Source organism: Marmota monax, unplaced genomic scaffold, assembly GCF_021218885.2.
Source record: "Marmota monax isolate L192 unplaced genomic scaffold, Marmota_monax_Labrador192_F-V1.1 WCK01_AAM20220418_F8-fsc00115, whole genome shotgun sequence".
Lineage (NCBI taxonomy): Eukaryota > Metazoa > Chordata > Mammalia > Rodentia > Sciuridae > Marmota > Marmota monax.
This window is the reverse complement of record NW_026694419.1, coordinates 3,949,536-4,021,624: the sequence shown is the minus strand read 5'-3', so window position 1 is coordinate 4,021,624 and position 72,089 is coordinate 3,949,536. Positions and strand designations below refer to the sequence as shown.

General features: G+C 34.8%; 1 long non-coding RNA gene across 1 annotated transcript; it reads left to right on the top strand.

Annotated features, from left to right (window-relative positions):
- Positions 1-42,503: 42,503 nt before the first annotated feature.
- LOC124109575 (uncharacterized) lies at positions 42,504-55,313 on the top strand. The gene is made up of 3 exons (XR_006857025.2): positions 42,504-42,697; positions 48,183-48,341; positions 53,914-55,313. It is a non-coding gene; the product is annotated as an uncharacterized LOC124109575 (long non-coding RNA).
- The last annotated feature ends 16,776 nt before the right edge of the window (positions 55,314-72,089 follow it).

Sequence of the window (72,089 nt, the reverse complement as noted above, 5' to 3'; positions counted from 1 at the left end):
TGCTTTATAGTCAAGTATATAGTCTATGTTGTTGAAGGTTCCATGTGAACTTGAGAAAATTATGCATGGTCTTGTTCGATGAAGTAGTCTCCCAGATAGTGTTATAGTTTAGATATAAGGTATCCCCAAAAGCTTATGTGTAAGACAATGCAAGAATGTTCAGAGGTGAACTATTGGGTTATGAGAAGTGTAATCTAATCAAGGGCTTAATCCACTGATATGAGTTACCTAGGTGGCAGGTAAAGCATGGCTGCAAGAGGTAGGTCACTGGAGCCATGCCTTTGGAGTATATATTTTATCTCTAGTGAGTGGAGCACTCTCTGCTTCCATTTTGCCATGTTCTGAGCCACTTTCTCTGCCATACCCTTCCACCATGATGTTCTGCCTCACCATGGGCCCAGAGCAATGGAGTCAGTCATCTATGGAATGTGATCTCTAATAATAAACTAAATAAACTTATCCTCCTCTATGTTGTTCTTCTAAGTTCTTTTGGTCACAGCAACAACAACAAAAACACAAAAAAAGCTGACTAAAACAGATGTCAATTGTATCTACTTGATTGTTGATGTTGTTGAGTTGGACTGTCCTTATTTCTCTGGTATTGAATCTGTACACTTCTGATAGAAGGGTTTTTTATTTTTAAAATACATAATAAAAATAACTCTTTTCCAGATTAGAAAAGAATGATAGGTTTCTTTATTAATAGTTACTGAGTGTTTACTATGGGTACATTTGTGAGCAAAAATAAAGAGTTCCTTGCTCGTGGTGACCCAGTGTGTTTTACAAAGAATATGTGTATTTGAATATGCACACACTGTTATATCTAGAAGTAGAAATGACTTCTAGAAGTAGAAACAACATCTCCTATGTGATTTCCAAAGTTTCTTAAATTTCTCTCGTGAAAATTCAATTTCTTGATAAGCATGTGAGTCTTGAGATACATAGGATATTGGCCATACAAGATATTATTTCAATAAATTGTTTTTATAAATTGGATCTCCTTTGAAAGAAATATGCATTTTCTAAGGCATCTTTTTTTTTCCATCTTAGACTTACTCTGATGATGTTGAAATTTCTGAAATATCAATTCTATAGATTTTTGTGCAGCACAACACACACTATGAAGTCTAAGTTTTCTCTTTTAAAGTCATCCAGAGCAATGTAACTTGCTAAGATGGGATAAACAGAAGTTGCTCTTCCTCTGTACTTGTCCATTTTGTGAAATAGGATAGTGATTCTGCTCCAAAGTTGAGTGCTGGGCTACTAAGCTGGGGAAAAAAAAATGAGCGTGTAATACATATACTTTTTAAGAATAGTGAAACAACCTACCTGGAAAAGTCAGTCTCCATTTTCATATGCATGTTAGAGACGACTTTTATCTCCTTTGGCATTACAAGCGCAGACTGAGGAGAAATAACTTCTACCTGATTAACAATATTTAGCATCTGAATTGTAGGAAATGGTATATTTTGGCTTTGAAAATATTCTTGGTTATTCCTTTGAAAACCCAATCATTCTGTTCCAGAGAGTAAAGGGTGCCCAAGGAGCTGGGGCTGAGTAGATACTGTTTATTAAAACAAATCAGCCTAATTGACTTCACCCGAAGTGAAAAGACGCTTACTCTTAAATAAAATAAAAAAAAAGATTTCTGTGCCAAAGGGAAAAATTTGGAAGAAGATAGTCTTCAATGAATCATCAGCTATGGAAAATGAAATTCCTCAGTCCCAGAAAAATCATACTTGTTTTGGGGAGGAAAAAAAAAAAGTGGGGGATTAGTCAATAGCAGTCAGCAAAGGATTAAGTTTAAAGATGTTTTCCATTTGCCAACCCTGCCAACACTAAATTTGTGATGTATTTAGTATATTTCATTTGAGGATTTAAATTTTGCCAATTATCTTTGTTTATCCCAGAATCAATCATTCAGAACATCAGAGATCCAAAAAGTGAGTCACACATGTAGGACAATGTTCTATTTCCTCTCTAGATCTGAGGAATTCCTCTGTTCACACTGAGAAATGTTATAAGCATTTGTCATGAATCTTTCCTCATACATTAGTAAAGCCCAATTTCTTCAGAAGCCATTTGAGAACATTATTCATAAATTTTTTCTCAAATCTACATTGAATTAATTTATTATTTTTATTTTATTTATTTATTTATTTATTTGGTGCTAGGAATCTAACCCAGAGGCAACTTACCACTAACCCCTTTTTATTTTCCATGGCCCTTTTAATTTTTTTTTTTTTATTTTGAGACAGGGCCTCGCTAAGTTGCTGAGGCTGATATTAAACTTGAGATTCTCCTGCCTGAGCCTCCTGAGTGAGCCCAACTACTTTGAATTAACTTAAGTTCCTTGATAGTGCTGCCTTTTGAAGCGAGAACAAGCTGTTCTAATTTTGTTATCTATTATGTGATGTGAAAATATACAAACCTTTGCCCATCAGATTATTATGCTTGACCTCATTTAAGGGTTTGGTAATTTGTGTTCATTTCACCTAGGTTATTCAGGGTAATTTATATTTGATGGTTTCCCCTTTTTAGTCTCTGCATTTCAATGCTTCAAAGATGTAGATTAACAGAAATACTCTTAGTAATATGGAGTACAGTACAACATAGTTCATCTTGCTTGGAGGGATTTAGTTTAACATCATCTACCAGAGTTTAAAATGTGTACACCATGCATTAGGCTACAGCAGTTCTAAGAATCAATTTTACATAAATGCTCACATGTATAACAAGAACTACATACATATATAAGAGGAATTCCAGTCTAACATGTATGTAAAATTAATTTTAGGTAAAAAATAAGACGAATTATTTTGGTCTATGTTATTTAATAAATAATAATGGGTGTATATATAAAATGATGTAAAACAAAGGAAACATGTTTACATTTATAATCTACAAAATATTTGTGGTTTGGAACTGGGAGTCAGGGAGACATCTTAAGGTTTTTCTTAAATTTTTACTTGTTTCAATATACAAGTATTACTTTTTAAACAAACTTCTGTTTTTCATCAAATCTAAGATTCTTGTTTTCTTTTTTTTGTTTTATTAAAGATACAATTTATTTTCATAATTTTATCCATCTTAGGTTTGTTGAACATGCCGGTACAGAAACCATAAATATGGAAGGCAAACTGTAGTCAATTAATATTTGTTACTGAATTTTAGCATCTGTATTTTCATTTTGACTTATGTTCACCATAATATTATCATTTATGTTGGCAGAACCATTATTAGTGTGAAGTGATTGTTTTCCTTTAAGGTAGTATTTCAAAGAGTTCTTAAATTCAAACATTTCTTGTTTCTTTAATTCTATCCTTTGGTGAAAGAGACAGCTAACCAAATGTGCTGTTCTCAGGGATTACTTTAAAAGTCCATATTCCTTAGTCCATTAGGTCACTATGTTTTTAATCCAATCTCTTTGGCCTACAATCATTGCAAGATATAACATTCAATCACATCACTGAAATCTTGTAGCACTGTAAATCAATGGAAAATAATATTGGTTATTATGTTAAATAAAAAATTCCTATTTTAGCAGTTCAATAGTAATAAACAAACCTTAAAAAAAGTGTGGCTTCCTACCCATAATAAGTGTTCAATAATGGCTTCCTGAATTTCATATGCAAATATAACACAAGGAAGATAATTTCAAATTCCAAGTACTAATTTGTATTTGTTGAGTGAGTGGATCATTAGTTAAATATATATATATATAACACATTAGGGGCAAAATTTCATCCCTTTGTTATTCTTGATTCTACCAAAAAATATCAAAGAAAAGCTTCAGTCAATTTGGATCAAATTTTTCTGCCATCTACTCAACTGTGTTATTAGGCTCCCTTGATTGTCTGGTGCATCCCAAGTTATTTTAATTAAAAACAAATTAATATGTTTATATCAATTTTTAAGAACATTAAGAAATTATAAATTAAAACTATTCCAAGTAATTCTCAGATTAATATAAATTCAAATAATTGTAAAAAATAACCAATCACATCATTGAAATTTAAGCCATAGGGACATTTTATTCTTTTTTTTTTTTTTGAGAGAGAGAGAGAATTTTTTAATATTTATTTTTTTAGTTTTCGGCGGACACAACATCTTTGTTTGTATGTGGTGCTGAGGATCGAACCCGGGCCTCATGCATGCCAGATGAGCGTGTTATGGCTTGAGCCACATCCCCAGCCCAAGATTTTATTCTTAACATAATTTTCATTGCCAATTTTATGGATTAAGTATTATAATGCCTTGGTGGATGTGCAAATTGTCACAACATTCTGAAGGACCAGGTGAAATTTTAATGTCTTTAATCCAATTATTCCAAGGATGAGATATGCACAAAACACACATTCAAGAATATTGATCACATTTTTATTTGAAAGAAATGATTATTTAAATTTTATCCCTAAAAGAATTAAAAGTAAGCTGAAGAAAAAGTTTTTTTGCAAAGCATTTAATATCTTATGCTAAATTAAAATCAGAAAGCCAAGTTAAATCTACACTGATTTCAATTTGCAAGATTTATTTACATATATATGTATTTTATATATATATATCACATATATTAAGGATATATACATACATGCACCCTCCCCCACATATACTTGTATACACCCTGTGTAGAAAAATCTAAATTATATATTCTATGTATGCAAAGTAAAAGAATGAAAAAGTCAATTATTTCAAAGTAGGTCAATTGGATTGTTTCTGGTTTTAAATTTTGTAACTGTCTCTATAACACATACACTAGTCTCTATATAGCTCATAAGTACAATCTTTATAAGCTGCTATTATAAACCTGACAGTAGATTCTATAGTTGTATACACTCTCCTCTTCTAAATATTTCTCTTTGCTTTACCCAGTTTTAAGAATTTATCCTATTTCATGTTCTGCACTGTTTATTTGTGTTCACAGCTGTACTTTCTCTTGGTCTGAGAGCTTCATACTCCTGAAATGTAGAACTCAAGGTCAATAAACTGAGTGGACACTGGCTGTGCTCAATTTTTTGGACCTCCCAGACTTTATGAGTTTTGTTAACATGTTTTGAACACAAAGTCCAGCTGCACTTCCCATATTAGCTTCTTCTGCACCTGTGCACCATTCTTTAATGGTTTGCAAGGTCTGTTCTCGCTCCATCTCAGCATTTTGGTTAAACAGAATTCGTGTTTAATGTACTACCAACGAATTCTCTTTATCTCAATGCCAAGATTTGAAGCAGAAAGAAAATCACTTTTTAAAAATGAGCTTTAAAGGTCTATCTTTTTTAAAATAAGACTCCGAGAATCTCTCGCAGTGTCACTTTGTAATCCCCAGCAGAATAGGCTATAAAAAACTAAAATTGCCAAAAGCCGGTACTAGGGAAACCTATTTTCAAGATATTCTGACTTGGGCGCTAGAGTCGTGCCTCAGTAGAGCCCTTGCTTAGCATGTGTGAGGCACTGGGTTGGATTCTCAGCACCACATATAAAATAAAATAAAGGTCCATTCACAACTAAAAATAATTTTTTAAAAAGATATTTTGATTTTTTTAATATTATTAAAGTGACTAGAATATGAAATTTGTTAAGTGAGTTTAATTATAGAAAGCCTAATATAGTTCTAGAGATAAAAGCAATTGATATTTCAGTATGTCCTTCCAGACTTTTTACATGTATATATGAATGTGTGTATTTGTTTTGTATTTAAGCACCCCATGTTTATCAAATACTAATATTTTGACTTATTAATAAAAAGGCCTTTAAGATACATTAAAGTTCATCTTTTTAATTTTCATATAGTGACTTTGTATTTTTGCTACATAAGTTTTGGCAAATGCATAGAACCTCATCCTTAATCAAGATATGAAATTTTCCTTCTTTATAAAAATTCCCTAATGTTGCCCTCCCAGCAATACCACCCTTAAGTTTTCACAATAATTGATCTATTCTCTATCCTTAGAATCTGTCTTTTCTAGAATGTCAAACTAATAAAACTAGGCAGTATGAATCCTCTTGAGTCTCTTTCCTCTAACATATTAAATCTGTGATACATCCATGCTGTAGCATGTATCAATAGTTCATTCATATTTATTGATGAATAGTATTTCATTGTAAGAGGTGCAGTAGTCTTTTTATCCATTCACCATCTGTAGGACATTTAAATTGTTTCCAGGTTTTGGAGATTATGAATAAAAAAATTGCTGTATTTACATAAGATTTTGTGCAAAGTAAGTTTTTACTACTTTTGATCATGGGATTTATGTATCATGTGTTTGCTTAAATTTATAAGAAATTGCCAAATGTTTTCCAAAGAGATTGTACAATTTTGCAGCTACCACAGCAATATATGAACCTTTAATGACTCTCCTCTTAACTTCCAAACTGGATCAAATGCTAACTCATGGCATTTAAAACAAACAACTTTTAGGTATTTTAATGGATGTGTAATGGTATCTCATGTTGTGTTTATTTTATTTAATTAATAACTAATAATGCCGAGCAACTTTTCATTTGCTCCCCATGTCAAAGAACTCCCCTTCAATTCTTAATTTAGTGAGTGTTTTTTAATTTTGTCATGAAAGGATGTTGATTTTTTTCACATGCTTTTTCTGCATCTATTTAGTTGATCTTTTTTTTTTCTTCTTCTTTTCTGATTCGGAGCATTCAAATAGTGAATTAAAATTCTTAGTATTTTAGGGTTGAAACCATCTTGCACCCTGGGATAGATTCTACTTTTTGATATATATATCAAAATGTTAAATATATATAATATATTATATATATTTATCTATTGTTAGATATGGTTTTCTATTATTTCTTTGGGAATTTTTTCATATATTCTTGTGAGGGACATTTGTCTGTATTGTCCTTTTATTGTAATGTCTGTCTGGTTTTAGTGTCAGGATAATACTGACTTCATTAAACATTCATTCATTTGTTCCTATTTTCTAGAAGATATTGTATAGAACTGTATTCATTCTCCCCTTCAAAATTAGTAGAATTAGTGAAACCATCTGGACCTGCAGTTTTCCTTTGTGGAAAATAAGTGAGTTCATTTTGAAAATAGACATAGAACAATTTAGACTATAAATTTCTTCCCAAGAATATTCTGGATGTTACAGAATTTAGGGCATAAAAGATCCCGTAGTGTTCCCTTATTATCCTATCAATAGTGTGATATCCCCTTTTAGGGTAATAATTGGCATATTCTACTTATTTGACTTATTGGTCTAGTAAAAGTTTAATCAATTATTAAACTTGTCATGGAACACCTTTAGTGACATTGGTTTCCACTGTTCCTTTGTGCATTTTATTTATTTCTGCTTTATTTATATTATTTCTTTCATTTGCTTGCGTTGGGTTTATTTGCCTGTTATTTTTCTAGTTGACTAAGGTAAAAGTTTAGATTATTTTATTTGATAACTTTTCAAACATAAGCATCTATACTCATAAAACTGCCTTTAAAATTGCTTTAATGGCATCTCACAAATGTTGTTATGCTGTAGTTTAGTGCAAAATATTTCCTAATTTTCCTTTAGATTCCTGTTTTTATTTAGGAGTATGTTGTTTAGTTTCCAAATATATGTGGATGTTTTTCAGAGATCTATTACTGATTTCTAGTTCAATGGCATTTATATCTGAGACATATTTTGTCCAGTTCCTGTTTTTTTAATTTGTTAACATTTCCTTATGTTAACATTTTCCTAACTCAGCTCATGGTTTGCCTTGTTATAATGTGTCTTATACTATTCACAGAGGGAGGGATTTCTTTTTAAGTTGGTGTCAACTGTGCCTGCTGTATGAATTCAAAACTTGGGTGTATTATTAACCAAGTGTGTCTGATACTTTGTCATCTGGGGCCTGCTTACCCTGGAAACACTGCCCTTTGCAGGGCAGTCAATTCCTAAATAGTAAACAAAGCCTGCCCTCCCCCATCAGGCTCTTACCTTCTATTCCACCATTTCCCTCCCAGTTACCAGATAACTAGGCACAGTTCCTATATCCTAGATCATGCTTAAATTATGCAAACTAGCAACCCTAGGCCTACATAGTCTTTCTTACCCTTCCCCCCCCTGCTCCCCCAGCAGACACCAAAATGGGAGCTGGAGGTGTTTCTCAGAGGTAGAGCACTTGCCTAGCAGGCATGAGGTCTTAAATTTGATCCCCAGCACTGAAAAGAGAAAGAAGGAAGAAAACAAGGAAGAGAGCAAGGAAGGAAGGGAAAGAAGAGAGAAAAAGAAGAAAAAAAAATGTTACTGAAAACACAAAATCTTAAAAATAAGCCTAAATACATTTACATAAGTTAAATTACACTCTTTTTTCCGCAAGAGTCTTATTTTTAAAAGTCTAGCTCAGACCATTTACATGTATTTTGCTACAGTTCTGCCTATTGACTCTGTATAAAGATAACAGATGGTCCCGATGAATATAACAAGTTTATCAAGCACTAGGGTATTATCATTATTTTTTCCCCAATATAGTTTTCAGTATAGTTTCATGGGTACTTAATTTCTGTTCCTTAACAACATCCTGATCTGATATAAAAAAATCCAGTTATTTACATTTATTAAACATCTAATGCTATGTGGTTTAAAAGGCAGCACAATTCACAGTATTGAAGTAAGGAAATCAGCTTAGGTGTCCATCAACTGATGAATGGATAAAGAATATATAAATGAATGTATATGTACACAATGGAGGTTTATTTATTAAGAATTTAATGAATAATGAAATTCTGTCACTTGCAGGAAAACAATGTTAAGTGAAATAAACTTTTCAGAAAGATAAGCATTGTTTCTTCATATGAGAGAAAAATAGGGTGGACGAGACTTACTAAAGTAGAAGAAAGTGGGAGACCCATCATTAGGTAGAGGAAGAGGGTCTGGAAAAAGAAGGGAAGTGAAAGGGGAGGGCCTGGGAGTGACATGAAATTATGTTACATGAATGTATAGGTATGCCATAATAAAACCCACTTTCTATATAATTAATACACACCAAGTTAAAAAACCTTCCAATTAATTCTATCTTTGCTCTTTCTCTTAATCCCAGTGAAGGAGAAATAGTCTTCTCTACACCCTTCTCAGTCCTTAGTCTTCTCTCCCATTGGGGTGCACAAATATCCAAAAATTGCCTTGGCAACACTACTGATCTTTCCCCCTACTTTGGTTTTGAAAGCCTTTTGCCTATGAGCTCCTTTATATGGAGCCAAGGGGATTGCTGAGTTTTCTTCTGATGGCATGGACTACTGAAATATAACACTCCCTCTTTGACTACATTCTGTTTACTAGTAACCTACTTGTAATGTCTGGTCTCACAAAACCCCTGACCTTAAACATCTGCATGCAAGAAGTACGCCCCAGAGTGCAGAAGATGTAAAATTATGCCAAGAACTCTTCTGATGCTCTGCTGTGCTCAACAACAATGCTTAGAAGCGCTTGCATGATTAACAGGACACCTGTCCCATTCTTTAGATGCCCCATGTACATGAACCATTGTATTAATTGGCTCCCCTCATACTCAGTTTCATGATGATTGTATTAAACATGTCTCTTCGCCCTGGGTCTCTTGCTCATTGTTTTGCCATGCACCATGCATGCTATAACAGTTGTGCATCATACCTCATATGCTGGGTGTGAAGCAGAGCAAGCCGTGGTCTCTGGCCTCAAGTAGCCTGTCCTCTAGCCAACTTGGAAAAGCTGATTTGTGAATTACATCTGTGTGCACACAATTTACAAAGACCACAGTGTCTTGAAATATGTCCAGTATCACTCACTGTTCAGATCCCTTTTTATTCAACTTAAATTGACATTTTAAATTAATGAGAAACAAAATGTTTCTAAACTACTGGATTGGACACTGAGTAGGATTTTAGCTGTGTGCTAATTCGGTAATACACCGGGCTGTATTTCTTAGACGAGGCTAGGCAGTGCCACAGTAATAAAACTCCATAATCATAGTAGTTTTTCTGAACAAAACTTTTTTTTTTCTTGCAAAGGTAAATGTAGGTTAGAGTCATCAATACTCGAGGGAAACTGTCTTCCATGTAGTAATTCAACAATCAAGACTGGTGTGTGTGTGTGTGTGTGTGTGTGTGTGTTGAAATAAATAAATAAATGAATAAATACATATTATATTTGGTGGCCCTGGGGATTGAACCCAGAGGTACTTTATCACTGAGATATATCCTCAAACATTTTTTTAAAAAATGTTTATATTAGTACATTATAGTTAGACATAATAGTAGGGTCCATTTTTATATCTTTATACATGCATGGAATATAATTTACTTCATCTCAGTCTCCAGTACTTTCTCTTTTCCCCCCCTTTCTCCTCTCTTATTCCCCTTCTTCTACTCTACTGATCTTCCTTCTATTGATTTTTTTTTAAAAATTGGTGCTCTATAGATATACATAAAGGTGGAATCCATCATGGTATATTCATACATCTATAAGCATAATTTTGCCACTGGTATTTCACAATTACTTCCTTTCACCATCCCTCCTCCCTGCCTATCAATCCCTTGTCTCTATTTCCTTATTTTGAGACAGAGTCTCCCTAAGTTACCCAGACTGGCCTCGAACTTGCAATCGTCCCACCTCAGCCTCCTAAGTAGCTAGGATTCCAGGCATGTGCCACTGAGCCCAGCTAAGATTTTATAATTGTGTTACTGTGTTGTCTCCACACGAAGCTCCACAATGTCTGAGGCAAGTAAAGAGTGGAGCTGAAGATTTGCCAGACAGGGATCCATAAGGGAACCAGGACTATCATATGAGTAAGTATGGAATAAGGGACTATTTAATGAGGCCTTATCTATTGATGGGAGGATCTGGTAAAATAAGTGTTTGAAAACTGAAAAATCAGACGTCTCAAAAACTTCCCATGTTAAGTGATGGCATATGTGAATAAGATAGAACCTACAAGGAAATCTGGAACCTACAAGATAATTAGTTAACAGAGTAGGATTGCAAAAGTGGCTGGTGGAGAAGTCTACAGCAGACTGCTTTCTCTGCCCTTGGGTGGTAGACCTGGGGTTGTCATGGATCTCAGCAGTCAAGACTGAGAAGTTGATATGGAGAGTGAAGCACAGAGATAAGCTGCAGCCTATGGGATGGAGCCTCCATCGCTGTTTCACTGCATCTAATCATAAACACCTTCAGAAAGGGATGACTTTACCTCTCTGCCTTTTAAAACTTGTGTGAATTTCTCTTTAAGACAACTTTAACTCAAACCCATAAAATGATAGGAATTTTTCAAAACACAATTCTGGGTCAATTAGGTGAACATAATCAACCCAAGCTGTCACTCTCACCTTCCAGTTTTTCATAATATGGAATTGACACACAATACTTCTGTTCATAGACCATTGGACAGAACGAGCCATAGGACCTAATTTAACTGCAAAGAGATAAGGATTTTGGAAAAGTACACAAATATTCATTCAGCAACAATTCAATGTCCCTGCCATATATACTATGTCAGGAGGAAATGTTTATAGATCTCTACAATAATTTATATGAATGTCAACTTGACCTCCAACAAAATATCTTGTTTAAGTTTTGGCTTGATAATTCCCCCCCCCCCTTTTTTTGTGGTGCTGGGGATTGAACCCAGAGCCTTGTGCATACAAGGCAAGCACTCTGCCAAGTGAGCTAGATCCCCAGCCCCATGGCTTGATAATTTTTTAAAATTTGTATTACAGCTATGTCTCTGTAGCCAGGATTTTGTCTGAAAGTTTGAAAATTCTGTTTTTCACACTTAGCCTTTTTCACAGAAAGTATCCCAGAAGAGAAATCTTTAGTCACTGTCTTCTCTTATGCTTTTCTTAAGCAATATTCAATCTCAGCATTATTAAAGGTGTCTAGCACTGAGCTTTCCTCCTTATACATGTATAAGCCCTCAGAGTATGCTTTCAATATACATATACACATATACATATATGAATATGATTGAAGGATATACGCATTTTTGATATATGTATATTTTTGGTGGATGGAGATCAGAGAATATGAGGAATAAAATGGAAGAAACCTTGCAAATTTGAAAACTAATAGAGTGTTTCTGTATGTATTCTTCTGGCAAATTTGTTGTCAACTGGAGTAGAAATATGAACATTTAAGGAATGTTAATTTTCACTGCATCTTAGAAATGGAAAAGTAGGTCATTTTGTCTTGAAGACATGAGTCACTCTGGACATATAAGGAGTGTGGAACAATTATTATAAGCAACTCTTCATATATATACTGTTATATAATACTAATAGCAAGAAGTCAACACAAAGCTGTTGCAGTTATTCAAAGGAAAAAAAGGAATTAAGGTTCTTCTTTCAAATAAAAAGATAAAGAACACTTAGATTTAATAATGCTTTTAAAAAGCACGAGGGGACCAAGAGCTGAAGATTTCTTCACTGAGAGGCATTCCATAAAAAAAGGTTATAAACGAAAACAGAATTTTAAAACTTGCAGAAAAAAATCCTGGCTATAATGACAATAATTCTGACACTAATTTAAAATTCTTAAGAAAAAATACATGCAGTCAGACAAATTATTTTGTTAATTATGTTATCCAGCTTTTCACCACTGACAACTGAGATAAACAACTTATGAGAAAGACAGGTTTATTTTGGTTTCAGAGGCTACAGTCCATGTAAGTTGGCTCCATTGCTCTTGGGCTTGTGGCCAGGAAGAACATCACTGTGAGTTCTGTAGGTGGAAGAAACTGCTTACTCTATAGGAGCCAGGAGGCTAAAAGAGAGGAGACCATGGGACATCATGATCCCCCTTTAAGGGTGTTCCCTCAATGAATTAACTTTTTTCCATAGGCCCCACCTCCCAAAGGTTCTGCCACCTCCCAGTAGCACCATATGCAGGTGACCAAGCTTTTATCACTCTGCAGGACACTTACTCAAACTACAACAGAGATCAAATAACTTGTTCAAATTGTTGTATGCTCAGTGTTTCCTCCTGACGTAGTGGGTGGGTCAGGAGTATTTAACAGTCACTGAATGAATATCCATGTGCTTTTCCATAGTTTCCAGCTCCCTTCCATTAAGTGGAGGTCACATGAGTGGTTCCATATAATGACCTATGAACATAAATTATGTGTGTCAATTCTAGACCATGTCACATCATGTTGAGGAGGGAAGAGACAGACAGATATAGAGAAAGACTTACTGCCATTTAGGCAAAGAAAACTTAAAACCTGTTAAATTAATTCAAATATATGTGAAAAGAAAATAATATTATTGTAGAGTTTGATTCCATTAGAGGCTAATATTAAATCTAATTACAGCATAACATGGATGCTTCCTCTAAAAAATTATTGTTTTGGCATATGAAAAACTAATGATAGGGCAACATCAATAACAAGTTTGTGCTGAAACTTTCTAATCCTCCCTGATCTAGTACAGCACTAGTCATATGACCATCAGATATTTTTCTAGGAAATAAGGACTGGGAAGTCCAGAGCTTGGTCCTGAATGGCCAGCTATGTGATCTTACACAGGTCCCTTAACTTCTCTGGATCTTGGTTTTCTCAACAGCGAGATGAATTATTTTATTAAGATAACTTCTAAAGCATGGAAATAAAATGCAAGCCACATATATAATTTTATATTTCTAGTAGTAAAATTTTTAAAAAAGAAACAGATGAAGTTAATGTAGTAGTATATTTTATCTAAGCAATATATTCAAAAGAGTATAGTTTTAATATATAACCAATATACAAAAAAATACAAAATCAGCAAAGAGATTTCACATTCCAGAATCTGGTATGTATATTACACTTCCAGCATACCTGATTTTAGAGGCTAAAATTTAATTGAAACTATTTACTCATATTGAGCTAATAATAAATAAGTGTAGAGCTGGTGAGAGTGTCAGGAATAAAGAGTTGCTGTTTGAATCTACAAGGCGGTGTGGTGGCTCGGTTATTTTGTGCCCAGCCAGACTGCGGCAGGGACTATATTTTATCCTTGGCCCACCCCACTGCTTCTTGACTGCCTGAGTAGCTTTCCTCCACCTGCCAGCTGACCATGTACTAAAACCTCTGAAACTGGGACCCCAAATAAATCTTTTCTCCTCTAAGTTCTTTCTGTCAAATATTTAGGTCATAGCAAAGAAAAATTAACACAATGATAGAAAGCTCTTTCCAATTAATAGCTGTAAAATACAGAATAGAAGCTACCATAAAATCACTCTGATCTGTTCCTTTCTCACCAACCTAAAGCCTTCCAAGAGGGGACCAATACTTGTCACATCTGTCTCCTCCACTTCAGCCTTACAGGCAGTCATTGCACTACTTTAGTTTTCTATTGCTTACCACCTTAATTACTGACTTATTTTCCTAATTGTTTTTTTCTCCTTTGGTGAACAACTCTTTTATTCCACATTCCAAAATGCTGGTAGTGTGATCTATTTGAACTTTATACATTACCATGCTGTTCCTTTGTTTCAATTCTCTAGTAGTTTTCCTTTCAAACAAAATGCAAATTCTTTTTTTTTAAATTTCATTTTATTTGCATAAGCATTTTTCTCCTTCTTAAAGTATATTTCTAAGCATTTTATTATTTGTGCACAGTGCTATTTTTATTTATTTTGAACTGGTTATTGGTAATTAAAGGGCAGTTTTGTGCATTTACTTAATATCTAATTATTATTATTTTTTTTACTTCTTTTTTTAATTAGTTGTTCAAAACATTACAAAGTTCTTGACATATCATATTTCATACATTTGGTTCAAGCGGATTATGAACTCCCATTTTTACCCTATATACATAATGCAGATTCACATCGGTTACTCATCCACTTTTTTACCTACTGCCATACTAGTGTGTGTTGTATTCTGCTGCCTTTCCTATCCTCTACTATCCCCCCTCCCCTCCCCTCCCCTCCCCTTCCCTCCCCTCCCTTCCCTTCTTCTCTCCCTACCCCATCTACTGTAATTCATTTCTCTCTTGTTTTTCCCCCTTTCCCCTCACTTCCTCTTGTATGTAATTTTGTATAACAATGAGGGTCTCCTTCCTTTACCATGCAATTTCCTTCTCACTCTCTTTCCCTCCCCCCTCTCATCCCTGTTTAGTGGTGATCTTCTCATGCTCTTCCTCTCTATTCTGTTCTTAGTTGCTCTCCTTATATAAAAGAAGACATTTGGCATTTATTTTTTAGGGATTGGCTAGCTTCACTTAGCATAATCTGCTCTAGTGCCATCCATTTCCCTGCAAATTCCATGATTTTGTCATTTTTTAGTGCAGAGTAATACTCCATTGTGTATAAATGCCACATTTTTTTTATCCGTTCGTCTATTGAAGGGCATCTAGGTTGGTTCCACAGTCTAGCTATTGTGAATTGTGCTGCTATGAACATTGCTGTAGCTGTGTCCCTATAGCACGCTCTTTTAAGGTCTTTAGGGAATGGTCCAAGAAGGGGAATAGCTGGGTCAAATGGTGGTTCCATTCCCAGCTTTCCCCGGAATCTCCATACTGCTTTCCAAATTGGCCGCACCAATTTGCAGTCCCACCAGCAATGTACAAGTGTACCCTTTTCCCCACATCCTCGCCAGCACTTGTTGTTGTTTGACTTCATAATGGCTGCCAATATCACTGGAGTGAGATAGTATCTTAGGGTGGTTTTGATTTGCATTTCTCTGACTGCTAGAGATGGTGAGCATTTTTTCATGTACTTGTTGATTAATTGTTGTCCTCCTCTGAGAAATGTCTGTTCAGGTCCTTGGCCCATTTTTTGATTGGGTTATTTGTTTTCTTATTGTTTAATTTTTTGAGTTCTTTGTATACTCTGGATATTAGAGGTCTATCTGAAGTGTGAGCTCTATCCGTATCGATTTCTTCACTATCTTCTATTTTATCGGAATATAGGGTTTCAAAATAATTTCTAATTGTCTTCTGTATTTCTGTAGCATCTGTTGTGATATTTCCTTTTTCATCTCGTATGTTAGTAATTTGAGTTCTCTCTCTTCTTCTCTTTGTTAGCATGGATAAGGGTCTGTAGATCTTATTTATTTTGTTCCCAGGATGTAGGCTCCCTATTTACCTCTCTTATTGTTTCTCTTGCTGAGAAAAAACTTTTTAGTTTAAGTAAGTCCCATTTGTTGATTCTTGTTATTAACTCTTGTGCTATGGGTGTCCTATTAAGAAATTTGTAGCCCGACCCCACAGTCTGTAGATCGTAGCCATCTTTTTCTTGTATCAGACGCAGAGTCTCTGATTTGATATCAAGCTCCTTGATCCATTTTGAGTTAACTTTTGTGCATGGCGAGAGAAAGGGATTCAGTTTCATTTTGTTGCATATGGATTTCCAGTTTTCCCAGAACCATTTGTTGAAGATGCTATCCTTCCTCCATTGCATGCTTTTAGCCCCTTTATCAAATATAAGATAGTTGTAACTTTGTGGATTAGTCTCTGTGTCCTCTATTCTGTACCATTGGTCCACCCGCCTGTTTTGGTACCAGTACCATGCTGTTTTTGTTACTATTGCTCTGTAGTATAATTTGAAGTCTGGTATCGCTATACCGCCTGATTCACACTTCCTGCTTAGAGTTCCTTTTGCTATTCTGGGTCTTTTATTTTTCCATATGAATTTCATGATTGCTTTATCTATTTCTACAAGAAATGTCATTGGGATTTTGATTGGCATTGCATTGAACCTATAGAGAACTTTTGGTAATATCGCCATTTTGATGATGTTAGTTCTGCCTATCCATGAACAGGGTATATTTTTCCATCTTCTAAGATCTTCTTCTATTTCTCTCTTTAGGGTTTTGTAGTTTTCATTGTATAAGTCTTTCAACTCTTTTGTTAGGTTGATTCCCAAGTATTTTATTTTATTTTTGAGGATATTGTGAATGGGGTGTTTTTCCTCATTTCCATTTCAGAAGTTTTGTTGCTGATATACAGGAATGCCTTTGATTTATGCATGTTGATTTTATATCCTGCCACTTTGCTGAATTCATTTATTAATTCTAGTAGTTTCTTTGTAGACCCTTTTGGGTCTTCTAGGTATAGAATCATGTCATCTGCAAATAGTGATAATTTAATTTCTTCTTTTCCTATTTTTATGCCTTTAATTTCTTTTGTCTAATTGCTCTGGCCAGTGTTTCGAGGACTATATTGAATAGAAGTGGTGATAGAGGGCATCCCTGTCTTGTTCCAGATTTTAGAGGGAATGCCTTCAACTTTTCTCCATTCAGAATGATGCTAGCCTGAGGCTTAGCATAGATAGCTTTTACAATGTTGAGGTAAGTTCCTGTTATCCCTAGTTTTTCTAGTGTTTTGAACATAAAGGGATGCTGTACTTTGTCGAATGCTTTTTCTGCGTCTATTGAGATGATCATATGGTTCTTATCTTTGAGTCTGTTGATGTGGTGAATAACATTTATTGATTTCCGTATATTGAACCATCCTTGCATCCCAGGGATGAATCCTACTTGATCATGGTGCACAATTTTTTTGATGTGTTTTTGTATCCAATTCGCCAGAATTTTATTGAGGATTTTTGCATCTAGGTTCATTAGAGATATTGGTCTGTAGTTTTCTTTCTTTGAGGTGTCTTTGTCTGGTTTCGGAATCAGGGTGATGTTGGCCTCATAGAATGAATTTGGAAGGGCTCCCTCTTTTTCTATTTCCTGAAATAACTTGAAAAGTATTGGTTTTAATTCTTCTTTAAAGGTTTTGTAAAACTCCTCTGTATACCCATCTGGTCCTGGGCTTTTCTTGTTTGGTAGTCCTTTGATTGCTTCTTCTATTTCATCCATTGATATTGGTCTGTTCAAATTGTGTGTATCCTCCTGATTCAGTCTGGGCAAATCATATGACTTAAGAAATTTATCGATGTCTTCACTATCTTCTATTTTATCAGAATATAGGGTTTCAAAATAATTTCTAATTGTCTTCTGTATTTCTGTAGCATCTGTTGTGATATTTCCTTTTTCATCTCATATGTTAGTAATTTGAGTTCTCTCTCTTCTTCTCTTTGTTAGCATGGATAAGGGTCTGTCGGTCTTATTTATTTTTTCAAAGAACCAACTTTTATTTTGTCAATTTTTTCAATAGTTTCTTTTGTCTCAATTTCGTTGATTTCTGCTCTGATTTTAATTATTTCTTGCCTTCTGCTATATTTGCTGTTGTTTTGTTCTTCCTTTTCTAGGGCTTTGAGATGAAGTGTGAGCTCATTTATTTGTTGGTTTTTTTCTTTTTTTGAGCAATGACCTCCAGGCAATGAATTTCCCTCTTAAAACTGCTTTCATTGTGTCCCATAGATTCCGATATGTTGTGTCTGTATTTTCATTTGTCTCTAAGAATTTTTTGATTTCCTCCTTTATGTCTACTGTAACCCATTGATCATTCAGTAACATATTGTTCATTTTCCATGAAATGTATGATTTTTCCTTCCTTCTTTTATTGTTGATTTCCAGTTTCATTCCATTATGATCAGATAGAATGCATGGTATTATCTCCACCCCTTTATATTTACTGAGGGTTGCCATATGGCATAATATATGGACTATTTTTGAGAAGGATCCATGTGCTACTGAGAAAAAAGTATATCCACTTGATGATGGTTGATATATTCTATATATGTCATTTAAGTCTAGGTTATTGATTGTGATATTGAGTTCTATTGTTGCTTTTTCAGCTTTTATTTGGAGGATCTATCCAATGGTGAGAGAGGAGTGTTGAAGTCACCCATAATTATTGTGTTGTGGTCTATTTGATTCTTGAACTTGAGGAGAGTTTGTTTTATGAATGTCGCAGCACCTTTATTTGGTGCATAAATATTGATAATTGTTATGTCTTGTTGGTGAATGGTTCCTTTTAACAGTATATAATGTCCTTCCTTATCCCTTTTGATTAATGTAATCTTGAAGTCAATTTTATTCGATATGAGGATGGCCACCCCTGCTTGCTTACGAGGACCGTGTGCGTGGTATGTTTTTTCCCAACCTTTTGCCTTCAGCCTGTGTATGTCTTTTCCAATCAAATGTGTCTCCTGGAGGCAGCATATTGTTGGATTTGTTTTTTTAATCCATGTTGCCAGCCTATGTCGCTTTATTGGTGAGTTTAAGCCATTTACGTTTAGAGTTACTATTGATATAGGATTTGTATTTCCAGCCATGTTTGATTATTTATCTTTTTTTTTAATTTGGTTTGTTTCTCCATGATTAGCTTTCCCCCTGATCTCTGGCTTACTGAGGTACTTCCCACTGTTGGTTTTGGTTATTGTTTTTCATTTCTTCCTCGTGTAGTGTTTTGCTCAAGATGCTTTGCAATGCTGGTTTTCTGGCTGCAATTTCTTTTAACTTTTGTTTATCATGAAAGATTTTTATTTCATTGTCGTACCTGAAGCTTAATTTTGCTGGGTACAAAATTCTTGGTTGGCATCCATTGTCTTTCAGAGTTTGAAATATGTTGTTCCAGGATCTTCTCGCTTTCAGCGTCTGTGATGAAAAATCCGTTGTTAACCTTATTGGTTTACCCCTGAATGTAATCTGCCTCCTTTCTCTTGAAGCTTTTAATATTTTCTCTTTGTTCTGTATATTGGATATCTTCATAACAATGTGTCTTGTCATTGGTCTACTGTGATTTTGTATGCTCGGTGTCCTGTATGCATCTACAATTTGTACATCCATTTCCTTTTTTATGTCTGGAAAGTTTTCTATAATTATTTCATTCAACAGGTTGTCCATTCCCTTGGTTTGAACCTCTATGCCCTCCTCTATCCCGATGACTCTTAAGTTTGGTTTTTTTATGTTATCCCATATCTCTTGGATGTTTTTCTCGTGATTTTTTTACCAACCTTTCTGAGTTGGCTAGACTCTTTTCAAGATGATATATTTTGTCTTCATTATCTGACGTTATGGCTTCTACTTGCTCCACTCTGTTGGTGATACTCTCAATTGAGTTTTTAATTTGGGTTATAGTTTCCTTCATTTCTAAAATTATTGTTTGATTTTTTTTATAATCTCTATCTCCTGATAAAGATGCTTATTTGCTTCTTTTATTTGCTTGTGTATTTCATTTTCAATGAGTTCTTTCATTGTTTGAATTTGCTGTCTCATATCCTCTCTAAGATTCCATTCCATCTGTCTAAGGTATTCTTTGAGTTCTTTATTTGGCCATTTTTCTGATGACTCTAGGTCCTCCTGTATATTTAGGCTGTCCTGCATTGTTTGTACTCCTTTTCTTCCTTGATTTTTCATGCTGTTTATGTTACTTCTTGCTCTGCTTGACTGCTAAGTTATTGTTTACTCCTATAAATTTATTTGGTTTTGTGTGACTCTGGGGTCTCTCGTTTGTGATGGGAGACTATGACTAGAGGTGATGAGTTTTGTTGCACTTTAATGTAGTCACTAAAGAGAATGAGAGTAAACAGATAGAATTCAAGGAAAGGGGAATAAGGAAATTGAAAAGAAATGAAAAGATAAAAGAAAAAAATAGAGAATAAAAAAAGAAAAAAAATTAAAAAAAATAATCAAAAAAGTAATAGTAAAAAATAAATAAATAATACAAAAAATATTTTAAAAAATTAAAATTAAAAATTAAAAAATAATGCAGTCTTAGAGTTCGATTAATTTCTCTTCCAGTAGGTGGCGCTGTGCCCACCGGGCCAAGCTTCTCCTCTCAGTGCACGGGAACCAATCACTGTGCAGCAGCTCCTCCTCCCCGACTGGGCGGGTCTCCACTCCTGAGTGTCTCGGGCAGTTTCTTGTATCTAGTCACCTTGCCACTGGCCCCGTTCACAGGTGACGCTCACCACAGTGCTGGGTACACTCCAGGTCTGCTGCTCATGGGAGCCCTATCTTCTTGAACAACTGGGCCCCCTATCTCTGCTTGCCAATCCCTCAGCCCCGAAGGTTGTGGAGATTGGGGCTGAGAGCCCTCAGCGTATTTTGCTTGCCCTCAGGTAGCCACGCCCCCAGGAGCTGGTGCAAGAGACCTCAGTTGTCTGTGCTGGTGGGAGTGGTAGCCCGGGGGTCCCGCGCCACTCCTGAATCCCTAGGTCTGACTATCGTGCTCAAGGGAGAGCTGGGAGGGGCCCTTGAGGTTTCCCCGCTGTGTATGGGGGTGGCTAGGGGATTACACACCTGTCGCCGCTGGTATCAATGAAGTTATCTCCTCCGCTGCTTTCTGATAACATCAGATCTCTGCCATGTTGGTATCCCATGCGAATGGCAGCATTTCGTTCCCTTTGCCTGGTGACCAAAGCAACGGGTGGGTCCTGCCTGTCTCTTCCAAGCCCCGTCTCAATCCTGTTGCCACTGCCTATGAAGGCTCGGGTGGTATTTACCTCCACAGTATTCAGCAGGACCCGGACCGAGAAGCAGTTTCCTCGGTTTCTTTAGTCCTGAGCCAGAGCAGTTTGTCTGCGAGAAGCAGGCGAACAGGAGCCGGATTTCGGCCGCTCCGGGCTCGGTGTATGTTCTGATAGGAGCAGGCTCCGAGATGCAGTTTCCGCGGGTTCTTTAGCACTGAGCCTGAGCAGTATGACTGTGAGATGCAGGCGAACGGCAGCCTGAAATTACCTATTCTGTAGCTGAATGAGCTGCGATCCACAAAATGCAAATTCTATAGATAAAAAGGAGACTCCTCAAACATACAAACCCACTTCTAGTCTTTTCCTAAAATTATTGTCAGTTTGATAGTTCAGCCTTTGTCCTTCAAGCTCTGTTTGAGTAATGCTTTCTCCAGAAAGACTTTTCTGCCCACATCTAGGATGGTAGTGGGTCTGGAGTCTTTTGCTCTGTTCTTCCAATTATCCTGCACATGTGCTTTTGCACTCCATGCTATAATTGTTTTATTTATTGATTTGTCTCTCCCATTGTCTAAGTTCATTGTTATCCTCAGAAATAAGCACAGTGCTCAACTAACAGCTCAGTAAATGTTTCTTAAAAGGTGAGATTAATTTAGTAGAATTTTATTTCAAAATAAACTGATTTCTTTTCCTTGCCTGTATTTGTTAATGTTCTTCCTCTTGGATGTCACCCTTTCCTAATACTTCTTTTCAATGTACATTTTCCTTAAGGAGAGAATGGAGTAACCTCTGATCACATGACTTTCCCCCTCTCCTTCCCAATTCTCAGTCTTATAGAGGATGGCTGGCAGGGTAGGTGTGAGCAGATGTGGGCAGGAGGCATCATGATGATGGTTGAAGATTTCAGTGTTACTTCAGCTGTCTGTTTGGAATTCCTAATAGAAGAGCAGTACCCAGTTATTTCAATAATATTAAATACTTACTTCATTATTCTCCTAAGATTTGGGCCCTGTCTTAATCCATTTTCTGAAGCTATACCAAAGTATTTAAGACCAGGTAATTTATAAGGAATAGAGGTTCATACAGCTCATGATTCTGGAGGTGGGAAGTTCTATGCATGGTACCAGCATCTGGTGGGGGTCTTGTTGCATCATCACATGGAAGAGGACATCACACAGTGAGACATGGAAACTGCTTTCTCAGGTTTCTCTTCCTCTTCTTATGAAGCCACAAATGCTATTATAAGGGCTTCATCTAATCCTAAGGATCTCACCTCAAAAGACTATTGGCATATGAATTTTGGGTTTAAGTCTATAATACATGAACTTGGGGGAGAGAGACGTTCAAACCATAGTAGGGAAATCATCAATTTTTGTTCATTATGAACAATCTTACTCTATCATATTACACCAGTCCTATATATGGCTATAGCCATTATATGTTTCCAAGTAAAGCTTAACCCCCTCAAGTCCAGCTCCATTCTCAGGGATTAAGGTCTCTAAATCTACCTAACCATTGTTTACACAGAGATATCACTGCATTTTACTCTGGGCAAGATCTCACTTTGTTGTGCTACAAACAATTTAACCACATAGAAACTTAACACTGTTAACACATCCCAGTAAAGCAGTTAAGGATGATTAAATAGCAGAGGCAAAACTAGTTATATAGTGTAGCAGAACAAGATAAGAAATACAGGTACAGTCCACGGCTTGTTTCTCCCACTAGTTACTTCTTTCACTGGGTGTGCCAGTGGTCAGGAGGCATGGAGATCATCTTCCTTCATTATAATCCTGTATTCATTTTCATTATACCCTAGGCTAGCATCCTAATTGATTAAGGTTCTTTGTCTTATGAGGTGATCCAATTTTTTATTCCTGAGGAATCTTTGCCCTTGGTGGTACTTTATGAATTAAATTGCAATAGCCTTTGATCAATCTTTTCCACTAATTACAGCAGTAGAAGTGTGCTGGGCACCTGAGTTTTCCTCTTCTACTTGTCTGCTCCATCCTTGAAGGTCAGGTTCAGTTACCTTGGCCAATCCAATTTAGGCTTCTAAATGTGTTAGACATGGACAGTTAGAATGTCAGGTTTCAATTCACTGGAACCAGAACAAAACTCAAGTTGGATTTATTCCTCCCCTGGATCCTTGAATCTATATAATTAAGGATATAATAAAGAGTATATATGGAAAAAAACAGTAAATGTCATACTCAATGGTAAAAGACCATAAGGTTTTCCTCAAAGATCAGAGGTAAGGATGCCCATTCTTACCACTTCTATTCAAGATACTACTGGCAGTTCTAGCCAGAGAATTTTCATGAGAAAAAGGAAATTCAAACTAGGCAGGAAAAAGTGAAGTCATCTGTTTACAGATGACATAATCTTATATGTAGAAATCCTAAAGATTAAACACACACACACACAACACACACACACAAAAAAAAAAACCCCAAAACTAACCACCTGAGCAAAATTGCAGAATACAAAAATCAACATGCAGAAAACAGTGGCATTCCCATATATTAACAGTAAAGCATCTGAAAATATTTTAAAAAATCAATTTCATTTACAATAGCATCAAAAAGAATAAAATAAGAATACACAGACCAAGGAATTGTACAATAAAAATGACAAAATATTGCTGAAAGTAATTAAAGAAGGCACCAATAAATGGAAGATTATCCACAAAGATTGAAAGTTAATAATTATACATAGCAATAATTCTCAAAGTGATCTGAAAATTCAATGTAATCCTTAACAAAATATCAAAGCTTTTAAAGACAAAGATGTAAAAATGCATTCTAAAATTCATATGGAATTTCAAGGGGCTACAAATAGTCAAAGGATCTTGACAACAACAACAACAACAAGAAGATGTCTCAAACACCCTTGATTTTAAAACTTGTAATAAATCTGCAGTAATTAAAGCAGTGTGGAACTGGGATAAAGACAGTCAGATTAAAAAAAATGAGCCACATCCCCACTCCCCTGTTCCAAGTGGTAATGTACTCGCCTGGCATGCGCAGGGTGCTGGGTTCGATCCTCAGCACCACATAAAATGAAAATAAAGATGTTGTGTCCACCAAAAACTGAAAAATAAATATTTAAAAAATCTTTCTCTCTCTCTCTCTCTCTCTCTCTCTCTCTCTCTGCCTCCCTCCCTCCCTCCCTCCCTCCTCTCTCTCTTTAAAAAAAATGGAATAGGATAGACAGCCTATAAATAAACCTCCAATTATATGGCCAAGTAATTTTTAGCAAGAATACTAAGAATACTCGGTGGGAAAATGAGTCTTTTAACACATGGTATTGGGGAAGGCAGTGTTCTACATACAAAACAACAAAGTTGGAGCCTTCCCTTTGACTACATTGAAAAAAATAAAATAAAATGACTCAATGCCTTAATGTAAGTGGCTAAACTATAAAATCCCTAGAAGAAAACATAGGAGAAAATCTTCCTGACATTGGATTTGGCCTTATTTTTATGGATAGGAAATCAAAATCATATGCAACAAAAGTAAAGATAGATATATTGTACTATATCAAAATTTAAAAATTTATACATCAAAGTACACCATTAACAGAGTGAAAATACATGTAGAATTGGAGAAAATATGTGCAATCATGTATTTTTTAAAAGATTAACGTTCAGAATATACAAAGAATATGTGTATCTATACACATAAAAACAAACCACTCAATTGAAAAATGATGTAAGAAATTGAATAGGCATCTCAACAAAGAAGATACACAAATAATCAATAACCACATAAAAAGATGCTTACTATCAAATATCTCTAGGGAAATGCAAATCAGAAGTACAAGGAATTACCACTTCACACTCACTAGAATAACTATTACCAAAAACACTCCCACAAAACCAAAAAATGAAAGTAAAATAAAATTTTAAGAAATTAAGTGTAGTTGATGGTATGAATTGTAAGCTTTTACTCTGTTGACCAAAAAAAAATGAAATGTTGCTGCCACTATGGAAAAAGAGTATGATGGCATACCAAATTATCTAGCAATTCTGCATGTGAAAATATGCTCAACAAAGTTAAAAAAGGCATTCAAAGAGATATTTGAACATTCTTGGCAGTCTTATTCATAGTATCAAAAAAATGTGGAAGCTACTCAAGTGTCAATGGATGGATTAAACAAAATATGGTATACGCATACAGTGGGATAGTGATAAGCCTTAAAAAGGAAGAAAATGATGAGACCTGCTACAACATGGAGGAATCTTAAAGACACTGTAAGTTAAAAAAGCCAGTCATGCTCACACAAAAAAATACTGTATGATTCTAAGTACCTAAGTAGTAAAATTCATTTATAGAAGGAGAAAAATAGAATGGTGGCTGCTAGGATTGGGGAAAAGGGAACAGGTAAGTTAGTACTTAATGGGCATGGAATTTCAGTTTGGGAAGATGAAAAAGTTTTGGAGATTGATGGTGATATTTGAACCACAATATGATTTTACTTACTGCCTTAAGACTGTACACTTAAAGATGATTAAATGCTGAACTTTATGTAATATATCTTTTATTATAAAAATAAAAGAAAATCTCGTAACAGTAGAACTCAGAGTCTAAGAGATAGAAAACTATTAATTGTCATTGTTATGTTTTGAATCATGTAACAGGAGATTAATTGTTATGGTTTGGATGTGAGGTTTCCCCCAAAAGCTCACATGTGAAACAATGAATGAAGGTTCAGAGGAGAAATGATTGGGTTAGGAGAATCTTAACCCAATCAGTGAATTAATCCCCTGATGGGGATTAACTGGTAATGAAGGCTGGAGTGTAGGGTGTGGCTGGAAGACATGGGAATTGGGGCATGGCTTTGGGGAATGTATTTTGTATCTAGTGAGTGGAGTCTCTCTGTTTTCTGATCATCATGTGAGACGATTTCCTTCTCCACACACTTCCATCATGACGTTGAGCCTCACCTTGAGCCCTGAGGAATACAGCCAGCCTTCTATTGACTAAGATCTCTGAATCCTCAAATAAACTTTTTCTCCTCTACAATTGTTCTGGTCAGGTCTTTTATTCACAGCAGAGAAAAAGCTGGCTAAAACATCAACCCACTTGAACATTTACATGAACACTACAATGTTAACTATAGGCAAAATGTTGCATAACAGATCTCTAGAATTTATTCATCTCGTGTAACCAAAACTTTATAGTCAATAAATACCAACTCTCCATTTGTTCCTCACCCCAGGCCCTGGTGTCTACATTTTGGTGTTTGATTTCTATCAATTCAACCATTTTATATACATCATATAAGTAGAATTATGTAGTATTTGTCCTTCTTTGACTGGCTTAATTCACTTAGAAAAATACCCTCCTGGTTTATTCATGTTGTCATTTGGTGAGATTTTCTTGTTTTTAAAACTTGAATAATATTCCATTTAATGTATATGACACTTTTGTTTGTTTGTTTGTTTTTAAAGAGAGAGAATTTTTAATATTTATTTTTTAATTTTCGGCAGACACAACATCTTTGTTTGTATGTGGTGCTGAGGATCGAACCCGGGCTGTACGCATGCCAAGTGAGCACGCTACCACTTGAGCCACATCCCCAGCCCCGACACTTTTGTTTGGTTTTTTTTTGTTTGTTTTGCTTTATTTTCTCTCCCTTCCCCTCTTCTCTTTCTCTTCTCTCTTCTCTCTTTTTGATTTTTTTGGTACTAGGGATTAAGCCCAGAGGTGATTAACTACTGTGCCACATTCCCAGCCTTTTTACATTTTATAGTGAGGCTGAGCCTCACTAAGTTGCTTGGGTCCTCAGTAAGTTGCTGGGGCTGGCCTTGAACTTGCAGTCCTTCTACCTCAGTCTCCAGAGTTGCTGGGATTATAGGCATTCACCACCACAACTGGCTACATTTTCTTTATTCATTCATCCAGTGATGGAAATTGAAGTTTTATGTCTTGGCTATAGTGAATAATATTTCAATAAACATGAAAGTACAGATAGCTAAAATCTTGATTTCAGTTCTTTTTTGGATATATTACCAGATATTACATTGTTGGATTGAATGGTAACTAACATTATTTTTAGGTTTGTTTTTTTTAGAACCTTCAAATTGTTTTCCACAGTGACTGCACTATTTTTTGTTCCCACCACTAATGCAAAAGGATTATAACAACTCCCTATCCTAGCCAAAGCTTATTTTCTTTTTGTTCTTGATACTAGTCATCCTAACAGATATGAAGGGATATTTCATTGTTATTTTCTTTTGCATTTGAGGTACCCTGATGAATATCATATTTTATGGTGAAAAATTGAAAGCTTTTATTGTAAAGTCAAAAACAAGGAAGGGGAATCCCACTTTTTATAACATAGTAGCAGAAGTCCTAGCCAGGACAATTATGCAAGAGAAAAGAACCAAAGAATACTTATATTGTTAAGTAAGAATTAAAACTACCTATGCAGATTACATAATCTTATATAGAGAAAACTCTAAGAACTCCAAACACACACACACACAGTTAATAAACTAATTGTGTAAAATTTCAGGATACAAAATCCATATGCAAAAATCAGTTGCATTTCTACACATCAAGAATGAAATATCTGTGAGAGAGGATCCAGATGCTAGAGTGGAAGCGGGATGCAGATCACAGCTTCACTGCAGATGGGAGTTAAAACCATGAGAAGATAATAAGTCACAGAGGTGGATGACTGAGGAGATGCACTGAGGAACAATATTAAACTTGGAGAGACTCAGAAATTATGGTTCCTGGAACAGAAAGAAAGAAAGAATTCATCAGCCTTGAACTTGCATCAGCAGCTTCAGGGCAGCTCTGGAAGGAGGAGTGACAAAAGGAGGAAGCAAGACAAGCAAAGCTCACAAGTGTGCCTTGGCAACAGCAGTAAAAGAGAAAGTAGACTTGATTAAGCAGGGGCAGGAGCTCCAGAGGGCACTAGGGCATGAAAAGTGCTTTGGTTTTCTCAATTTGTAATGGGAAGCCATGTTATTAAGACCACACCTAACCTTGCAGCTCTGGAAAGGATTAAACACATATAGCTTCATCTCACCTGGGGAAAGCAGCAAGTATCTTCATGGGAAATGTCATCTAAATAACTTATATAGTGGGGTCACTGGAAACTGAAACTGCTGAGCCTAACTGTTGCAGGCAAAGGAAATGGAGCACAGTGGGCTGAGCAGAGTGGACAGAGTGCCCCAATGTCCAGGATGCAGAACCATGACCATATATGAAAACTACACAGGTGTGCACACACCTGCCACAACCCAGCACAGTTAAATCTGTCAAGTAGTGTGATTCATCATTAAATTTTTAGAGCCACACTGGAGAAGGGTGGGTAAGGTCTGTACTGATAGCCCTGGTCTCAGAATTTCCCCTGGGCTCACAAAGACCCAATCAAAGCTAGAGAGAAATCTGGCTGGTCAGCTGCAGATAACCCAGACCATTTTTTAGGTCCTCTACGCAGCTTATAAGTGCCCAGTAATGCTCAGAAACTCTGGAACTGCCCAAGTTCATGACAGGCGGGCCAGCAAGGACTTTATGAATAGCTACAAGAACCTGAGCACTGGGAAGGTTTTTGAAGCAGAATGCTAGGCTAGAACGAGGGAAGAATTAAATATACACACCCTGCCCCAACCCAGCAAAGAGAAAACTGGTGCAGCTGCCAACTTCACCCATGGAAACAGAATGAATTCAGCAGAAGTCTGGGCATTTACTCTGCCTCCCAATATCTGGTAGGAACAAAACCTGGAATGCCTAGTAAGAAATAAATTCATAGGGATTTCCAGTTTTCCCAGTACCATTTGTTGAAGAGGCCATCTTTTCTCCAATGTATGTTTTTGGCACCTCTGTCTAGTATGAGATAACTGTATTTATGTGGGTTTGTCTCTGTGGCTTCCATTCTGTACCATTGGCCTAAGGGTCTGTTCTGATGCCAATATCAAGCTGCTTATGTTGTTGTAGCTTTGTAGTATAGTTTAAGTTCTGGTATTGTAATGCCTCCTGCTTTACTCTTTTTGCTAAGGATTGCTTTGGCTATTCTGGGCCTCTTATTTTTCCAAATAAATTTCTTGATTGCTTTTTCTAATTCTATGAAGAATGTCATTGGGATCTTAATAGGAATTGCATTAAATCTGTATAATGCTTTTGGTAGTATGGCCATTTTGTCAATATTAATTTTGCCTTTAGAAATCTTTCCATCTTCTATAGTCTTCTTCAATTTCTTCATTTAGTGTTCTGTAGTTTTCATTGTAGAAGTCTTTAACCTCTTTTGTAAGATTGATTCCTAATATAATTTTTGAGGCTATTGTGAATGGGATAGTTTTCCCAATTTCTCTTTCAGTGGATTCATCATTGAAGTATAGGAACATGTTTGATTTTGGGGTGTTGATTTTATACTGAATTTGCTGAATTCATTTATGAGTTCTAAAATTCTGGTCAAATATTTTGGATATTCCAAATATAGAATCATGTCATTGGCAAATAGTGAAGTTTGAGTTTATCTTTTCTTGTTCATATTTCTTTAATTTCTTTCATCTGTCTAATTGTGCTGGCTAGAGTTTCAAGGGCAATTGTTGAAAAAAAGTGATAAAAGAGGGCAACTTTGTCATGTTCCTGTTTTTTTTTTTTGAGGAAATGCTTTTGATTTTTTTTACCATTTAGAATGATGTTGGCTTTAGGTTTAGCATATATAGCTTTTACAATTTTGAGGTATGTGCCTACTATTTCTAATTTTTCTAGTGTTTTTAACATGAAGGGGTGTTATATTTTGTCAAATGGTCTTTCTTCATCTATTTTGATGATCATATTATTCTTGTCTTTAAGTCTGTTGACATGATGAATTATGTTTATTGATGTCCTATGTGGAGCCAACCTTGCATCCATATGCAGCAAAATGAGATTAAATCCCTGTCTCTCACCCTGCACAAAATTAAACTCAAAGTGGATCACAGATAATGGATAAAGAAACTGTGGTATATATACACAATTGAATATTACTCAGCCTTAAAAGAAGAATTAAGCACTAAAACAGAGACCTTGTACATAGAAGAAAAAGTAGGCCCAAATTTTCACCATGTTGGCTTAGGAACTGACTTCCTTAACAAACCTCTTAAAGCACAAGAAGTAAGATCAAGAATCAATAAATTGGCTGTATTCAAACTAAAAACATCTTATCAGAAAAGGAAACAATCAATAATGTAAAGAGAGCCTACAGAATGAGACAAAATCTTTACCACATACACTTCAGATATGGCATTAATCTTTGGGGTATATAAAAAACTCAAAAAACTTAACACGAACCAAACAAACAAACCAAAAAAATACCAGATAACCCAATCAATAAATGGGCTAAGGAACGGAATAGACACTTCACACAAGAAATAAAATAGATCGACAAATATATGAAAAAAGTTCAACATCTAGCAATTAGTGAAATGCCAATCAAAACTACTTTTAAGATTTCATCTCATTCCAGTCAGAATGGCAATTTTAAAGAATACTAGCAACAATAAATTTTAGCGAGAATGTGGGGAAAAAGGCACACTCATATATTCCTGGTGGGACTGCAAATTGTTGCAACCAGTCTGGAAAGCAGTATGGCGATTCCTCAGAAAACTTGGAATGGAACACCCATTGACCCAGCTACCCCCTCCTTGGTCTAGACTCAAATGACTTAAAATCAGCATACTGCAGTGATGCAGGCACATCATTGTTTATAGCAGCTCAATTCACAATAGTTAAACTATGGAACCAACCTAGGTGCCCTTTAATAGATCAATGGATAAAGAAACTGTGATATATATACACAAAGGAATAAACAGCTTTAAAAGAAGAATGAAATTATGGCATTTTCTGGTAAGTGGATGAAACTGGCGAATATCATGCTAGGTGAAACAGGCCATCCCCAAAACAAAGGCAGAATGTTCTGATATGGGGATATTATAATGCACACAATAAGTGGAGGGAAGGAATGAACAGAAATACTTTGGATTAGACAAAGGGAAAAGAAGGAAAAGGAGTGGTGATTGGTTTAGGAAAGGCAGTAGAATGAATTAAACGTTACTTTCCTATGTTTATATGTAAACACAGAACCAATGTAACTGTACAACCATATCATGTACAACCGCAAGAATGAGAAATTATACTCCATGTACGTATAATATGTCAAAATACATTCTAATATCATCCGTAACTAAAAAGACCCAATATTTTTTTAAAACAATAAAACCCACAAATTAATGACATATAAAAGTCATTCAATGAAGTAACAGAAATTTTTCTGAATCTTGAAAATGAGATGAACATGCAGGTTCTGGAGGTATTTAGAATAGACAGGACCAGAAAAAAACTTCTCCATGGCATATTGTAGCTAAAATATCAGAAATTCAAAGTAAATAACTTCAAGAGTTTCAAGAGTGAAATGTCAAGTCACTTATAAAGTCAATCCAATAAAATAATAGTTTTCTCAACATAAACTTCAAAGGGCATTAAGTTCTGAAAGAAAACAACTGCCAACCTAGATTACTATATCCAGTAAAGGTATTCCTAAGAATCAAAGAAGAAATAAAGATCTCCCAAGATAAACTAATTTATAATTCCTAAGTCAGCTCTGCAGAAGATACTTAAAGGAATCCTACACACAGAAGAGGAAGATAAGAATAACTAAGAAAGCATGGGAAAGAAAAAATCTCATTAAAAGAATGGACAAGAAAAAATGAGAATTAGGGACAATTAATTATTATAAAAAATGATAAAAAGTAACATATACCTCTCAGAAAATAATGCACAATGTAAATGGTCCAAATTTTCCAACTAAAATACATAGATTGGCAGATTGCATTTAAAAAAAAAAACCCATTGTCTCTAAGGAACACACTCACAGGCAAAGACAATCACAGGCTGAAAATGAAAGGATACGAAATGGTATTCCATGCAGATCTGTTACTTTCATATCAGACAAAGCAGACTTCAAGCTGAAATAGTCAGAAGAGAGAAAGATAGTTGTTGTGTTTTAGATATGAGGTGTCCCACAAAATCTCATGTATGAGAAAACATAATCATTTCACCTCTGAAAACTTTTATGAGAAGTATAACACAATTGGTTGATTAATCCACTCACATAGATTGATTGAGCAGTAACTATAGGCCCAATGGAGTATGGCTGGAGGAACTAGGTAACTGTGAGTGTGCCTTTAGAGTTTATATTCTGTCCCCGGTGAAAGGAGCTCTCTCTGTTTGCTGCTTAGGCCCAGAGATATGGTGTTGGTCATCTGTGGACTGAGTCCTCTAAACCATGAGCCAAATCAACTTTTCCTCTTCTAGGTTGTTCTTATCAGTTCTTTTGGTGATAGAGATGCAAAGCTGAAAACAATGATAAAGAGAATAGTCTAATTGGAAGATATAATAATTATAAATATTTATGACCTAAATATTGGTGGGCCCAATTTCATAAAATAAACTAAACAAAATAAAAGTTTTAATAGACCCCAGTGAAAAGATAGTAGGGACATCAGTGCACCACTCTCACTAATAGACAGATTATACAGATAGAAAATCAACAAAGACACATCATATTTAAGCTATACTATAGATAAAATGGACTTAAAGGACATCTATATAATATTTATCTAACAATGACTGAATGGATTTTCTTTTTTAGCCCTTCATGGAACATTATCCAAAATTAGTCATATAGTATGCCATAAAGCAAGTTTTAATATACATAAAAATAGAAATAATTCCTTGAATCTTTTTATATCATAATGAAATGGAATTTGTAAGAGCAAGGAAAAACTATAGAAACTATACAAAGAATACATGGATATTGAACAGTATACTTTTGAAAAATGTATGGGTCATTGAAGAAGTCATGGGGGGAAAAACAGGAAATCCATGGGAAAGAAGAGAAAATACAACACACCAGAATCTGCGGGATACAGCAAAGGCAGTTCCAAGATTGAAGCACACATGAAAAAGAGAGAACAACAAAAAATTACCCAAAGAAATTGCAAAAAAGCAACCTGATGACGCCTCTCAGGGTTTTAGAAAGACAAGAACAAACCAATCTCAAAGCTCATAGGAAGAAAGAAATAATAATGTTCAGAGCTGATATTAATGAAAAAAACGTGAGAAATAATACAAAGGATCAATGAAAAATGGAAATGCTGCTTTGAAAAAGTAAGCAAGACTGATAAACCCTTAGACAAATTATCAAATAAAAGAATGAGAAGCTTCAAATTAGCAAAACTAGAGATGAAAATGGAAATATTACTACAGACAAAACTGAAATTATGAAAATACTTAGGAATTATTTGGGAAACTTACATTTCAACAAATTGAAAAATCTAGAAGAAATGGATAAATTTTTACATACATTAAACCTACCAAAATTGAACCAAGATGATATAGAAAAAACCTAACCAGACCAACAACAAGCAATGCAATTAAAACAGTTAAAAAAGAAAAAAAAAAAGCCCAGCACCAGACATAGTCACAGCTAAATTTTACCATATCTATCTTAAAAGAACAATCATCACCAACACTCCTTAAATTATTCCATCATTAGAAAGGGTGAAAATGCTTCTAAACTCATTCTGCAAAGTTGTTATCACCCTGATACTAAAACCAAATAAAGACACTTAAAGGAAGGAAAGAAAATTAAGGAACAATATCAATGATGAACATATATGCAAAAATTCTTACTAAAATATTAGCAAATAAAATTCAACAGCACACTAAAACAATCGTATACCCTGATCAAGTTAATCTTGTTTTTTTTAATGCAAGGATAGTTGAACATAATGCAAACAAATAAATGTAATACAACATATAAATAGACTCAAAGATAGAAATCATATGATCATCTCAATAAATACATAAAAATTCTCAAAAGTACAACTCCTCTTCATGATAAAAGCCCTGAGTAACTAGGAATAGAAGAATCTTGCCTCAATATAATAAAGGCTATGTGTGCCAAATCAAAAGCCAACATCATACCAAATGGGGAAAAAACTGAAACCATTTCTTTTAACATCAGAAATAAGACAAGAATGTTCACTCACTACTCCTACTCAATATATTACTTTAAATTTTAGGCACTGCACTTAGGCAAGAGAAAAAAATAGAGGGATATAAATAGGAAAGGAAGACGTTAAATAATCCTTTTTTTTTTTTGTAGATAACATGATTCTATGCTTAGAAAATCATAAGACTTCCAGAACTCATGAATTCAGCAAGATAGGAAGATACAAAACATATAAAAATCATGAGAAGATTTTTCTATACATTAATAATAAACAAGCTGAGAAAGGAATCAGGAAACCATTTCATTCACAATAGCTTCAGAAATTAATATATAAAATACCTAGGAATAAATCTAAGCCAGGAAGTGAAAGAACCTTACAAATGAAATTATAGACACTTAAAAAAGAAATTGAAAAAGGCACTAGAAGATGGAAAAACTTTCCATTTTTTGTGGAAAGGAAGAATTAATACTGTTAAACTGGACACAATACACAAAAGTTTACAGATTTAATGCAATCCTCATCACAATGCTAACAATAATCTTCACAGGAAGAGGAGGAAAAATCCTAAAATTAAGAGGTTAAAAACAAAATACCCACAGTAGCCAAAGCAATCCTGAAAAAAAAAAAAAAACTATGGAGGTGTCACAAAACCCATTTTCAAATTATATTACAGGGCCATAGCACAAAACCTGCATGGTAGTGTAATAAAAACAGACACGTAGACCAATGAAATAGACTAGAAAACAGAAAAACCCACACCAATGCAGCCAGCTGATCCTTGACAAAGTTGACAAAAATATATCGAAGGAAAGACTGCCTCTTTAACAAATGGTGCTGGGAAAATTGGATATTCATATTTTAAAAAGTGAAAGCACATTTATCTCCCTCTCTCTCCATAAAAGTCAACTCAAAATGGACCAAAAATCCAGGGATGAGACCAGAAACTTTACAACTGTTAGTATGTTGAAGTGTTTCCCCTGTTTTTTTCTAAGATGTATGTATAAAACCTAATGTTAAGTTTAGTCATGGAGGTGCTCTTACTTGAATTCAACAATAAAGAATGCAAATAAAAATCAGATCCTTTGAAGCTTATGGAGAAAAATATTACTGCCCACTCCACATCTGAAGGTGCATAATTTGATTTCTTTTACATTAGTAGCCAATATGTCCCCTGAAAGCAGATGCAGCTTGGAAATATGAGAATGTTTCAACATTCATCTGAGGCAGCAGTTCAACCAAACTTGGACAAGTTTTCATCCTTGCATAGCTAATACCTAAGCTTTGTGAAACACATATTGATAACTTCTGAGGTTTTTGATGTTCAATCCTTTCACTTTGAAAAGTTCATAAGTTACCACTAATCCACCCGTATATACTAAGAACTCCAAAGAGATTCACTGAATAATGGAAGTGCATCAGCCATGTGGATCCACTGTTTGTTGTGGGATTAGGAGTAAACTGATTCTAAAATGTTTAACTCAAGAAAAAAAAATCACCCATTTTAGAAACATTCAACTTAACCAGTGAATGGTAATGTTGACTCTTTGGACTTAGGGGTTTGAATACAAGTGTAAAAGCAGGTTTTATTTACATTATGTTGGTCACTTGATTTTCTTATCACAAATAATGTTTTTGACTTTTTAGTGCAATAAATAGATTTCCTATAGAAGAATGAGGCATAATTCCCTTTTGTCCAAATGGGCTTCCAGATGATAACCTCTCTCTGCATACAAAGCTGTCCTTGTCAGATCTTTCTCAACAAAGCACTTCCCACTGTCTACTCTTGGGATCTCATGATCTTTCCCACTCTGCATTTCACTCAGTGCCAGCCCTGTTTTCAGTTCTCTGTTACTAGCCTGTATTTATGGGCAAGTCTTCCTTGCTCCCATACAAACAGCATATCTAAGAACCCCAGGCTGGCTTAGAGGTCCACTGTACCTGTTATGTGCAGAATGGGAAAGTAGAGAATCACCCTTTGCTTTTTTGTTGTTGTTGTTTGTTTGTTTTTTACTGGAACTTTCTTTTCCTCATGGGTATATCTAAAGAACACAAGCAAGTCTCCTGTACACTTTCCATAATAACAGCTACATCTCTATCAGCAGCAAGGAACAAAGCACAATAAAGACTTTTTTTCCTCTTTGCTCATTAAACTCATAAAACACAATGAATGAGAGAATTGGCATCATATCCAGATACATTTGCAATCATAAATCTAGTTTCAAGCTTATTCACTTTGCAAGTTTTTAGTTCCCAGGTAGTAGGAAAGTATCTTAACCTTTGTTCAATTGATTTCTCCATCTATTAATGGGAAATCAACTTGTTACAGTTAGAAAGAACGTCTTGCAAGTTTCTAGCATAGTAACGGGGCCTGCATAAGTCCCTAGCAGAACTTAGTCCCTCGTATTATTCTATAGGCAATAGAAAATACCCTAATTGTAGTTTTTATTTAACTAATAATTTATCATTCTTCACAAAAAATTGTCTTAATAGATGGGCTGCTTTGAAGACCAGTATTAATCATAGCTATTGTATAGTTGGGCAAATTGTTCTCTGCACCAATCTAAGGTCACATTTTATATCCAAGTTGCTATTATTTTGAACTGTTATTAAGAAAAATTTCCAACAAAGGACAGTAAAGAGTTTTGGATTGCTACTTGTGTATATTATTCTTTTTATCATAGCAAATAGCTTATTCCTGGATGATTATCTCCTGCCTTATCCATAGCACAACAAGGAAGCTAAATTTCATTAAATAAAATCAGCCATGAATCATCCCAAACAATGCACATTTCTGGGCCACATCTGGGGGAATTCTCATGCATCGGCCCTAGGGTGGGGTTTGGGAGCTCATCATTTGAAAACAGTCAAGAAGTGATTATGATATGCATTTATGATTAACAAGAACTGTGTTAAGTCAGTGCAGAAGGAAAGCAGGGGCTGTTACCAAGCTCAGCAGGTCTCTCAGTATTATTCTTGATTCTTGGACGTTTGTGCACAGTTTCATAGAGATGAGAATAGAATTTTAATTGAGGTTATATTTCCATGGGAACAAGAAACCTAGTGCTCCTTCGTGTTTGCAGATATCTGTAAAGAGGTATCTTGTTGTTCGCTGCAAACTACTGCAATGCAGTAAACACTATTGGAACTAATTTGCTGCTTCGTATTGCCTACAATAGAATACAGATTCCACACTTGTGATGGCAGAGAATGTATCTGTGCAAGATTTTCCATCTCCATGGATTATCCTCAAGGACAAAGAATTCTAGGGCTGATGGCTACCATTCTGTTTTTTATAAATAAAGAATTGAAATAGATGGTGAGTAATGACTTTGCCTAAGGTCACATAGCTGGGTGAATTTTTCTTTTTTTATACTATATGTAATTACATTTTATTTCTTTCAGGGAAAGAAAAATACATTTTATCAAAAGTAGCAAAAAGAAAAATTAACTGTCAAAGCACAAAAGAACTGTCTGCAGACTTCAAAGAATGCAGGATACTTACTATATCTCATAGTTCATGATACCTTTCCAATTCCTTTGCTTTTGTACAAATCCTCTAATTGAAACCTATTGACAACTTATGAACTGAAAGGAACATACTAATCCTGCTGTTTCCCTCTAGTCCTGCAGAAAAACAACACCTTATTAATCACTATTTAATCACAAAAGAGTAGAAAGAGAAACTTGATTTTAAAAATTCGGTTTCTAACCATATGTGAAACCTGTAAAACACGTAAAGTAATGAAAGAAATACTTGGTATTAGACTCCAGGGCACCTTTTTATGGGGGGGATGGGGGGTGGGTACTGGGGATTGAACTCAGGGGCCACTGGACCACATCCCCAGCCCTATTTTGTATTTGATTTAGAGACAACTTCTCACTGAATTGCTTAACACCTTACTTTTGCTGAGGCTCGCTTTGAACTTGGGATCTTCCTGTCTGGGCCTCTGAGCTGCTGGTAATACAGGCCTGGGCCCCCATACCCAATTCCAGTGCACTTTTTCTCATAGTCATTCACATAAAATGCTTGCTAAAGATTGAACTGTAAACAAAATAGACACAGATGTTAATCTCTTCCTTTCTTTTGTCTTCTCACTTACTATGGAGGACATTCTAAAAGAGTCTGTACTTTATGAATAGCTATGAGAAAAGAAAAAAAAAGCCAGGACAAACATCTGTGAAATCACTACCAGCTTAAGAAATAGAAAGTTTTCATTATCTTTGAAGCTCCTTCTTTGTGCTTTACTTATTCTATTCTCTCTCCTTATTTAGACATTGAAGCAAAATATGCCATAAAATGAGTACACAAGAAAACATTAAAGATGCCATTTGAATTGGTAGACATCTTTAAAGTATGTATGGCTTGCCTGATGGATTTAGAATGGGAGATTATGAACTTTAATACCAAGAAGGGGGATTCAAGTCTAATGTCATCCTTTTATTACAGAATATTAAACAGGGCCAGAAGATTTTTAAAAATTGTTCAAAGTCAGACAACAACCTACAGAAAATGCTGAAGCTTGAACCCAGGTCTTCTACTTCTCAATTTGTTAGTTGGGAAACAATTACTCTACAGTATTGTCATCATAAGATGCAAAATATTGGGTGGCTTATATGTTTACTAAGAAATTTTTACAAAACTATCCTCAGTTACTATTTGTAGGAGAAAGTACAATAATTTTTTTTAAGTTTTATTTAGGATCCCAATGCAGATAACAAATGGTAGCCATGTCCTTAACGGAATATAACTTTAGTTCTGTTTGCAAATATGACAGCTTTTTTCCGCAAAAGTCACAAGGAAAGCTATGAATCAGAACATTAAAAGAGTCAAAAGGATGATTCCATCAGGGAACAAACATTCAGAGATTTTGAAACCACATTATCCATCACACATCTATTAACTGAAAGGCAGATCTGGGGACCATATGATGCCTAAGTTTACAGTGATTTCTGCCACCACCACAAATCTGATGACAGGGAAGGACTCTGGAGACTAAGGAGTCATTAAGGCAGTTCAAAGCCTCTAGAATAAACCAGAATATTCTAATACAGCCTTCAGTGTGGAACAGATTATAGAACTTCTTCTATATTGTCTTTATTTTAATTTTTCAGCCTAATAGCTTTAGTATTTTCCAAGTGACAATGACACAGGCCTAGAGCACCTCGTGTAGAAAACAGTCAAGTTAAGCAAGGCCCTAATTGTCTTCCTTTTGATATTGGGAACAAATTTGCCTCTCCTAAATTTTTTGGCTCCCACAGAGCAACTGCAAAGAGTAGGGCTGCTTTCTCCCTAATGACTTTTCTAATGGTTTCATAGAACTGTTTGTATTTCAAGAGCCTGAACATGCCGTGTCATATTTAAAGTCAACTGATTTTTACTGTTTACCTTCAATTAGCCACACACTCCACTGAGTGATTTTTTTAAAAAAATTCTGTATTTAATTTTAAAATCTTACAAGTAATACCTCAATTTAAAGATAGCAGAAATGCAATGGAGTCATTATATAGTTTGCTCAAGATTACAAAGCCAAAAAAAAAAAAAAATGGCAGAAATGTGATTTGAATTTCAAGATTGGGGCTCAGTCCTCCAATCTTGTCACTAATCATTTTGACAGTTTACCTCTGAAACACACAATTCTAGTAAGACAAAATACTACTATTAGGGAATTTTTGTTTCATCTTTCAGAAATTTTGGAAGAAAATTCTTATTACAATTTCAGATGACAGATAATTCATCTGATAGTGCTGATGTCCAACACTAACTGCCCTGAATGGAGAGAAAGAAATTATTTGTAGAGTGATCCATCCTTTTGCATGCCTCATAATGGTCTCTTTCCCTTATCTTTTCAAACAAAAATATTACACAATTTACATTTTACACCATTAGTCTTTTATTACCCCAAACTGGACAATTTGTGAGTGAAAACAATAATTAAGTCAAGGCACAGACATAAACTGGAATTGTACCAAGAAACCAAGACAAATGACAGTTTGCTTTACACTGTGTACAAATTAACTTCATGAGGTAGAATTTTGGCCAAATAAGAAAATAAATCACTGTTAAAGTGTGTCAATTTAGAAGATGAAACAATTAAGTTATAACGAATAATCTAGGGCAAAACATACGTCGTCTCCTGCTAAATATACATTGATTTAATGTCATCTTACATGAGAAACCAAAAGGATATTTCAGAAAACAATGAGAGAAATACGTTTCAACATGAAAAAGATGAAAGTCAGAGCTGAATTTGTCTAAATGTGTGAACCATATTGAGACAGTCCAACCAACTGTATTCAGAATATGATAAATGGAGGCATAAAATGTTGCCTCTTACCCACAGTTATTAAGAACGATGATTGCAAAAATCAAATTTAGGCCTCCTAACAATCGATAGAGAACAAATCATGAAATACCACTCCTCTTCCCATATGAGGTTTTGACAAATGGAAAATGATGTAGAAAGGGAACTGAACACAGAACTGATTTCTCAAAGGTCTTGTGTTCCTGTGCTCCTTCTAAACTTTAGGAATTTTATGTAATAAAAAGAATGACAAATGACAAAAAAAAACTATTTTCCTTCTTTCATGGTCTTCTTTTTCTTTCTTCCTCCCTCCCTTCCTTTTTCCCCTGCCTCCCTTCCAACCTTCCTTCCCTCTCTCCTTCCCTTTCTTCCTTCCCTCCCTCTTTTATCAACCAATATGGATCCAGGCACCTCAGGACAAAATGATGGACTTTATGACATTTTCTCCTTCCCAGCACCAAAGATGATCATTTCAGACATGAACATGTTTTTTTTTTGATCTGTGCTATAATCTCAGTGTTTACTTCAGCTGTGTTCTGAAGTAAAAAAAAAAAAAAAAAAGAAAATATTTAAAGTAAGTAGGAGTATAAAATGCAAATTACATTTAATCCATTTTAAGTTATCCCTTTGATTCTTCTGATCAGGTGTTAACACACAAAAAGAGAGCAAAATACTGGAACCCTTAGGGAACCTCATTCAAGAACAGACCAGTAGCTGTTTTATCTTATCTCCCAAATAACAAGACTGTTTCTACATGACACCAAAACAACCTCTGAAAAAGGAAGAAAAAAATAACCTATTTTTTTCTACATGAAGGCAGCAAAGCAAACATTCAGTGCAATTTTTTTTGTCTCCTAGATTTTTTTTTTAGTTGAGCTATGTTATTGGTTACGCAGAGTGTACCAAATTTTCAAACTCTTACTCATACTTTGATAGTATAACTTTCTTCTTTTAGGAAAGCTCTTTTTCTTGAACGATTTCCATCATCTGTGACAAAAAAAATCTAAAAACAATATTTATTGATATGATGCATGCACTTGAGAGAAAGTTACACAAATTGGGTATCTCATAATTTAATATACTATAAATTACCCCCCCCCACCCCCCCACCACCTTCTTTCTTACATTCTGGCATAACAAAGTATTTGCCACATAGTAAATGCTTAATAATATTTTGTTAATAGTGGAGGATTTTTAAAAAAAAAAAACATTCAACTACATATTGTGAATAATAAACATTAATAAATTCTGGAACATTGTAATTAAGGCAGATTGTTGGCTGAAGACATTGGTAGGATATTGCTAAGGAAAATACCCTACCAAGGATTCCAGTTAACACAGTGATTGCATGTAAATGAACTTCACCATTTTTCACTGATAAGAATTTAATATAAGAAGAGTTTTGAGATAAAATAGTATTTCTTACTGATTCAGGTAAAAAAAATTGCCAATGTGGAGGGCAAAAATGGGATAAAGAAATCTAATGTGAAGAAAGCTAATCTATACTATCCTTAATTTCTTTTGGTGTTTTTCAAGTTATGAACAAGATCCTAATATATATTGGGATTTGCTTTCATTAGCTTACAAATATAAATTAGTTTGTCTGCACTCAGAACTGATTTCTGAAAAGTTTTGTGTTCCTTCTAAACTTTAGGAATTTTATGTAATAAACACATTCAAAGTGATTTATAAAGCTACAAATTGTGCATATGTTCCTATTTATTTTTAGATTAAGCTGTTTTCTCTAAATGGTTATGTGTTGCTTTTTTAAATTGTTTATTCTACTAGGCAAGAATTAAGTAACGGATACTGGAGTCACAGAGAAAAAGAGTCTGTTATTGTTTGGATGTGTCCTCCAAAGACCCATGTGTTAAAGGTTTTGTCCCCAACCCTTGGCACTATAGAGAGGTGGGGAAGCCTTTAAAAGGTGGGGCCTAGTGGGAGGTCTTTGGTCATTGGAAACACACTCCCTCAGGGAATTGTTGGATCTAGTTTTTTCCTTCTCTCTTTTGTTCCTCGCCATGAAGCAAATGGACTTCTTCCACTCCACAGGACCTCCATGATGTATTACCTCATCACAGGCCCAATGCCAATGGACCAACTGACCACAGACAGAAACCTCCAAAACTGTGAGCTAAATAAAATTTTTCATAAGTTTCTTTTTCTTAAGTTTTATCTGAGTATTTGTTATAGTAATGGAAGATTGACTAACATAGTGCCAGTAGCTTTAATTTGATTTAATGTTATCTTTTACATTTCTCTTAATCCTTGAATTCCCTGTGCCTGATAACATAAATGGGACATTCAACTTTTAAAGAATGAATAAATCCTTTTCAAAGAATAAGTTTGCAAAACTAAAAAGTGTAAGGGCAGCAAGTATAACATTTTACATTCTACTTATTTTGAGGATTTGTTTTCGGAGTATTCAGAAATTCTGAGCAGTAATTCTAAGTTGTGGCTGTCCATGACAATCATAGAAATGCATACTAAAATCACAAGTGTGATGCCTCAATCCCACCACTAGAGATTATGATAACTTCATCTAAGGTACATTATGCTTTCTACAAAGTCCTCAGATGATTCTAACATGTAGACAAAATGGGAATTCTACATGAGAAAATTGTCCAGGGATACATTTCTTTGCATATGAAATGACAAATGTAGAAACAACAATTGAGTTGCCTGCTAGCTGTTTTCATATTTTTACGCAGAGACGAGGTAAGTTAGTTATGAGTAGGAGACATACGTACCAATCTTATATTTCTATATGTAACATAAATGCCAGAAGAAATTTGGCTTTTGTATCAAACAAGGAGAATATTAATATTAAAGAACAAAGACAAAAACAAGGGATTTAATAAAAAGAAAATTGATTTAATATCATCAAGTGGATCTCTTCTTCTGATATATTTAGAATCATTCATTAATTCTCATAGTAATGTTACCTCCAGTGATTTTTAAGTGGTATAGAAATATTTATTTATAAGTGCTTTAGTTAGTTTAAAGGCATGGATTTTTATTTCAAGATCCACAAAGATAAACTATGCAGACATACATTTTCATTTAATTTTGTTAGAGAATGTAGAAACAATAATCAAGAAACAGATTTGAATGTGATTCATCAGTATTGTAGATTCCTGGTTATTTCCAGTGTGCACACTGACAATCTCTGAGACAATAAAAGAATAGTATTATCCTTATGTTTTTCAAAAGATACAAGACAGACAAGGAGAATGTGTTTGCATATCTCATATCTATGGAAGAACTTGTATGCAGCATATATTTAAAAAAAAACTCTAAAAACACAGTAATAAGACAAAAACCAAATATAATGGTCAAGGATTTAAACATACACTTCCTTAGAGAAAATATGAAACTATCAAATAAACTTCTGAAAAGTTAAAACTGAATACAAGCCATTAGTCAATAGGGAAATGATAAACAGAACCACAATGAGATATTACCATGTACCTACTTAAAGATCTAAAATTAAAAATAATGACCATGTCAAGTACCAATTAAAATATAGAAGAAGTGGAATTTCATGAGTTGCCATTGGGAATGTAAAACAATATAGCCATTTTGGAAAAAACATAGGTAGATTCATGATGTTAAGTATATACTTATCACAAGACCCAGCCATCTCATTCCCATTTATCCAAGTGAAATAAAAAGCTGCACTCATGCAGAAATCTCTGCATGAATATTACAATGCCTTCATTCATTATTGCTGCAAAGTGAAAAGCATCAAAATGTCCTTTCGCTTGGGAAATGCATAAGCAAATCTGGCATGTCATTACAAAAAATAGTATTCAGCAATGTATAATCTACTGACACATATGACAATATGGAGAGTTCTTAAGTGCATTATATTAAGGGGAAAAGTGCAGAATCAAAGGCTATATTCTGTGATTTCATTTATCTGATATTCTTAAAAAGGCAAAACTATTGGTAGAACAGATCAGAAGCTGGAAAGGACTCAGTCTTGGTGGAATGATTCATTATAAAGGATCCTAGGGGATTGTGTTTGAGGGAAAGAACTCTTCTGTATATTTATCCCTTGGTATCCACAAGGTATTGCTTCGAGTAGCCCCTGCAGATACCATATCCACTGGTGCTCAAGACCCTTATGTAAAATAACATAGTATATACATACAACTTTCATACATCTTCTTGTATACTTCAAATCATCTCAAGATTGTTTATAGTAAACTAATAAATAAACATGCTATGTACATAATATACTGTGTTGTTTAAGGAGTTTTGACAATAAAAATGGTCTGTATATGTCCAATCCAAATGCATTGTTTTTCAAATGTGGTGAATCCATCGCTGGTTGAATCAGATGTGGATATGCAGGATGGATTGTATTTTGATTGTGGTGGTGGCTATAAGACGTTGTCCTTACCAAAGCTCACAGAATTACATATTACTAAAAAGGATCAATTTACTGTATATAAATTGTAACTTAGGTTTTTAACTGGAGAAAGAAGAACAAACAAAAAGTCCATGGGATGATGGTGAGTTGTTTCCTTGGTGGATGTGACCTTTAATAATATGTGAAAATGCTCCATGTTGGCTCAGCTTCTGTTGGATTCCAACTTAGTACTCACTCAGTAATGCCCTGGACAGGAACTTTGCACAGTGCTGACTCATGTGTACATGAGCATTTCATCCCTCCATCCTTGGGCTTAACTGGAGACATGTGGATAAACAGAAGGGTGTGTGATATTTAGCCTAGAGAATTCTAACATCCAAAACAAGGACAAACAATGTTCCATCACCTGGTTCATGACTTAGGTCATATGCAAGGAAGAACTTCCCCAGAGATCAGTGCTACCAGACTCTGGAGTATTTTGTAATTTCTAGACTCTAATGAAAAAACACGGGTACATGGCACTTATGAATTCTTTCACTTATCACATATATCTTAAGCACAAGAGCCAAGTTAGATCCCAAAATCTGTGATTTAAAAAAAAAAAACTAAGTAACTTTCTGTCCTCTATAAAAGGAGAGAAATTAGGTTGTCTAGTTGTGAAAACAAATCCACACGCAGATTGCTCAAATTATTACCTTGAAAGCTCCATATAGACAACAGCATTATTTGTAGAGATTCATTCCTCCCAATAGAACAAACTGCTGTAAGCACTTGTAAATAAGTGTACATTCAGCGATTATAGATGCAGTATGATCTGAAATAATAAGGGACCCAGTTCTGGGGGATAAGAAGTACTCTAAAATCCAGACCAATTAAATTGATGTGGAAAATATGTATTTAGTTCTTCTCATAAGACTATCTATTTAATTGCCTATTTAGTTAGGAAATATGTAGAAATTAATATAATTTAGCTGACAGTTAACATTACACTGCCTACTTTCCTATAAATTATGTATAGAAAATTCACACATTCACAAACACAAGAATGTGAGATTAAAATGTCCTGTGATGTGCTGTGTTTCATGCAAAGTTATTTAATGCATTCTCTTGGATCCTTCTTAATGTTCTTTTGAAATTACACTTTACATAAACATAAATCATTTGGTTAAGTCAATTAATGTAGAGTATAAAGCAAACTAGAGTCCTAAACTACTGTTTATGGGTGCATTTTTCTATGTTTATGACTGTAATTCTCAAGGCACAAGCTTGTAGAGCCATCACTTGGGGAATCTGGAAACGTCTGGCATCTGCTGTAAAGAATGCAGTGTCCTGTTTATAGCAAAGGTGTGAGCTGAATTCTAACAGACCCAGAGCAAGCCAGACAATCTAGTCTCATTCAATGCACACTGCCAATGGGGACACTATTGCTATTCTCATCCCACATTCCTCTTGCAGATACACCTTGTTGATGCCTTGGATCAATATTTTTGATATGATACAAGGAAAGATATTAATGTCCTGGATATGCCATGAACAAATTGCTAGATAACTCTAGGTTCACATAAGGATAAGGTAGACATGGTGGAGAAAAAAGGAAGGAAATTTTCATGTGCCAGGCAAGTTCTGAAAAGGTGCTTTGATGTGGTATTTACATGAATTATCACAATGAGCCATACAAGAAGGTAATAGTATCTTCATGTCATGTATGTGCCATCTGATGTAGTTGAAATCTCTCTAGTGTTATTTGAGGGATGTCTGTAAGGATTAGGAAGTCTCTTCCTCAAAGCCTCTCTAATCCCAATCTTTCTAGCTTCCCTAAAATTCTGACTCCAGATAGACTCCCTTGGGTGGAGGCTGTGTTCTGCAGTGTTACCTACAGGGGACATATCCATTAGCTTAACCTGAGGCACAAAAGATGTAAATTTCTGTGGCCCATTTGTGTTTTCAAACTGCTAGCATTTGGGATCTTTAAATAAGATATTGGGTTTCCATGACAATAAATTGTTTTACATTTTAATAATGTTTTATTCATGTGTTTTTAAATAACAATGTGACCAACACAAGAAACAATAAGGAATTTTTCTGAAATATGGTTATTCTAGAAATTTTAGTGGTTTTCAGTGGAAAAGATAGAATAATAAATGCACGAACTCCTAATAATCCATTATTATTAACCAAGATATTGTGACCAGGCTGTATTTTATGATAGCATGAAAATTGTTCTATATTTGATATAATCTTTGAGAATCAAAAATATTGAACTGTGACATATTAAATAAATGTCACATAAAATTATTAAAATTGAAAATTGTGTAGAATATCACAAATATTAAATGTTTAAAGGTTACCATTCTTAAAATTAAATTTCTAAACCTACAAAATATTAATTGCATTGTCTGATAGTCTTGATTTTTATTTCTTTTTTTTCCACATGTTTTATTGGTGCATTATAGTTGTACATAATGATGAAATTTGTTGTTACATATTTGTACATGCACACAATAAAACAATATAATTTGGCCAATATCACTTTCCAGAATTACCCCCCTCTTGCCCAACCTTCCACTCCTGTGTCCCTTTATTCTATCTCCTCTTGATTTGTAGGAGATCCCCACCCTTCCCACTTTCTTTTTCTTTTTCCTCTCTAACTTCTACATGAGAGAAAACATAGGTCCCGTGACCGTTTGCATTTGGCTTATTTTGCTTAACATAATGATCTCAAGTTTCTATCTATTTTCCTACAAATAATATTTTCATTTTTCTTTATGGCTGAATAAAATTCCATTGTGTGTATATACCACATTATCCTATTCTCCAGATATAGAAAAATTTTGTTCATTTTGGTTGCATTGTTAAGATAGCATCCAAAACTATCTTCAAATTGGGCATTAGATAAGGTATTTCCACAGAAGATAAGGTTTTTCCCTCTTTTTGCAAGAAAAAATACTATGTCTTGCCTTGATTTTGCTTTATTTATTCAAAATTTTTGGTTTTAATCAATAATTCTTACATTAATTCTTGTTCACCAAGAGCAAATATTCAGACACATGCAGGGAATACTATTGGATAGTGTAAGAATGGCAAAGCATCTCGAGTTCCTAGACTAATAGCTGTAGAGCAAATCATGTCCTGGGAAGGATTAATTTTGTTTTCAAACTTGTTATTTTTTGAGACATCAAGACTTTATAAAGAATATATTATGTACAAACACTTACTAATGCTTATTTTAATTTCAGGAATGACTCACTCTTAATTGCAGAGAGATCTGGGAACCACCGTCAAAATATGGCATTAGCTATAAGCAAGACTGATGAACAGGATCCTTAGTGTTGAGCTGGTCCTCTGCTACCTCCGCCTGTCTTTGATCCCAGAATCACCAGTCTTAACTTTCACCCGTAATTATCAATTATTTCCTTCTCTTACCTGACTTGAGTCAGCAAATGTTTTTGAACCAGGATTGACCTTTTACATTGTTAAGCTTCACTTCTTAAAAGAGAAGTACAATACCTTTGTTTATGTACCTGATTTTTTTTTTTTGTATTATGAAATGTGTCCATTTCTTGAGAATTATTAGGAAGGAAATCCCACATGGAAACACTGTCTCCATCATAGAGATCTCAGTAGACTTGGATTGAGGCACAGCCTTTCAGTCTTCATTTGTAATCAGCACCCCAGATCATTCTTATGATCACCCAAGTTAAGAACCACTGGGTTGCCTTTGCAGGTATTTTACATTAACATGTAAATATCTCTAAGTTGGGCATTACAGTAAATTATTATTAATCTCTATGACCTTACTAAGAACTTATTACATAATAACTCCAGTGCAGGGCAGAATGCTGAAGGTATCTTGAAGGAGAAATATTTTAGAGATCAGCACTAGGTAAACACTCTGGGGATCTATGGAAGTTAGTACAATCAATAAGAGGAGAAATAGAAGTTTACATGAAGAAGAAGAAAACTTCAATCATTAGGAGGTCAATTTATGCTACCTTACTATTTTGCTTAGGCAATTTCTGCTAAAAATGAGAGTTGTGGGCAGGAGGGAACTCCAGGGTCTGGGATTGTAATTCCTTACTGGCAGGTAAGGCAGAGTTGCAGAAGAGCTTTTTCAATCTGGGTAATCAGATATCTATTCTGTGGGGAGAATAACATCATGATGTGTGTGTTCACCAACTTGGAAGTTAGGATTGGAGTTGAGGGTTTTACTGAAGAAGTTACTACTTCTAGCTAAGCAAGTTAAGATATTTTTGACTAGGTATCGGATAATCCTGAAAAGCTGTTAGTGGGGATGAGCCAAATTCATTCAGAACAACATGATGTTCTGGATGTAAAAGGTCCTTTTTTGTGGGGTAGAGGGTACCAGGAATTGAACTCGGGGGCACTTGAACACTGAACCATATCCCCAGCCCTATTTTGTTATTTTATTAGAGACAGGATCTCACCGAGTTGCTTAGCATTTTGCTTTTGTTGAGGCTGGCTTTGAACTCAGGATCCTCCTGCCACAGCCTCCAGAGCCACTGGGATTACATTCTGCTGCAGATCTGTTTCTAACATACCCAGGTTCTTTCACCAATGCTGAGAAATGACTCATTCTAAATAAACAAAGGCTAAAACAACAAAACAGAGATTCCAGAATCTAAGCTGGAAATGTAAGAATGACATTCAAAGCATAATCCATGGGGCAGCATCCTCAGCACCAGGGAGCTTGTTACACAAGCAGAACCTAGGGGTATACCTGGACCCACTGAGTCAGCACCTGTATTTTAACAAGCACATGATTATAATGCTCATTAGTTTGAGAAGCAGTGAACTAGGCTTCGGTGCTCAAATTTTACCATGCATCAAAATCAGCTGAAAAGAATATGAAAGCACAGCTCTCTGGGCTCCACTCCCAGAGTTTCTCACTCAATAAATCTGTGATGGGGACCAAGAATTAGTATTTCAGCCAGGCTCTAAAAGGTGATGCTGATGTTGCTGGTTCAGGAGCCAAATTTTAGAAACTACTGGTCTAAGAGATGCAAACTCTGTTACAGCCTTCTAGTTTTTATATTTCTTTCCTTTAAAATTTTTTAAATTAAAAACTCCACATCTCAGTCATCTAATACTAATAGTTTATTTAATTTCCTACTATCTAATATGTCATCTATAATTGACTCTTAGTAATGTTTCTTTCCATCAGTTTATAACTGAGATTTCATTGTAATATAAAGATAATCCCCAGAATGGAATACCAGCTGGCAGACTCTTTATAAGTAGAATTTAACATGTCCAAAATATATTCCCTTTTTATGATAGACCAGAACAGTTTATGAGGCTTAAGGACAACTAGGCTATACATTAAGCTATATGTGGAATAGCAGCCTATGGAAACTATGAAAAAATTTTCTGTCTATATAATAAAAATGGGATGACTAAATAGACTTATTAAACCCTTTCTGCTAGAAATTTAATTTGTCTAAATCAGGAGAGAATTTTTAATAGGTAGCATACCTACATTGAGAGCATAGTGAAGACTATAGAAAGATGGGTTTATGCAGAAAAGACTGAAAAGAAAACTGGGAAGAATTAATTTTTATAACATGTCCAGATGTGTTTTTAAGATAATCTACATAAATGTCAAGACCAAAACTGAATTTGAGAGTTTGTTCTGTCTATCCTGACCTTTTTCACATACATAACTTGACAAATCTCACTGTGGTAAGACTATATACTTAAAGTGATGGAATTAACCTGAATACAACTAGAGTTTTGATGAACAGACATCCCAGTGGTTATTACTGATGTTAGTCAAAAAACATGTCTCTCCATGTTCTGGAAGTAGTTGGATTGCATTTCCTGGATCCCACTTAGTTGGATGGTTTATCAGTCTGAATCCTGAGGGAACAAAAAAAAAGACATGTATCAACAAATAGATGAAGATTATTTAATAAAAAGGTTATTGTTAGGCTATGGCAGGGCTTATAGAAGCCAATGAAGGTGAATGTCAGCAACGAGAGAGAGCCATTATCCCTACACCTAAAGGTTGGGAGGGAGTGGTCGTGTGAGTTTACAAAAACCAGAGTAATTAGCTGCATAGAGAATGTCTTAAGTTGGCTTTACATCACTGTGACCAAAATATCTGACATGAAAACTTAAACGAGGAAAGATTTATTTTTATCATAATTTCCATGGTTGGTTGGATAGTTGCATTGTTTTGATCCCAAGGTGAGGCAAAACACCATGGTGGAAGGGCATTTCAGAGGAAAGGGGCTCAGCTTATGGCAGATAGGAAGCAAAGAAAGAAAGAAAGTAGGAGTGAACGAGAGGAAAGGAGTCAGGGATAAGAAATATCCTTCCAGGGCCTGAGTCCAGTTACCTACATCCTCCCACTCAGTTGTACTTCCCACAGCCTCTCCACCTCCCCTAGTCCATTCAAGTTATAATCCATCAGTGGATTAATCCACGGATGAGGTCAGAGCCTCTTCATCTAATCATTTCCCAAATGATCCACATTGAATATTGTTACACTTGGGGACCAAGCCTTCAACACATGAGTCTTTGGGGGACACTTCATATCCAAACCATAACGGAGAAGGCTGATCGACTGGAAGTATGTGTGGGCTACTATTGATATTTGACAAGGAGAAAGAGAGAGTAACAGAGTCTCAGAAAAGAATTATCAAAATTGCAAGCAGGATTGAAGGGAATAGTTTGAAATTTCAGCCACAGAGCTAAAACTTTAAATGGCCAACGGTTCTCATTCATAACTGGTGAAGGGTTTAATTGTGACCATTTTTAACAAAGTTCTGTTAGAATTAAGCCTGTGGCAAGATTCAAATTTATTCATGTCTTCCACATTCATTGTAAAACCTTTGGAATAGATGAAAGAATTTCAGAGCAAAGGCACAAATGCGGAAATCTATTCTGAAGAAAAGGAGACTGAATGAATATTGGGATCCACCAGCCAAATCTGAAAGGGTCAAGTATTCGCAATTAAGCCAGGAGGAAAAAACAGGGGTGGGATATCACTAAGAAAAATAATAAATCTAAACAAGTATGACTAGAAAACGTCTGTGGAGTTTTTTGCATTTGGAGCTTACTTAGATAAGAAGGCTGCAAGGTTTTAAAGAATTTTAATACCAAACAAACCATAAACCTGGACTAAAATCCTGTGTTTATTGTGAATGTGGTTGTGTCATCTTGTCCTTATTCTATCACTGTGAAGTTAAAAGATAAATTGTTAATTCGTTGAGCTTCAGATCAAAAGGAGCCAGACACACACTTAATGTGGAGACTATTATGCATGACAATTTGGCAAAGAAACTAATGAATGCTTACAAGATGCTGGGTTGAGCTTAGTGACAAGATTGGAGAGCGTCTTGAATTTGATTTCCTGGGATGGGTGGAGGGGAAGTTTATAATTTCTGCAGGAGAGGGAGGAGGTGAGTATTTGATGGACAGCAATTTGAACCATAGTATTCATTAGTCATGTTTAGCAAAATATTCCCAGTTATCTTTCTTCTATGCACTCAGTAACATCTCAGGATTGGAATTCTGCAACTCTAACTGAATGGCTTCATGTCACTAGTTTTGGCCAATAAGTTGTGAGAAAAAATGAAATGAGAAAGTTTCTTGTGGCAAATGCAATTGCTGATGCAAGATTTTCCAAAGCTCTTTAATTATGCCTCTGGGTCCAATAATATTCTACCCTACAACCAGAATAAGTAGAATCAATAAAGAACCACACACACACAAAAAAAGTATATAAAAAATATTACTGAGGTAAAACAAACAGGTAAGCTCTACTTGCTCTTATTTAATTTTAAAAACCACTGTTACAGACTATGTAAATCATTTTCCATATTATGGTCACACAACTGAACAATATATTATTGGTCTCCTACTAGGTCTGCTATAGATGCCACCTCTGAATCAAGCCACCTAATGGTTTAAAACTGCTCTGTGAAAGTTGCTTTTCACTATCTTGCTGGGCAAAATTTGCTTTCCTTTTGTTATCATCCCCTCTTCTCAGGGAGACAATTACCTTTCACTATTTTCTCATGTGCTCTAATGAAAGATGCTTTTAATAGCCTAATGATTAATTGCAGGGTTAACTATTCCTAGGAAAAGGTAATAAAATGCCATGAGTCATAAGACTTTCTGATCAGTAGCTTTTCTTGAGATTTACAGGATCCAGAACCTCTGGTGGCTTACAAATAACAGTAACCTATGTATCTGACAAGCACCACTCTAAATCTATAACGACCCTACCTCTTATGTGATATGTCTCCTCCAAATCCTATGAAAGCCTTGAGCCTGCGAACCCTAAGCAAGATGATATTTTTAAGGACAAGAAACCCCATCTTCCAACTTGCTAGCCTGTTGCCAGTAAAACTCTTTCTTCCTCCCTCACCTATCTCTCAAATGTTTGGCTTCCTCAAGCAGCACGGGAACCTGACATTATGTATGGTTCAACAGATACATAATATACGTGAGAAAGTGTCCTCAATGAAGTTTGGGAGATAGTGTGTTATTGCAACATGATTTAGCTCTACCTGATTAAAAAATAAAAAAAGATATTGGTTCTTGCAGATAATAAGAATATCCTTTGTGGAAAGAGATTCCTTTCTATCACCATATATTTAAGGTTGAGCAAGGAATATACAGAATGACTTGTTATAAACTATTTCAATCTCTTTCGAGATTATGGCTCAATAGAATTTTAAGCTGAAATTTGCTGTTTCCATGCATAGATGACTGTGGGGCATATAATTTTGTAAATGCAGACACAGCTTACAGGATCTTAATTTTCACTTTGATATTTTGAATCAATATGTCACTGTGAAACGCAGTTGATTTGAATTTGGAATGTTTCTAAAGATGCTTATCACTTAAAGGTATAATCAGTGTGGACACTTTTATATGGATATCAACACTGATTAGATATGACTCAAGCTGTTTTTTTTTTTTATTCTTTTGTTGTAGCTCTCTCCAAGAGATGTTCTCCCGGACAGAGTCAAAATAAAAGGATGTTTCAAGGTTAAAGCATTTGTCCTTCTCAGTCAGCATCCAGATAAAGTAGATTCCTACCCCATACTAGTTCTCTCAGGAAGCTTCTGCTATTGTTTCATCTCTATTCACGAGAACTTGAAGAAACAACTTCTAGAAGGAAGATACCTTTCTTAGTGCTGCCTTCTTTCAGGCTCAAAGACTCATTGGAATGTAGCACAGAATAAATAACATTTCTAATACTGCATCTGCGAGTGAGGGGAGGAAAAAGGGTTTTATTTCAACATGAATTGTCATGGAAGGAAATGAAGCTTGGCAAAAACGTATCTGCTATGACATTATGACAAAGAAAAAATAAGAATACTATTTTCCCAGGCTTTATCATGATAATTCTTCCACGAATGTTATTATACTAAGATCCCTGCAGAAATGGCATAATTGGCCAATATATTTGAAGTGTAGGTGGAATAATTTTTATAGAAATTATTATGGATAATGCTGTGAAATAATTTAGTTGCTGCCTTTCTTCTTTTATTTCCTTCTTTCAATGTGTCTCAGTTCATGGCGAACTCTTTAAACCCTGTTCAACGGGGGAAAATGAATTTAATATGACTGGAAGTTTAGAAATGAAATATACAAGAAATGAGCATTGATTCCTCCAGGCATGTATTCTATTAGTGTTTTTATGGGAGTAATAATTAAAGTTTTTAAAAAACTTTAACATTACTGCATTTGATCACCATTTGCATATTTGGAATGGTGAATACATTTGGATATTGCAAGACATGTCTTAGAAACATTGTTTGTGAAGGATTATTATATTAGATTTCTAATAGAAAACAAAAATACTATTAGGATAACAATCACGTCTTTTGGCATTTGGTACTAATAATTTTGTGGTTTCAATAGTTAAATAATACTGATTTAAAATACTGTAAAAATGAAATTCATTTATGCTTATTAATTTGGAGAATATCTACAATATACTCTTAAAAAACTTTTAAGAACAAAGGTCAAGTCACTGGATATGGTACAATGGAATTTTTGTAAAAGTTGCATACACATGCATCTCCAGAGCTAAATAAATGTATTTATGAACAAGATGTATTTTCATGTGCCTGGGTGAAATGTCTTAATGCATTCCAGTTGGGTGTATGATTAATGCTTCAAATACTCCTTTTGGTTTTGTTACCATTGCATGTGAAACATTTGCAATTTTAAAAAAAGTGATAAAGTAATTATAAACCACTACAAAAAAGACTATAAATATAAAAGAGAGAAGTGGTGGAAAGATCAAGTTCTCCCTGCTGTGTTTGAAGAGGTATACATGTTTTCTTTATTTCTCAAATGACATTATTAAAATCATTATGGATAATATCAACCCAAATACAATTTGATGAATTATGGATTTTAATTCATTCTTATTATTCAAAATAAACTTACTTCATACAGTTCCATACATAATAGACATTTTTACATTACTTTTAATGTCTTAAAGGAGTTAAAATGTATAATTATAGAGAACATATTTCCTTTTTCTCTTTAAGCTTGGATAACAATTTCATTCAGCTTTGCCTCCATGAATGATTTTTATTTTTTGCCCTTTAGAAGAGCAGTTTATGTTATGAATATTTTGGGAAATGATGCAGCTATTTAAATAACAATAATGGATTTTCATCAGCAATTTTTCTTTTTCTGAGGTTAGCCATGGTCTGAGACACACTTAATTTGTGCATTAGAACTTTGAATAGCACAATTACCAGAACAATTACAGACTGCTGTAGGAATTATTTGCAAGGCAAAGAACAAGGTCAGCACAAATGGTACACATGTTATCAGTGAAAAAGGTGTGAGGGATTAGGACATATGATCAGCGGTCAAGAGACTGTTTACATAGGTCATGTATTTTTGCATTTGTTTACTTGAGAAATGTTTGTTGAATGCCTACTGTGTTTCACGTTTATATGGTTGAAGCAATGCAGATATTTTCCAGCCTCATGGACCACCTAAGGATTAATCAAATATTGCAGAAGCTTTCTCACCTGCCCACTTTTTTAACTGATACCCTTAATTCCCTGGTACTCTCTATTCTATAAAACTTATAAGGTGAGGCATCAACAGGAAAGCAAGGAGATGCAACTCCAAACTTTGGTTTTTGTGTACCAATGAAAGAAAATTTAAAATCAGACACCAAAAGCTATCCAAGAAAACTTTATTATAAGTGACAGTAGAATGGAGGTGAGGTGAAAAGAAAACAAAAGCAAACTATGGCTCAAGCAGAGAACACTCTCTAGAGAGTGGGCCATCTCCAACAGAGAATGACAGAAGAGAAAAGGCTAAGTTGTTAGCAACTGAGATCAAAAGAGGTGGAATATTCAAGAGATTTGGGAGGATGAACACTCCATCTCTTAATACTAAGGGCATATACTTTCATCTCCTCTGCATGTACAAATATAGTTATATAACATTATATATATGTTATATATATATCAGTACTATTATATGTAAATGTTTTCTTCATAATTGTTACATGCAGCATACCAAACTTCCTTTATCATGTAATCTTTGTTTTCCTTGTTACTAATTACTTTCCTGTTATTTGCTCAATTATTCTAATAGTTACAAATAATTCATTGTTATAATCACTTCCAGGCTATAAACATTTCCAATCAGTTGAAAATATACCAAGTAAGATTTCAAGTACCTTCCCATGGCCCCCTCCAGTCTGTAATAATTGCTTACTAGCCTTACAAAATAGTTGTTATACTCAACTCCGCTCTACCCCTCATTTTGGGAACTCCTAGTTGTTTTCCTCCTATGTTTTTGCATCTGTGTTTTCTTCTTTGTTAATTTTTCTTTCTTTCAACAGTCTTGGCCAATAGCCCCTGGGAAATGATATATAAGAAATAATAGTTTAGAAATTTTTATCTATTTGAAGATATCTTTTTTCTAACCCCACAATTCATTTATATGTTGGTTGGTTGGTATAAAATAGAAATAGCTTATGTGTTTTATATAAAATTATAGGTTTTAAAGTTTGAAGGCATTTGTCCTTGTTCTTCCATGTTTCAGTACTGATTTCTGGTACTTTCATATGCTCTAATTTATTTTTTTCTGGAAACTTCTTGTGATGATTCATTTTATGTGTCAAATTGACTCGGCTAAGGGATGCCCAGATAGCTGGTAAAACATTACTTCTGGGTCTCCCTGTGAGGGAGTTTCTATAAGATATTGGCATTTGAATTAGTAGACTGCTTGAAGAAGGTCTAGTCTCATTGATGTGTCTGGGCATCATGCAGTCCATTGCGGGCCTAGATACAATTAAAAGTAGATGATTGGTGAATTCTTTCTCTCTTGTGGAGTTGGTCCATCCATAATCTTCTGCACTTGAATTTCAGAGCTCCTGGCCTTTGGGCCTTCAGATCTGGAATTTAGCATCAGTGACTACTCCATCCTGAGACATTCAGATTTAATATGAATTGCACTACTTGTTTTCCAGCTAGAAGACTGAGATTTCTTAGTCTTCATGATCTAATGAGCCAATTACCATATAAATTCCTTCTTCTCTATGTATCCTGTTATTTCTATTTCTCTGGTGAACTATGATTAATACATTTTTAGTCTCTTGGTTAAAATTTTAAAGTATATGTCTTAATATGGATAGTTTTATTTCTTGCTATAAATATTTCACAGTTCCTCTAAATCTGGAAATATTTACCTTAAAACTTTAGGAAGTCTACTTTATGTTCTTTATATTTTTCTTCTCCTGGATTTCTCTGCTCTCATTTTTTTGGGCTCCTATTAATTATAAAGATTGGTCCTTCTTCTTTGGTTTACTTTATTTCGTCATCTCGTTTTCTTTCCTTTTGGTCTGTTTCCTGGAAGATTTACTCTACATTATCTTCCATATGTTTTATTATATTTTAAATATTTCAATTGTATTTTTAGTTTCCAGAAACCCTGCCTTATTGACAAAATATATATTGTTAAGTATCAAGGACATATTTTCTATGTTCTAAAAAGTGATATATTATCTTTTGTCCTTCTGAAAATATTTTCTTCTTTCTTTCCTTCCTTCCTGCAATTTTAATCTGCCTCTGGCATTAGCATTATCTCTACTTCCACATTTTTCTCTGCTTATTTTTTCTATTGAAGACTATTAGTGTACAGTGATCTTAAGCTTATTGATCATCATTAATAAGCTGTTTGTGAGTTAGAAGCTATCTGTTTTATGAGCTAGGATTTGTAGGCTGATTGTCTTTATTCTTGGGCTATACCATGGCCAGCTGGCATTTTCAGGATGCAAGTACAGGTCTCTATTTGAGGGTCAGAAAGAACCCTCCATTCCCCCCCCCCCCGGGGGCAGAGATTAAGCCACATTGTATTTTAAACCTGTCTGTGACTACTCTAACAGGGCCACATTATGATTATTGTGAACACCAGGCACTTTTGCCTTCATGGATTCTTTCCTCCACAAAAAGATAAAATAAAGCAAAAATTATATTTTGTGACTGTGTTTGAATAAGAATGAATTGGATGCTCATTTTTTTTTAGTTCTGATTGTAAAATACAAGAATTTTGTGGGCTCTTATAAGTATCATGAGGCTTCAGCAATGTTCTTACTCTGCCTAAGGCATAAATTGGCCCAGGATATCCATCTTCTTGAAGTGGGGGAAGAAATCTGGGCATCTATTATAGTTTTATCAAAGCTTTCAACTAATCCTTTCATTTTTCAGCCCACTATCCTCACATATGCCTTCATAGGTGCCTCAATTTCTTTCCAAACTTCTGAAAATATAGTCTTGTTGACTTCATGACTGAACATGGAATATTCATAATTCTCTGCTCTGGTAAGTTTGTTACACTTTTTCCTCAGCTTTCCATTGTCTAGAATTTGTTGCCATCGGTCATCTGCTCTCATCTCTTCCTTTGCTCTTTGCCCTTATATTTATCCATTTATTTTGACTCTATTTGGTTTACCAAGGAAGTGGAGATAAATGTCCTTGCACAATGTGCCCACTTTCCCTGAAGGTCAGCCGGCAGGCAGACAACAGTGAGATGTGATCATTGACCCCAAAGGTATGCAGTGTGGCAACTTGAGGGTGGATAACCTTTTCTAGAAAGAGCAAGGGGAATAGAGTAGTCAAGTGTTTTATGCAGGCGCTAGGATCACTTTGGTTTTCCGTGTCACATCTTAGTTCCATTTTCTTCCAGTACAAGCCTCTCTAGCTTTATGATGTATAAACCATCTCCATCTGTAGTCATGAACCCTCAGTGTCCTCTGCCCACCTCACCAGTCACCACTTCTCCATATACTTTATCTCCTCTACAATTTTTTTTAAATCTCCTTTTTCCCCTCATGATCACTTCACCCTCATTTTTTACAATCATAAATGTATGTCTTTACTCAAATTTTATATTATGATTTTAATGATTTCTTGGAGGGGAGATGTGATAAAAATCATATGTCCATCAATAATTTTATACTAGAAGCTCCTGAATAAAAATTTCAAGTTGAGATCATTATAGATAAAGGGAATGAATATAATTCATCAATTCTCAATTATCTCCAGAAAAGCAGAAACTGGATTCATATGCATGTGATCAGTACACAGAGAGGAGCTAAATGATCTCATATTTTGGAAATGAATTTCACCTCAGAATTAAAAGTGGCAATAAGTGTAATGATTAGCTTTCTAGATGTGTGTGTTGTGCCCTCATTCTGATGTAAGAGGACCAGATGTATAATATGCACAACAGCATTGCCAGTGCAAACCAAGACAATGGAGAATCAAATTATATAAAAGAAATCTTACATTATAGTTTTTGACAAATTAATTTTAATATGCAGATACATAACACTAATAGTTATATAAGTGAGTAAGAAAAGTATTTTTATAAGTTTCTACAAAGAGAAATTTGAAAGAATAAAGGCATTTATGCACTCCTTTAATCTCAGGAAGGAAAGCAAAACAAAACAAAAGAGCTAGAGACCTAGGCAGGAGGATTATCAGTTCAAAGCCAGTCTCAACAATTTAGCAAGGTGCTAAGCATCTCAGTGAGATCCTGTCTCTAATAAAATACAAAATAGGGCTAGGGATGTGGCTCAGAGGTTGAGTGCCCCTGAGTCCAATCCCCAGTGCCCCCACTCCGCAAAAAAAAAAAAGCAGTTTTATGTTAGCAGAACACACTATCATGCCCTGATTATAATATAATAAAAAAATCCCATTAAGGAATTTTATCTTAAAAGAGTAAACTATAGTTGTAACTTTGAAACTGCTAAAAGTAACTGATGTTAAAGTGCTAAATTCAAGTAGAAACAGAATTCTTTTACTAGTAGTAAGGGGTTATATTATGTATTACATAGGTTCTATATTTTTAATTTCTATAGGAGAACATATCAGAAAGCTACAAAAGGGGAAAAACAGGAAAAATCACCATGTACAATGCTCAATTCAAACTAAAGAGAAGAAAAAAAAGAAACAGGGAAAAGCAAAGAACCAATGGGATGAATAAAAAAATGATTACAAACATGTTAGATACAAATCCAGTTATCTCAACAATGACTTTAAATGTGAAAGGCCTAAATGTATCATTTAAGAGATTTTCAGGTTGGATGACAAAATAAGACCTGATCATGAATATCTACAAGAAGCATACTTTAGATATAAATCCCCAAATAAGTTACAGAAAAAGGGTTGAAGAAACGTATACCCTACTCATGTTAACCAGAAAAAAGCTGAAATATTAATTTCACCAAAGCATAATTCAGTGATGGACACATAAGAATAAATAGACCGATTCTCCAAGAAGATAAAACAATACCAAACACATGCACTTAAAAAAGAGAATTAAAATACATAAAGCAAAAATTCATAAAATGAATAAAAGAAATAGATATGTTTACTATTATCTTTGGAGATTTCAGTAATTGATAGATCAAGTCTCAGATTAACAATAAGCATATGGATTATTGAAAAAGTACTACCAATTCATTTTCTCATTAACATTTGTAGAATACTGTACTTGTAAAATCTGTTCACAGAATTTAGCACACATTCTTCTCAAGACTGTAGCATTCCCAAGAATGTACCAAATTCTAGGCCATAAATATACTTTGAAAAAATTCAAAAATGTAAATCATACAAATAAATATAAATCAATTCTCAGTTGCTTTGGGCTATTCAGGCTTCTACAACAAATTACCAAAGATTAAGTAGATTAAACAATAAACACTTGTTTCTCTCAGTTCTACAGGGTGGGCAATCCAATATCATGCAGTTGTTAGGTCTAGTTATATAATTTTACATTTTGACCTGATGATATGGTGGATTATCAGATGACCGTATCAATTGACATAGAAAAAATAATTTAAAAATCGAATGCTCATTTATCATAAAAGCTCTCCAGAAACTAGGAATGCAGGGAAATATGCTCAACTTGATGAAAACCATCTATGTGAAACCAGCATAATATTTAATGATAAGAAGCAGAACGTGCCTCCCGAGTCATGAACAAGGCAAAGATATACTTTATCACTGTCTTACTCACAAACACACTGAATCTGAGCTAATTCAGTAAGACAAGAAAAAGAAATTGGAAAGGAAGAAATAAAAATGTTTTTGCAAATGATTTGAAGGTATAGCTAGAAAAGCTCAAAAAATCTACCAAAAAATATCAACAAAACACAACCCTCATTGATCTCATAAAGGAATAGAGTACATTAGAATGATATAAAAATCTATCTATATAAAAGCCAGTTGCATTTCTCTATACTGATAATGAAAAACTTAATTATTAAAATAATAACTTTAAACACTAATACCCCAAAATGATGCTTTAAGTATATTGACTAGTGAATTTCAATAAGATAAATATAATCATTGGCAGGTTTATATTAGGAAAGCTATTTCAAGGAATTGATGTTTGCAATATGGCAGCTGGCTAAGCAAGTCCAAAATCCATGGGGCAGACCATCAAGAAGGGCTTTCTGGAATTCTGATATGACCTGAGGCTGCTGTCCACTGGCAGGGTTACTGCTTCTTTGGGGAAGCTTGAACTCTGCTCTTAAGTCTTTTCAGCTCAATGATTCAGGCACACCCTGATTATCTAACAAAATCTTCCTTTACTTAAGGTCAAATGATAATGGATATTCAGATCCATAAAATATCTTCAAAATACCTGGATTGGTGTTTATTGAATACTGGGAACTACGTTCTAGCCAAGTTTATATATTAAAAACACAGTTGTAATTCACCTGTCAGGCAGTTTATATTCATCTTTTAAAATTATACTTAATTTCCAAATGAAGACAATAACAAAGATATGTTTCCACCTAACATGAGGTAGCAATTCTACTTGCATTCAAATGTATTCTAATGCTGACCCCAGAAGAGGACTTGAATTCATTAATGTTCATGCTCATCCTTTATCTTATAATTTGCTATGAAATAAAATTAACCATTATAAAATATAGCTAATGTTAAATGATAAGAGAATAAGAGAAGGAAGAAAAGAAATTAGTTGTTTAACACAATACCAACACATTCATAAAAAAAAAGAAAGAAGAAATACTTGTGACTATTGCAGTTTTCTTTTATGTACTTGGTCCCATGATCATGTTACTGAAAGCTTGGTCCCTGTCCCCAATGCCAGTTAATGCCAATTTAATGAGGACATGATTTTGAGAACAAGGAAAAAGAAATTTTATTAGTTTGCTAGCAGAGGAGAAACACAGGACACTCTTGTCCCAGAGGCTGTGATTCTTTGTCAGGGAAATCAGAGGGCTTTTAAAGAAGCTATTCAAAGGCTACATTCTAGGTGTGTGGTGACAAGGGGTCCCAGGTGCACCCTTCTGGTATGTTGAAATTCACTTGTTAATTCGGGAGATAGTCACTTCCTACTTCTCCTGGTGACATCTCCTTCTTGTGGAGAACAGATAACTAAAGGTAATCTTGTTCCCTGCCTCTATGTTAGGGCAGTGGGAGGGAGAGAGGGAGGAGAGGAGAAGCAAAACATGTCCTTTTAAAAATAAGCAGCAAGGGTTATGTTCAAAAGGTTAAGTGGTCCACTTTTATAATCACATGTGGCATTTTACTTCTTTCTTCCTTCCCTCTCCATTTTTCATTTGTCCTTAACAAGCACCCCAGCTGCTCACAGGTCTTCAATGTGGAAACTGACATCTTCATTCCTGAAGGCACTAGCAGTACGTGCTGAGTTACATTGTTACTTTTTTTTTTAATTGACTTTAAGCATAGGCATGAAACTACTAAGAGATGCCATAAGGTATCATAACATAAATTGCTGATGTAGCTTACTTGTCTGTTTTCTGTATTTGCCCTTGAATATCAAGCTGAACCACTACAGACAGTAGAGCAATCCTTTCTTTGTTGATTCAGAAGCATGAGGAACATAAAATATGGCAGTCTCAACAATGGAATCATTGTGTGTCTCCTGTTGTGTACCTCCACTGGGACTAAGATCTCTAGACAAGCAGAGACTAAGGTGGCAAAGATGGAAAGCAAAGATTTTGCTTCTGGATTAGCACAGGACACAGCGCATGGAGCCATTTCCATTTAAACCCCTTGATTCCTACATGCATGTATCTCAACTATGGGAGAAACTAGCACATACATTGGACCTTAATTTAAAACATTCACAGCATTCTGGGGGATAATGCCTAGGCCCCTCAAGGTATTATCACAGAGTTGCACTGTAACTGGGACTTCAAAAGGCCATTCAATTGCTGGCAAAATGTGGAGCACTGAGAGATCTCATTTAGTTGTCGTGTGAATGCAAAAATGGTGCAGCCACTTTGGAAGATAATTTGCAGTTTTTTTTTTAACAGTTAAACATTATTTGACTATATAATCCAGCAATTGTGCTTGTAGATACATTACCAACGGATTTGAAAACTTATATTTACACAAAAAATACACAAAAACTTTATTCATAATCTCCCCAAGCTAGAAGCAATTAATGTTCTTTACTAAGTGAATAATTAAACTGTGTTATATTCACATAACACAATATTGTTCAGTGATAAAAAGAAATAAATGATCAAGCCACAGACATGGACTAACATTTAGTCCATATTTCTGAGATAAAGAAGCCAGTCTAAAAGAAGTAGTTGGTCTAAATTCTCATTTTTAAAATTAGTTTTTATTGGTGCATTATAATTATAATTGTTGGATTCATTGTGATGTATTTTTAATTAACATAATTAACATTAACATAATTTGGCCAATTTTATAGACTAATTTATGTAAGCATTCTGTAAAGGGCAAAACAATAAAGAGATTAGTCATTAAGAGTTTGTAGGAGAATAGTTATAATTGAAATGCTTTTCAGGGGACAGCAGTCTAAGGCAGTGATCTATTCTCTGTGATTACTATAAGAGTGGATATTAGGCAATTAACATCTGTCAAAATCCATCAAGATTTACAGGAGAGAGTTAAATGTAATATACGTAGACTTTAAAATTCATATAGGAGATTGGGGATGCCAACATGGAATGTGGACTGTGACCAAACAATCTAGCTGTATTATACATGTACGAAGCAGTCTTACTGATGGGGAAAAAAGATACTGACCAAAGTAGCTTTGAGAATGAATGAATACTACAGAACTAAAGCAAAAGAAACTACATATGCTTTCTACTCTAGTTGACAATATTGTTTTGCAGTGGGGCACAAGTTAAGAGTTATCGAATGAATAGGCAAGTAAATGTATAAGAGATGGTGGGAGCCAAGTATTTGACTATTGTAGTAGAAGAAAAGGAAGAAACTTAGAATAATCAACATGGTGGAGATATATATAGTTGTATGTTAAAAAATATTCTCTCTGTTGGCTGAAGGGTCTTGAAACCAATGTCAACCCAATGACAACAAATGTGCTTAGATCTTGGTTTCTAAAACCATTATCCAATGGGTATTAGGGATTTAGAGATAAATGGCTCACTAGAAATGTGACAGCAAATACAAAATATCATCCTAGAGCAGTTTGTAAGTTCCCGACTTAAGGAAATGCTCAAAAAAACCCTACAAGATTGAGTATGTCAAAGGCACTTAAGAGCCAGCTGAGAAAGTTCCTAATGTGTAAAGCTGAAAATATATGAACAAAAATACAGTATCACCGAATTATAATCCACAAAATATAAAATAAATATCCATGAGTACGTGGATATAAATAAATGCAGAAGAGACAAATCTATGCCTAATTCCAAATAATTTATATAAATAACTACTTGACCCTTGTAGCCAGAATTAGACAGGCAGTCAGTATAGATAGGTAAATCGAGTCAGGTTGGATCTAGGAGGCCAATTTTGAGTGAGTCCCTGGAAGTTGGAGACTGTCCCCTGAGGGATTGAAATGTTAATTCCTTCAGAGTCCTTCCTCCCCACTTATCAAGAACCTGCCCCTGTTCCAACCTATTGCTAAGGTAACCTGTCCCAGGAATTGCCCCTCCCTATAAGGGGCTATAAGGTTGTTATTTAAAGTGTCCTGGGCTGCTCCATCCTGCTCTTCTCCCTTCAGCTCACCAGTTTCCCACCTTCTGTCCACCCCACGGAGCATCCCAGGCCTAGTCATGTAAACAGAACGGAGAAAGATGAGGGGAAGAGGGCAGGAGAACAAAGGAAGCCTAGGACATATAAAAAGAGCTGAATACCTCATTTCTAGGGATACCAGGATAACAGCTATGGCCTCCTTCTCCCTCCTGGGAGAAGTCTGTGTTACCCCTTTTAAAATAAACCTTGATTTATATGCTTGCCTTGACGTGCTTCTCTAATGTTCAAACTTCAACATGTGGGGAAGCAGGACTTATCACCAATAACCTGGGGTATCACTCTCAAGGAGTATAGCCAAAAGCTCTGTCCCTGTCCCAAATGTCGATCAATGCCAACTTAATAATGACAGGGTTTTTGAGAAAAAGGTAAAAGAAGGTTTATTGTTTTCCTAGCAAAGGAGAAACAGAGGGGACTCCTATCCCAAAGGCTATAACTATTTCCATTAGGAAGAAAAAGAGGGTTTTAAAGAAACTCTTCAAAGGTTACATTCCAGGTGTGCTCTGGTGGGGGGTCCCAGGGCACAAGGATGGTGTGTTAGGATTCATTTGTTTATTTTAAAGAATAGAGCATGAAAAACATGTTTGTTTCTAAAGTAACATTTTGGTGGAGAAATCTTAATAAAGACCATCTCAGCTAGGTTATCAGAATCATTATCAGCAATAATAAATCATGTTTATCACATGTGCCTTGATACAACATTGTAAAAATGGCAGTTTACCTCTGTAGATTTTTTCCCCAAATCCATAAGACCACATGAATCCTGAGAAAATTGCCAGACAATTGTAACTGAAGAACAATTTACAAATTAGCTGCACATTGAACCTCAAATCTCTTATAGTCATCAGAAGTAAGAAAAATTGGATAAATTATTATCACTTAGAATAGCCCAAGGAGACACAACAACTAAACATAATTTGGTCACCTGGGTATAATATTGAACAGTGAAAACTAAGGAAATTTGAAAAAAGTGTGGACTTCAGTTAATGAGAATGCATCAATACTAGTTCAATATTTTGCAAACGTACTTTACTGGGGAAGGATGTTAATACGGGAAATTCTGAGGAGTATAGAACTATGCTATCCTCACCATGTTTTGTAATATAAATTTATTCAAACATTTTAAAAATTTTGAAATGAAATAAAAGGTAACATGAATAATTTGATGATGGTTACTAGGCCATTTATAATATTTTCTGCACTTTTGTGCATGGATGAGCAATTCATGGTTAAATTATAGATATGAAAGAATATGAGAAAAACTGAAAAAATACCTCTGAAAGAATTTCAAACAAAGGGACAAAGAAAACACTACTGAATATCTTACCTTGGAAATGTTAGATAAAATTGATAAATGAGATAGTTAGATAGTTAGATAGCTAGATCAATCGGTAAATAGATGGATTTAGAAGTTTGGTTACATTATGTACATGCAGGTATATATACATGTCTGTTCTAAATTCTGCCTTACAAAGAGAAAGACAAAATAGGAAAAAATACATGTTGCTACCATTTTTTTTTTTTTTAATATCGGTTACACCTTGGTACAACTTTAAAAAAAGAAAGGGTGATCCATGCATCTCAACTTCAGTGCTATTATAAAAACTCCATCAAGCATCACAGCAGGAAAAATAACCTGGCCATATTTCTTCTCTTCTGTTTTCATTCATTGCTTGGTTGTACTAACAATATCTACAATGTGGCTCTGGATAACAGCAGCTTGTTAAGGCATTAAAAACTATCACCATGCTCTCGTCTACCAGAATCTCTGGATAATGTTCTCAGGACTCCAGAATTATAAATAGATATAATTTAATTTTATGGAAAAGAAGTTTCAGCTTAAAATATTTTCCATTTTTGAAGCTATTTGCTTATTAAATGCACACAAATAGAAGGAAAAAACATATCATAATACCTAAACTCATTTTTAATAATTTAATAATATTCTACAAATTGTTCTAATTTTTTAAACATACAATCCAGATGTCTTTGATTTTAAAATAACAAATGAGATTATGAGTTTCCTTTCTCTTTAAACTTTCCATTGATTATAATATTATAATATATAAAAAGAAAATGGAATAAAAGTGTTATGGTGTGAGACATCCCCCAGAAGCTCATAAGTGACACAATGTGAGAGGGATCCAAGGGGAAATGATTGGGTTGTGAGAGCCTTAACCCAATCAGTGAATTAATCCTCTGCCAGGATTAACTAAGTTGTAACTGGAAGCAGATGAGTGTGGCTGGAGGAAGTGGATCATTAGGGATATGGCTTTGGAGTATATATTTTGTATCTGGCAAGTGAACACACTCTCTCTCTCTGCTTCATGATCATCCTGTAAAACCTTGCCACAGACCTTCATCCTTCAGCCATGATGTTCTGCCTCACCTCACGCCCCAAGGAATGGAATCTGCTGTCCATAGACTGAGACCTCTGAACCAGTGAGCCCTCAAATACACTTTTCTTCCTTTGTAGTTTTTCTGGTAGGGTCCTTTAGTCACAACAGCAAAAAAAAAAAAAAAAAAAAAAAAAAAAGCTAATACAATAAATGTGATGATCAATGAATTTTTACAAGTTGAACACAACCATAACCAGGAACCATACAGGAACATACTCAGACTATTCTCAGGATCCCCACAACCTGTTTTATTTCTAGTACCCACTCCTCTGCATTTCCCTGAGGAGAAACACATTGTAAGTTCTAACATCATATCCTAGATTGTTTTTACTGTCTTTTATACTTTATATACAACACAAATTTTGTGTTTGATGTTTTTCATGCAGAATAATGTTTGGGAAGTTTTTATATTGTTACACGTAACTAAAGATTATTCATTCTCATTGGTTCAAGTAAATATGCAGTAATTATCTTATCAATTCTTTATTAATGGTGATTTGGGTAATTTGCAGTTTTGAGCTATTTCAAATAGTGTTTTTATTAACATTCCAGTACACATAGTTTAATGACATGCACATTTTTTGATAGCTATATACATAGAAAATGAAGTAATGGGTCTTAGATTATGGACATGTTCAGCTTTAATAGATATTGCCAAACAGATGTCCAATGTGGTGTACCAATTTACATCCCCACCAGCAAAGTGGGAGTTTTGGCTTTTACATCATGTCAACACTTGGAATTTTAAATTTTGTTTCTTTTTTCTTTTTCCCCTTTTAGCCATTCTGGAGAGTGAGTATTGATATTACAATGTGATTTAAATTTGCACTTCCTTGACTAATACAGGAAAACATGATATTTTTTCATGATATACGTTGATCATTTGGATAATCTTCCTGTGTGAAGAGTATATTAAAGCATTTTACCCATTTTTCCTCTTGTTCCACCTTTCCTTTTCTTATTGATATATGTATTTATTATTTCTGTGCTTTATTTTGGAAATTAATCCTTTGTTAGAATGATGCTACTCATATTTTACATTTATTTTTTTACTTTCTTAATGTCTTCTGATGAACATATTTTTATGTTCTAGTTTATCATTATTTTATCATTTTTTATCACTTCTCTAGTTTATCATTATTTTAAATATTGCTTTTGGTGTCCCATCTTTTTTCTACTTTAAGATCATAAAGATGTTCAGTGTATACTCTATATACTCTAGAAGTTTTCTTTTCACATTTGTGTCTGCAATATATCTGGAACTGATTTTTGTGTTTGATATGATATTTTACACTGTGTGGCCCAGGACTCAGAGAACTCCATGTGAAAATCTCGCCACACATTTGGCAGCTCTTGAATCTGCAATGTTTCATTCCAGCCCTACATGCTGCTAAAATTTTGCACATTTTCCCCACTTCCTAGGACAGGCCCAAGCTTTGTCTTGTACCCAGACATAGCAAAATCATCCTTGGCTCACTGAGAAATAGAACTTTTCTTCTTTGGGACAAATTTCAGCTCATTTAGACTCTACTTCTTCCATAGCTCTTGAATGCTATACCTGTGTCTGTGTTTATGCCGATGTCTATGTGTGTGCCTATGTATATATCTAAATTTATAACTTTATTGATTGAATGATGGTGCTGGGGATTGAATAAAGAGCCTCATGCATGCTATGCAAGCACTCTGTCATTGAGATATAACTAGTCTGTAAATTTTTATTTGTGATTTTCTGGTTTTGTGACCTGCATTTGAAACTAAAAATCCACCTTTAATTTTTCTTAAAAGTATTATAACCATTATTCCCTGAATTCTTCATCAACCAGATGTACAATTTATTTGAGCCATTTGGACCATCTTGGCCCTTATCCAAAATACACAATTATGATATGATGAATTGCTACTTTGCTCATCTGGCATTGTGCCTGTGATTTGATGACACCTAGATATAAATAGAAAACATTGGTTGCATAATCACTTGCTGTCTCTGGTCAGGAAGGCATTATTTGGCTCTAGTTATGTGTTAGACAAAGGATATATCTAATTGTGTGGATTGCTTCCATCTTTCTTTCCCTCAATCTCATTCCTTGCTTGACTTGGCAATCATAGAGGCCTTGAGACCTGTTAGTTTCCCAGAAATAGTCTGATTACAGGGAACAGAAAAGAATTGGAAATTGACGTTTCTGTTCAGAATGGGATTTTATTCAAGCTTTTTAGAGAAAGGTTGAAGAAAGCAGAAGAGAAAACCTTTAATCTCTCCACTTGCTAATGAACAAAATATTTTCTCTTTTGTAAGAGGCCATGTGTTTTGGGTCTTTCTCCTTTGGAAGTATCCCATGATATTTCAATTCCATTTGATTTTTTGAGTGGCTTGGATAACAACCATCTGTTGGTGGCTTGGATAGCAACTACTAATGTACACTGGATGCTTTGTCTACTCCCTCAGAGAGACATTTGTGGTCTGGGGCATGTTTACCAGCTGCAGCCTAGAAGTGTCAATCTGATGAATAATCAAGGATTATCTTCAGGAGCTCATCAAACTTCTACTTAAAGAAAGAAGGATGGGTCACGTTGCTAAAATATGGGATATATTAGTCCCTGTATATCCTAAATGCTAACTTAGTAAAAAAAAATATTCAGAAACATACTGCCTTTATCCTACTTGGTTCCAAGAAAGACTTGGTTAGAGGGAAGTGTTGCACAGGGCTAAATACACTCTCAGCCTTTTGCTATGCTATTCAAATTGATTCTGTGGAAAACAGTCACAGAAAAAAAAAAAGAAACAAACAAAAAAACCAAAACAAACATTTCCCAGTCTGTGTTCTTCTCCCTTTAACTCCCTTTTGTCCATTGGAGAGAAAAGTTTTTTTTTTTTTTAATTTTTCAGAAATTACATACTTCACTCTACAAGAAAGCAAATGCCAAAAGACATAAGATGAAAACCTCTTTGTTTAAAGTATTCAACAGAGCCAGGGGTTAAAGTAGTATAAATAACTCAATTCTCAACCTTGGAAATTGTATTCTACCACCTCTTAATTTTCAAATCACATTTCGTGTAGTGATAAGAAGAATAGCATTTCAAATCTGAATGTGATAGTTAGAACTGGGTTTCATTTGAACCTGACCATTTACCAGCTGTATGTCTTGCTTCTCTAATTTCAGTTTCCTGAGTAAAAATAAAGATCATACCTGTTACTATGAAGATGAAATGAGATTGCATATAAACTTTGGTAAATCATGTAATTCAATGCTATCAGCACAGAGTACAAAACTTGGGGAAAACAGAGAACAACAGATTTTTAATTCATATGCATACCATTTAAAAATTTGACAGTCCTTAACAGAAATTAAACCCATATTGGTCAATACTCTATTTGCAAGTGAAAGACAACATACTTTTAACTAATTTATGTAAAAATTAAGGGAATTATTAACTCACTAGAAGGAGTTAAGCAGGATTGTACTGGTTGTGGCCCTGAAAGCTCACCTTGCCCTCTAAGTCAAAGGAGCAGTTCTCAGACTTAATTTTCTACTTAGTAGTGGGTGGGTGGACTTCATTTTAATACATCTCAAATCCAAACTTCTTAAAAAGTTACCAGATGGCCTTTTCAGATCCTGTAAAGCTGGCATCAAGGCTCTGAGTGTCAGACACCTGAGCCTGTAAGGCTTATTCTTCAGAGGAGACTATTTTTATGCTTGCAAGAGACTGCTGACCTTTTCCTGGGGTTGATATTTTCAGTGTCCATCACCAAAATAAGCTCAAAACTTTCTTCCACTGGATGGTAAGACAGCAAGAGGTCACATGTATCCTTTTGTGAGCCATCCAAGCGAAATTTCCCAATTAAATGTCTTCCCTATACTGCGTGAAGCTGTAGTATTATACTTCACCAAACATGTCACACTCAGATAAAGCCACCAACAGAGATGGCAGGCAATGAGTCGGCCTCATGGATGACTGGATGTAGGAATGCTATTCTCTTTTTATACCATTCTTTTAGTATTACTTCTTTCTGTCACTGAGTTTCATCTTTTAAGACCCTAATTGCTTGATCCTGAAACTATGGCTTTAGGTATCATCAAGTTTATATTCCTAGAGCTGTATGCCAAAAAGTGAGAAGAGTGTTATTTCCCATCAGTTCTGGCTATAATGACAAAAGTTGTGAAAAGGTACTGTGCCAATACCTGCATTAGC